Source organism: Lepisosteus oculatus, chromosome 19, assembly GCF_040954835.1.
Source record: "Lepisosteus oculatus isolate fLepOcu1 chromosome 19, fLepOcu1.hap2, whole genome shotgun sequence".
Taxonomy (NCBI): Eukaryota; Metazoa; Chordata; class Actinopteri; order Semionotiformes; family Lepisosteidae; genus Lepisosteus; species Lepisosteus oculatus.
The window spans coordinates 7,826,474-7,898,562 of NC_090714.1; the positions used below are offsets into that span (position 1 = coordinate 7,826,474).

Here is a 72,089-nt window from a genome sequence, read left to right on the forward strand (position 1 = left end):
AGTGAAATATTAAATATGTATATTTTGTATGTTTATTTAAATCCTGTACACTTGAGATCAAATTTGCAACAATCAAAGGTGTGCAAATGAGAATACATTTTGTAATTAGCACTTCCTGATCCGATGATGTATGCTTCTTTTTGATGGTGGAATGGGATATATTTGGTATTAAAAATAGGACCTTTGTGCACAAAAAAGTAACTCAGAAAAAAATACTGAAATCATGATTCACATTTACAGCAAGGACAAAAGCATTTATTCCTGAACTTTTGCCAAAAAGATATAGAGCTCTCCGGTTTTTAATTAAATAGTTACACGTCATTTTCATTAGATAGCCAAAATGAAACAAGAACATCAGCTTGAGCAGTCTCTGGTTAAAAACACTAGGGATTTCTATCATTAGAAACAGCTGGGGAATCAAAGTTAAAGTCAGCATTTCAGCTTTAGTAATTATAAGTAAATAATGCTGGAAAAGAAAATTGTGCTCTACCATTATTGAAGGTAGCTTTCTCCTCTGATTCTCCAATGAGATACTGAGTAGACAGTTCAAGAGAAAGTAGCATAAAGGCTGTTAGATTAAATATTTGTACTTGTTCCTTTACTACAGTAGCAAATCAAATGTCTTTTTGTGCTGCTTCTTAAACATAGGGGGGATTTCATTTCTTAGTACCTGGATGATGCTTTTTTAGTTGTTAGCCACCTGTCTCTGCTAGCTGCAGGTTGGTTGGAGTGACTTAAATAATTATAATAGTCATAGAAAACACTGGAGGAGGCTTTGAGTCAACTTTTGGATTTGAACAATTTGTGAAAGCGAACAACATACAGTATATAGTAACTTCTGATGTATGTAAGCCTTTGCACAGTGGAGTTCACACACTATCATTAGCATCTCCTTCTCCTAGTACTACGTAGTCAATTTGTAATTTAAAGTCTACTTATGTAGATAAGTGTTTGATATTTGGCAGATGTTTAGACAAGATTTTAGTGTCATATTACACAGCCAAACTCATAACAGATTCTGGTAATTAAATTAAAATCTCTCTGGTGAATTAAAGATCCTCTATGAAAATTCTTAAAATGGAGTCTAATGTTACAATGTCAGAGCTACAAGAAACTTCAAAAAAGTAAAGCTAATTAATATTCACATTTCCATCCAACCTCTGTTTCGACAAATTCAGCAGTACACTGAGGCATGTCAGGAAAAACCTAATAATGTTCTATTGCTGCCTTTAAATATTCAATTGTATGAAGATTAGATTGGAGTATTCAATCTTTCATCTACAGTTTATTTCAATTTATAATACTTGCCTGTTCAGATCAGGTGACACGATTAGCCAAGCTAGTCTTTTTCCAGGGATATTAAGAAGAGATAAAGAAAGGGCTTTTTAAATACTTCTATAGTTGAAAGTTAGGCTAGGCTGCCAAAGACCCAATTTAGAACTGTCTACAAGCTTTCTACTTCTTTCACTACAGAATTTTCACTCCGATAATCCATTTCAACAATAAGCGCTTCATGTTATTCATCCTGTAGGATGCCATGCTGAATACCAGCCGTTGAATTAGTGCCTGGGATGCCAGCTTTCAAAAATATATCATTTGGCATTTCCCATTTTAGATTCATAAAAATACCTTTGCTCTTAATGTCCCACATAACAAAGTTTTGAATTCTGATAACAGCCAAATGAAAACAAAATCATCCTAAAAATTGTATTGAATACATACTGTCCACAACTTTGTGAATATATACTATAGCATACATAATCTACTGTATACAGATGCAAGAGATGAAATAGGATAAGATGAGGCTGTTATAGTGATGTCACTTAACAAGACTCTCAATAGTCTTCAATCTTCGGGTGAAACCCAGCCCTGTAGCACAGTGGGGCTTTCCCAGGGTGTGGAGTTGATGATTGGGGTATTAAGGTCTGACTACACATTCTACATACACTACGTGCTTGCCTATTTATCACCAGCATGTGCGTATGAGTGTGTTTTTAGGAAATGAAAATTAATTGACTAAACTTGACCTTTCTGCTGCTTTGAAGGATGGCCTGGGAAGCTTTCAACAACAATAAAATCATAATTACTGAGTTGCTCTTCACATTTTATTATGTCCTGGTGTACCACATAGGCCATGATTAATTAATCATGTTTTTAGAATTCATCTCTTCCATTAAAAAAAAACATTTTGAGGAGAAGCTAGTAAAGTTTTCAGTCATCAAGCTTAGAAATTCTTTCCCATTATGAAAAAAACAAATATCATTAGTTTATCATGGCATAAATCTGTGCTTTATTCACAGGACAAAATATTGTTACAATACAATAAAATCTGAGACAGGTTTTCAAGCATACATCACCATTTTCATGGCTATATTATTTAATTATTTACCTCTTCGGAAATAAAGGTACTTTTTTCAAAGCACTTTAACTTACAGTGCCAATTCTAGTTTTTGTTTTTGGGGATTGGTCAAAAATGTGAAAGGCCTTTGATTTGCAGTCTAGTTGCCTGAATAACGAATGTTACAGTGCACAAATTGTGATACAACAGCAGAGGTTCATGGTAAACAACAAAATTCTGTACTGATTAATAAGCAGCTGTAATAACTTCCTCTTGACGATGGAAGGATCCAGAGGTCAAAATTCCAATCTTTGTCAATTTATTAATAGTTATATCTCGGAAACCATGAAAAAAATGTGTCTTATGATGTGAAGGGTATGTCGCTCTTCAGCAGGAGAATGTACTTTACCTTGCAGTACTGGAATATCCTTGATTGTAAGATGAACTTAGACCAATCAATTACATTAAAACCACAGCTTGTTAGCCCATTTAATCTTCTAGCAAATATCTGGACTGTTTAATTCAAAAACTGGTTGCACCAGAAGACTTATAATGCATATCTGAACCGTTGCTTAACTTACAAGCCATCAATTGGCTTACACTCATGCAGGCAGAGTAGAGGTCCGACCAAGACAGCCAATACTTAAGGAAGACTTTGCTTTATCTTTCTTCTGCATGGTGCATACGAGTAAGCTTCCAAACCACATGAATCTAGTCCCACCTAAAGTTGTGTCCTACCATTTCGTAAAATTTGATATTATATGGTCTATAAAAGTCTCTGAGCTGCTCGATGACTTCTTGGTCTATCTGGACATGCGTTCTTCCCTTTGACTTGCCCAGACAGCGGGGTAAGCTGCTGCTCTCCGGCTTTTTGAGGCAGGGGAACCCTTTCGTCTTGTTGAAATAGAAGTGCTTGTCGGTCACGATCCGCTTGAGGCCAAGGAAGTCCTGCACTCTCCCCAGCTCTCCGGCAGGGTCGGTGATGAGCCTCTCCCCGCTCACAAAGTGGATCTGCGAGAGGGGGAAGTACTGCAGCCAGTTCTCCAGATGGAACGCATACATTCCGATGCGGATGGCATTCCAAGAGGTGTCCACCAGCCCCAGGCTTCTGTTCTTGAAGGCCAGGGCCTCGAAGCTGGGAATGTCGGGTTTTTTTGACAGGGTTTGGGTGTAGTCCGAGATGGCCCTGGTCACAGGGTTACGCACCACCACTATTAGCTTGGTGTCCCTAGACATATTGAAGATGCGTCTGGGAGCCTCCCTGGTTACAAAATAACTGGGAGTTTTCTCCATGGTGATCTGGCTGTCCAGAGTCCTTGGCATGAGGCTTCTGCAAACAAACAAAAAGGAGGTGAGGACACCACTGCAGTTTCAGTTTCACTGGATCTGAGCTAACAGCTCTGATGTATGGATGAGGTTCTTTACAGACACAAAAGCTTTCATCAGCAGGAGCACTGTTATACTTATAAATTGGCCTAGATACAGTATATTTCATTTCACTGAGAATATTGTATTCAGTTTTGTCACCATGCTACAAGAGGAACACTTATGCTCTGGAAGATGGGTTCTAAAGAGTCCTGTTCTGCAGGTTTTATATGCAACCGTGAAATCATTAATTTCTGAAGCTGTGGAACATTTCAATTACAACCAATTAAATATTTTGAATTAAACAATTTAGAAGTCTTTTGAAACACAAACATGAATACTCTTCAGCCCTTTCTTAATGGAAAAAAATAGTTGTTTAAGTGATTAAACGTGTGAACTTACAAGTGTTTCCAATGTACAATATAGAAACAGGTCTACTGGACAGGGACTCTCTAGTACCAGGGCTGAAGATTTCCTTCTTTAGAGAAAATCTGATGAACCACAACCAGGCTTAGAAAACACAGCAGTCTGCAACAGACTCCCAAGGTCGTATGTAACAGGGTACTTAAGTCACATAATCACATTGGAACCTGGACAGGTTGTTTATTTGGTGTTTGCCGATGTCTGGGGGGTGAATCCCAGTGGGTGCAGTACTGCACTTGTCACAATGGTGCTGTGATTTGAAACACAGAGAATTATACAGTATGTACAGTACTAGTATCTGAGGTTGCTGCAGAGGATATGGAGGGGCAGAATATAATCTGACATTGAGATTGCTAAAAATAATTATTATTTTTGGCTGTTTTTATTTTTTCCTATACTTTTTATGCTTAGGTGATATATTCTAGTGTCTTAAATGTACTTGTTGATGTATCAACAAATTGTGTTGCATGCTTTACCAGTTACAAAGTTATTTGGTTTTCAAAATCTTGAAGCTGTTTTGTAATTCTGTCAACCCTCACGACCAGAATAAACATTCATTTTTTTTTTAATTGGGCCAATAAAAATCCCATACATTATCACGGATCCTTTAAATGTTGCTTTTCTCACTATTGAAGACAAGTTATTCCACTGAGTCTTATGGAGCCTTTATTTTTCTTTCATCCCTCTACAAACTTGAAAGCATAAAATAATCAATATTCATACTACTGTGAGATGAAGGGAAAGCACAATGGGAATAATGGTTAATTCGTCTTTAAAAAATGCCTATTGTCTTCAGTACAGAGTATAATAAATGAAAAGTTTCTTTAACAGCAATAATGATCAGTGGCTAAGAATGCTAGACAAAATGCTGTCAATATAAAAGACGTTCCCCAATCACAAAAAAAGTTTTGCAGGACTAAATGTCTAAATTGACTGTATTTCTGTAGCATAATACAATCGTACAATCTACAAGACAAGTAACAAGGATTTGCATTACAAGAAAAACCAGAATAAGACAAAAACCTTCCCTAAATGCCCAAGAGATCTCAAGCTCAGTTAATAAAATGTTTTTGTTGTTCACTTTATGTCTGAACTCCAATCTATTTGTCAAACACTCATTTTTCAAGCAAAGCTTCTATGCAGAAAACACTGAAATGTCTTTGATCTTCACCGAAAATACTGTGCGATTAGAGAACAAGGTCCCCTCTGGTATGTGGCTTTATCTCAATCTAATCTATTTCCAATGTGTCCTCTTTAACCAAAAAATCTAAAGGAAGCTGAACCCCACAAGCAGATATATTGATGTTTTCATAAAACCAAGATAAATGTTTACAATTCAAATTAAATAAACATAGTCATATAGCAGAACAAAAGCAACAGCACTGAGAAGACTTTTTAGCATTTTGTTGAGTTTGGCTTGTAGGTATCTGTAGCTTCTTGTAAATCTGTAAACTTCAAGTGCGTTCAAACTTTATTTATCATGTTGCTTTTCCTTATATGTTATTTGCAGCTCATGTAGTGATATTTACCAGCTTTCCTTCAACCTGGGTCATGGAAAGTGCTTAAAAGATGGATCCACAATGACAAGGAGCCCCATTAAATAAAATCAGATTATTGTCAAACACAGAGTGAAATGAATGTGGATGCAAAGATATTTAAAAAGCTGTTGTAAGAAATATTTACAAAATACATGGTTCAATTTTATTTGTGTGTGCATTTTTAATATGATTACTATTTTGTCTTTAAACTGTACAGTACTAAGGGTGACATTTATCCATTTTCTGTTGGTCTGTTTACTGTATGTCTAATAATTAAAATAAAATATTCATTCTAGGGCGTAGATATTTTAAAAGAATGTACAGACCATGATGATAAAGGGAGTGAATTCAACACACATAAATTCCATTAAGTACCTTAATTTTGTTTTCCAACTTATTTCTGAATGGTAATGTAAAGAAATATTTAATTGAAGCAAAATCAACATTAAATTGGCAAAATGTTATCCAGAATATTTTTCATACAGCAATGCATATAACACAAATAAGCAAATAATCACATTTGATTATTTTTATTAATTTAATTAATAATTAATCTGTCTGTTAAGTGGTAAGAAAATGGATGGATGGAAATAATTTATTGGCAGATGTTACATTTTCTAAAGTAGGAAATGTGGTCTGTGATCTAAAAGCACAGCCTATCTAGTGATAAGTGCTGCGATCTGCCTGCTCCTATGGAAACAACATGTGAGGGTTTTGGAGAAGTAGTTAATTGAAACTTATCACCAAGAATGTGTTCAAAATGACCGCCACCGATGTTAATTGTTTAGTTATTGATACTACATGACTGTGTTTATTTTTTTTCATCTTAAATGCATTATTAAATTGCCTGCTCAGAAATATCTGTATCATGGGGATACACCGTGATTTATTTTTGCTCTGTACACCAAAAATTGAGAAAGTCAGTCCCCTGGGAAACAATTACTTACGAGAGAGAAGGCAAGTCTTATATTCTTTCCAGAGAAGGAATGAGATCAACTTCACATTGTTGTAAGCTTAGTGTCAACAGTTTTTTTTTTTCATTTTTACATGTTTTTTAATATTAATGCAATAGCATCTGACTGATCAGTCTATGGCATTTTTATCCTTCATCTCTGTTGTTCAAAACTTTGAATGGTAAGAGAAAATGCTGCTGCTGTATGCAGATTCTCCATCTGGCAATGACAGAGTAAAGCAGTTACTCTTTTTAAAACTGATGCACTGTATGTTCAAGGAGTTTGATCAAAGACATTTTCTTTAAAATTATATACAGCATATATTAATGGTGTCCAACGTTTTCTTAATCTGTCTGCTTTATGTCAGTGTTGTCTGTTGAGAACAAAAATAACCTTTGTATAGGGGGCTGAAATTTCTAATGTTTATTGCTTGGCAGAGAAAGCAATTTCCAAAAACAGCTACAAAGAAGCATTACCTCCCTCTTTACCCTGTGAAGCATAAATAAATGAGGATACTTGCCCTTGGGCTATGGGTTGTGTCATACCTCTTTCCTATGCGAACTTGATATCATTATTCAAGTGAGCCATTGTCACCTGACTATTGTGGCTTATATGTAAGCATTGCTTCCAGTGCAGTGTCTTTAATTAAAAAAAACAATGTAATACAAACATATCCTCTGCAAGCACACATTATCATAGGACTGTGCACACTATACTGCCTTTGTCTGAATAATGGGAAATAACTGTTTTAGCTTATCCTTGTAATTCTTGCCTGATTCTGCAAATCAGCATTTCACTTTGGTACAGAATAAGGGTGCAAATCTCACTTTGTCTGTGCCTAACACTGTTGTTAGCAGTAAAGTAGCCATTATTTTATAAATTAATTTACCGATTTGGAAAAGACAGATATCCAACTGATGCAATTAATCATTTATAAGGGTCACCAGTTTGCTACCTTTAGCTCCTTAATTATTTCATAATTAGCAGGAATTGGTTGCCTCAGACTACTGCAGTGGTGTGGATTGGATTGGTTGCAGATTGAGTAGGCTTGTCTCATACTGAGGTGATACCACACACAGAAACCCACACAAGTTGAGGACTTGAAGAAATGTGATTGGCAAATAGAATTATAGTAATGCAGGGTCTGGTGATTGGTGATTAACTGCAAAAAATTAACTAATCTAAGATTACAGTATGTTTTCTTTTAGCAATGACGCAGATTCTTAAACACAATTCAAACTGTCATCATGCTAGATTACTTCAGAAATGCAGCATTTTGAAACCAGCGAGAACAGTTCGGTGTTTTAGCTTGTGCAATTATCCTTATACAGTAGGTAAGTGTTTGCCTTGTGATGTTTTATGATAGGCATAGCACAACAGCAGCAACTATCATTGAATAATAATTTAAACTTCTCGGCTTCTTTTCTCATAATGAAAAAATATCAGCATTATGTAATTGCCGTGAGATTCTGCAGCAATTACAATACTGGTGGGAAACAAACCCTAATAAAAGCACTAAATGATGCCATTGAAATGTAAACTAAAGTAATACAGTAGGCTTTTATCCTGACAGGGTCGATGATTTATCTTGAAGTCCTGGTGCTTTGAGGTATAAAAATAACAACCGTCCCTGCTAGGCATTCATTTAAAAGATGTGTTTTTTTGTCACAACAAAAGGTAAAGAAATGCTTTCTTTTCTTTTCATCCTCTTATGCTGTTCCTTCCCTGTAATATGCGGGAGACACGGTCACATACACACTCCATGTTCTGAAATAGTGTAGGATTTGGGGACTTTGAGACTCAGATGTAGAAGGAATGGCTCCGCTCCTCTGCTCACTTTATTACCACATAGCACTCAGTCATTTTGAGCTTTAGGATGTAGCCCTGGATTTGGGAAACCCAAAGTACAATAATGAAAAAGTCCCAAGTGCTTCAGGCCTCCATCTTCAGGGTAACTAAAAAGAAGTGCTACATGTCACACCTTTAGTGATGGCTATTTGTAAAGTACCGGATACAAGTCTTGAATTTCTGACAGTGGGTTTGTTTCTTTTGTCTGCTGCATTCCTTGACTGTATCAGGTCATATTCCCCCATTGAGGACTTTCCTTTCAGATTGGTTTTAATAAGAATTGAAAATTACTTTCAGATATAGGACATGCAGTCATGTGGGCCTTGTTTTAAAAAATATATATCTGTGGTTAAAAATGTAAAGGCGAGAAAGGCAGCAATTAAGGATTGTAGAGTGCTGTGTAAATTCCCTTTGAAATACTACAGAAAGTGCAGACCTGTGGAGACTTATTAGATGCTGTACTGTTTCAGTTCCTCAGATCCTCCTGTCTGGAACTTTGTGTTAATACCCTTGAAGTGAAGCACTAGGCCCCTCCTCATAGGTAGATCAAAGGTCATGTCACTTTCTTCTTGTCGTGAAGCTATTTTTTTTTATTTAATCGTGAGGAGCTTGTAGCATAATGAGAGAGAAGAAGCTAAAGTTAGGAAGTATTAGTATTATGCCCAGAGCTTTATTTCTACTCAGTGACTTCCAAACCACTGTGAACACATTTATATCTTACAAAACAATTAACAAGCGACATTCCATTGTGCGATAGAGTATTGAGGTGGTCAAGTCATCCAAGTAACTCCTGCCTTGCTCCCTGTCCTGTCTCATTAATGCCCCTTAGCACTGCCATTTCTTTAATTGTACCCAAGGATGGTAGCACACTCTTCCAGTGACCATAATAGCAGACGAATTGAGACAGGCCCATAAGAGACACTTTGTCTCTGAGATGCGTGGAAGAACGGCTTGAATTCTGCTATCTGTGTTTTACAGAGGTACTTAAAAACTCAAATTTTTCTACTCACTAGTTGTTTTTACACTTCTCATGAAGTTGAAGCAGTGAAAAAGCTTTCAGTTTGAATTTCTGGGTGCTAGACTGCTGAGTGTTGGTTCCCAGAACTTGGTGGGGGGGGGGTTAGAGTTTAATGCTGTGGTCTTCAAATTGGTGCCTGAAGGGAAAGAGGAGGACATGATGTAAGAGCCGCTTGCTCCTGGTCAAGTGGGACAAAGAATGTGACTCATGGCAGGACCCCACAGGCTGTTCTGCTTTTCTTTCTAGGCGCCATCTTCAATAGTTTAACCCACCACATTCTGATGGCTCTGTTTCATGTTATTTTTAACCTTCTATTTTATTTACCACATGATCTTACTTTAGTCACTCCTTATAGAGAAAAGGGATGTGAAAGTGCCAGTGAATATCAGGGGAAAGGAGGCCTTGTGGGACTGCAAGGCAAGATAATTAAAATGCTCACAGACACATAGCTGGAAAAAGCATCAGTTTGTAATTCAGATGAAGACGGGGGTAAGCAGGACCAAGATTTAGAAGCACAGACTCAGTGAATGACCCTGGAATTCAGTCAATTGAAACTGCACCTATTTTTCTTGCACAGAAATAATGCCAAAATGATCTAACAAGAACCAACCAGCTCAGAAAGCCCTGTACTCATCAGCCCTGGTTCCAATGGGTGACATCATTTTGTTATTTTTTCTGTGAAAGAACAAGTAAAGGTTAGTTCCACACTGAGAAACAGAAAGGAGAAACACAACATTTCAGCTGTTGGGATTGACACCTGAAGAAGAAGCCTTCTTTCTATTTTTCAGTATAGAATTAAACTTTGCTTGTTCTTTTATATCATATTAATGATCATCACTTCTTAACTGAACATAGACCAGCCAAGTATTAGCTTGTCAGAAAAACAAAAAGAGCTTTAAACTTCCTAGCAGATATCTGCACATCAGCTAATCTTTTTAAAGAAAGTCTTTTAATTCTGATCAGACTGTAAGTGTACCCTGGAAGTATGCTGCTAGTGTGGTGCTAGCAGAAATATTAATGTCGACAAAGCTGTGAATGACACAAAGTGATAAAGCAAACAATGGATTTACAGCACTGCATTCAATGGAAATATTCCCTTTCAAAATGTTCCACGTTTTATGTGTGTGTGCTCCACAAACATTTCACAGATGATTAAAAACTAGCAGGGGAATAATGAATTGTTTTGTATCCAGGAGTCTTATAATGAACTGCCTTGGTGTTTTGTGCAGCACATTTAACATTCCTGCAGTTTGTAATTATCAATTCATGGGAAACTTACTCATGCATATTGTTCAGATTTTTTTTCTTTCCGATGAATTGATAGCCAATGAGTGCATATCCATATCCATACTACCATATCCTGTGTGCGACTGCTTTATAAATCTCATTGACTGTGGCTTTATTTGTCAGTTTGCCTCACATTACCCATTACAGAAGGGCCATTTGCATGTGCCATACAATTTCATTTTAAGCCACTGAGACAGACTGCCTGTTGAGGCACTGTGACAATCTGTGTGTTCTGTTAGTGCTGGCTGTTGTATGGGGGTTGACGGGAGAGGGGGACAATAAAAGCAATACAGGGCCTAGAAATGAGGCATTGAGACTTGAAAAGAAGATTAGAAACTGGAAAAAAGGAATCAAGTCCTTGGAAAATTAAACAGAGGGATTAACCAGCAGATTTGGGGATTGTAATGACGTAGGACTATACAAGAAGAAACATGGCACAAAAAATTAATTAAGACTGAGAAGCCATGGGATCTGAAGTAACTAGCAATAACATTTTTATAGCAAACCAGCCTGCTTTTAATATTAAAATGACATGAAGCAGAATAAAATTCCAAATGCACATTTCGAAAGCAATGCTTGAGCTCTGTATGGAAAGCTCAACAAGAAAGGTCAGGTTAGGTCTGGAAGAAAAGTATGCACCGAGCACAATTTTTACCCTAGTTTATCAGCTTCCTAAATTAAAGACTTTCTTAATACCAGTGGCAGTGACACGGGAATAGACAGAGTGGAGAGGACTTGAACTGATGCACTCTGTCATTGGAGAGCTCTTTTGTATTGTTGTTTTTCTTGGCTGTGGCAGGAGATGTTTCACTCCTCTCCTCTCTGAAATGTCCCTCGTGTGAGACTGAGATCCTGCAAACCATTGTAAAGTTATTAGGTCTCTGCTGGATCTTTTGTTTCCAGTCATAAATCACTATTATCTTTGATATAGGGAATCAGAAGAAAGAGTGGCATCAAAAAATCTGGGGCGCTGAAAATAGGTCAGCAGACTGAGGCTTCTAGGGTAGCCATTATTGTCAAAAACAAATGGAAATGTCTTCTACATTTATGCATACATTGAGCCTGTAACAATTGCATATTTATGTTTTTTGCTCCAGCACTTTGCTGTGTGACATGTAATCCTATGTGTGAGTCATGTTCTTGTGCAGCTGTTCAACTTGCAATGGGAAGTAAGAGATGAACTGCAGACACACTTCTTCCTATTGTCTCCTATGCAAAATTAAGGCAATATATATTCAGAACTAAAGATATAACAGTTAATTTACCCTTCACTTAAGCATTTAAAGGGTTTACAATCTTAGTAATAAAATTTTTCTTCTGGTAAAATCAGGTACTGTCCTGTTCGTTTTTACAATAAAAATATTTAATTAATAGATTAATAAAATGTATCATATTAACATGTGCTTGTCAACAAAGGGTACCAATAGCTTACAGGCTTGGTTAAATATGGAATTTAAGGCAGCTGCCCGTCGTATGCATGTTATACATCTGTTTATGCGCCTTGACTCTGTAATTATAAAGCATGTTTATGTTATTCTGCTGTCAAATAGTGGTGGCTAATGTCATGTCTTTTGTAAGAAATGATTTTAAAATGCAGGGAAGGAAAAATAAAGGGAAGGAGTGGGTGTGGGTTCTGAGCATTCAAAGGCAAATCAAGTCAGAAATTGTCAAAAAAGTATATATATGCTGTCATATGGCGTATATTTGAAAACATATTCTGAACAGCCTAACATATGAAGGAATCCTCTGAGGTGTGTTTCTGTGCTGTTTTGAAATGCAGGCTCTTCGAATTTTGGATCCAGCAATTAGACAAAGTTTATGATTGTAAGGTTAAATACATTTACTGATGCTTACTTTGAGGATGTTTTAGGGATGAAGCTTTTACTCAGGATGATTAGGATTTCCTCATTTCTTTTGAAAATAAAGAGGGAGTTGTTTGAAAAACAAATCCTTGGACTTGGTATTACCTCATAACACAGAATAGAAAATTTGTAAACAAGAGGAGGCCATTCAACCCATCTAGCTTGTTTGGTTGCTAGCAGCTAATTGCCCTTAGGATCTCATCTAGCCACAACAACATGGCCGGGCAGCGTGTTTCAGACACCTTCAGTTTCAAAAGCACCTCCCCTTAGATCTTATTTATGTTCTTTGGTTCATGTTTCCTCATACATTTCAAAGAAGTCCAGCATTCTCATTTGATTCAGCTCCTTATCTTTTTTTGTATTTTCTCACTAAAATGTCCTTGAGTCATAGACAGTTGAGAGTAAGTGACACAATATGAATCAGCCTTTAGCAGCATAGCTCAAGTGATCTCAACCTGCTAAACTCATTAACACAATTCTCCAACAACCAGAACTTAGCTTCAGATTGTGAAAATGTACACAAAAATGGAGAAATGTTAGTGAAAGTTATTTAAGTTTTATAAAGTGATCTTAAGATCTTTTACACTAAGTGGCTAAAATCTGAGCAATTAAGTTGCCAGTGATGTGGCATTACGCAGGGGGGCGTGTTCAGTGTGGAGGCAGTGTTCAGTGTTCATCTTAAAGTGCCCCCACAGCTGCGGCTTGTCAGTAATAAGCCAGAATAGCTGTGGTTGCAAACGCAACGCATCGCTCTTAATCCATCGCCCTTACTCCAACGCATCCTCCACACTGAACATGGCCCCTGCAAAATACTATAGTGATTAGAATCTGCGAGTTGCTAGAACATGTTTGACAGGGTGTCTTCTGAAAGACCAAGTTCATCTGAGGATTTATGATTTTGATGTGTGTACGCCTAAACTGCACTCCCCACAGGTTCCACAATTTTTCCATAGGACTGGGATCTAGGGATAATTCAAACCAGTGAAAGTGACGTCTCATGTGTTCCAAGCTAGCAGTAGATTGCCTGCCATTCATTTGACAGGGGGTTCCTAAAATTTTGGCTGATGAGTGTAAATCAAATAATGATAGCTTGAAGGCATTCTGTAAGATCTTGACTGATGATGATCACTGTTAATAAATTGCTCATGAAAAGCATCCCAAGATCATTCCACCACTGAGTACAGAATGTTATGAAGACTCAAAGAGGTCAAACAGAAGTACTGATCTGATTCTAGCCCTGAGATATTTTTCTACTTATAGTATCCTTCTATCAGAAATGTTGGAGTAATTGAAGGCTGCTATATATACTTTGATATTTGTTGTTAGGTTGTATGTTTAACGGATCAAACTCAGTGGGTTATATGGAATATGTTCTCAGAACATTTCTGTTTGAAAGCCTTTTTTGCTGTCAAGAACATGCATGTTCCAGATGCACTCCTTCAGTGCATGAAAAAGAGCTGCAGCTTATGATATTTTCTACTCTATGAATCAATATCTTTATTGGTGATACTATCTCTTAATGTCAGCATTTTCCTCGCCTTAATGCACACGTAGCATTCCAAATAAGCTTTTTCAAAAAAGCTAAGTCATTTTGTACAGCCATAGGGAACACAGAATAATCTCATGCAGCCTTATATTTCATCTCTAAAAGAAAAAAGCATTTATTTTCATAAATACATAATAACAATAATAAATGACAACATTTAATGTACTTTGAGATTTGTTTTGTTTCCTCGTGCATATGAATTCTTGTATTTGTTTTTCGCAAACCTGAGGTGAATTTCTTTTAGGGTGAAAATAACAGTCCTGCTAATGAGCAAACCTCATTGGAACAAACTTACTAAATAAGTGTAATTTTATATACACTAAACATGGTCTCTGTTTCCCCTGACTTCTTCCAGAAGCAGATTAATTGCAGTTTAGTCGGTATTAGCAAGATGCTAATTACTGGAGCAAGCAGGGGTTTGTGATTTAAAACAACAGGGGTGCAGACTTTGCACTGAATCCTGTTTGTTTCACTCACTTGCCAAGTGATTTAGAGCTCTGGTTAAGGGCTTTCCTGAGGTAGGCACAGCCCTCAGTTACCTGTGAGTCCCACAAATATTTATCAATCCACACTGATTAATGGATCTTGCAGTATGTGCCAAGATGTCTCAGTTAGCCTTACTAGATTAGGGTCATTAGAAAGTATTTATCTCCTCTGGAAGGAAATGGTACATTCTGTGTATGTGCAGCACACAAGGCAATAATGCTTAAGAACAAATGTGCTAAATATATTTTAAAAACTATATATACTAATTTCTGCAGTAAAATAACCTACTGTATATTCATTCTGTTTTTCAGGGTAATTTTGGACATTTTCTATTCCACATTATAGGATTGGTAATACAAGCCCTTGGTCCTGACTGATAACACTGCCTTATTGTAGATACTGCATAACATTCTAAAGTTCCCGATGCAGACAAATCTCCCAGGTCTTCTGATATACACTACATACAAATTTTCTCTCATTAATCTAGGCCTGGTTTCCATCACCAGGGTATTTGCAACCTTTAATTAAAACAAGCCTATTTCTTTGACAGAGCCTACAACCTAAAAGACTTGTGATAACCTTCATTAAAACCCTGAAGGACCAAAGAACTCATCATACACCTCATCATTTTCTGTTCCATTTTATATGCTGCTGCAGATGCACATTTGCGAGAGGAAAATTCTGTTTTAAATTAAACTTTTCTTTTTGTGGAATTTCTTCTCCTAATTCTTAGTGACTGTAAACAAATATATGATAAACAACATTAAAAAAACTGCAATGGAGCTAAAAGCTTCTTCTGCTGACAGTCATGATGAGATGTATTTATTCATGTTTTAACAGCAAGCAAACTTTCTCTTCTTGCTTTCAGGGGATTATTTCTGAAAATGCATTTTTATGACTGTTTTGTTACTACTAGACATCAGGTGATATGGAAGTTTCCATCTGATCCCTCCATGTGGAGAAGCAGTGTAATACTGTACAAGATTACAAAGTCGGCTATGAGGAAAATAGAAAAAAAATAAAACCAGCCTGCAAATAGGAAGAATTCCAAGTAACTTAATCCCCTCATATCAAATTATTGATGATGCTTCTGGGATGTATTTGCAAAAAACATCCAGTGTGTGAGAAAACTCAATAATGGAGATAATGATTAATGATCAACAATGATTTTGATGGCCACCCTTAGTTTTCTTTTCATAGAAATATGGGAGACACTGACAAGCATTTTAATGCATTTGCATTTAAAATAACTGAAGCCATAAGAACGTACTTGACTTGAGATCCATTGGATTTGAAAGAGAAACCCCTGGCTAAGTGGTGACACAGCTGGAAATCACCTTTTTTAGTTTGAGATGCACATAGAAAAACATTAACATCTGCTATATTTTGTTAGGCAGGACAGACATTCCAAAAACACTAGGCCAAACTTCCTGTCACGGGTATGGAAATAATTCTATAATGCTTTCATCTGCTCATTTAAGCAAGGCACAGTCAACAAAAGATTCACAGAGTGACTGACAGATGTAAGAAACTAATAATGATTACCTCTTCTCATTTGTAAACTTTCTGTTTATCACTGCATCTCTCTTTCTACCTCCATGCTCTCGTGCATTTAGTGCTTGGATTCCCCTTGGAGCTTTCCTATTAGTCAGAGCAGAGAAAGGCTGTCGACAGGGGCTCCTGCAGTATCGGGTCACTTGCTTTTCTTCTGGTCCAGAGAGCCACGATGCTCTGGGCCACAAGGCCAGACGCAGCTCAAATGAACAGCAAAAAGAGAGGAGGGAAAAAAAAGCTAAATTCCAAAACTAACCAACAAAGGATCTCCTGCATCAAAAGATGGATATTTTTTTTTCTTAGATCAGGGTTTCTTTCTATTTCCTACTTTTGCAAATGTTTTTAGTGGCAAATGCTACTTAACACCAGAAATGTGAGAAACCTGCCAAAGTGTGAAGAAGAAAGGTCCCCATCTGTTCTAGAGTTTCACTTTGAAGGTAACCTTAAAATACACACACTGTATATAGCCCAACACACCACAGAAATAGAGGAGGTATTTTCACCCCAAATTGTTCATTATGAAATCATAATTAACCTGTTTCATTATGATTTCATTAAAGGTGGAAACCTATTTTGAAAATTGTGTGGTACCCTATGTGCATACAGTGGAAAATATCAATGTATTCCTTTAACTATTTAACTTTGAGACAATAATGGTCATCATCTCCACAATGCAAGAGTTATTTAAAACGTTCTGCACAGCCTCGTTACAATGACAGGCACTGGGCATCTACTGTATATAGCTTTCTTAACTTATTTGAGCACCTGCATAGATATATGAAAAACAAGTGCTAAAAGATAATGTTACTAGCCTGGGAGTTGCTTTAAAGAAAGAATGGAGGATCTTTGATCCATGTGCAACACCTCTGCCAGTCTGTGTCTTGCTCTATTCTTGGTGACAGACATTAACCTTAATTAACATTAATAATAATAGACCCATTTAACACATTCCTTAAATATTGCCATTAGAAACTTAATTACAAATGATAAAATTATATCATAACTAAAACCTACAAAATAAAACAAAAGTATTGGAACTGTGGTTAGATTTCTGAATAGTTTTTGTATATGCAGTATACCCCAGGCATTTGTATATTCCAGGCATGAATTGTGCAAAGTGTAAATCTCAACCCTTATCGGGACTGGATCATGACTGCTTGCTGGCAACTCTGGTGTTAGAGCCAAATAGTGCCACACTCCACAGACAGAAGAGAATTTTACTGTGCCTCCTACTGGCAGGCCTCCTGCTGCAGGAGAATCTAGCACTATTCATGTTCTAGGAGGGTGACATTATGTTCTGTAATCAATCAATTAATTTAAAGTTTATTTATCAAATGCACAACAAATGCTCCCCTTGCCACTATCAGTACTATATTTATGTATACTATAACAGCTTTCTAGAAGAGCAATGCTCTTGCAGCAGCATTTCATATTCAAATCAATCCACATAAGAGTTTGAACTTTTTTAATGAGAACACCATATTACATAAGCTATGTGCCACATTTGGAGCTCTTGGAGGCTGAGGTGTGTCATGTGTACACAGGATTAAAAGAGAGACTAGAATATACTGTATTGAAAATGTGTCAGGGGTTGCAAATCATCCACAAAACTGCAGAAAATTGTTTTTACTTTTGCCATTGAGTCAAATGGGCTCCCTGGAATAAGCCTGGTAAAGACGGGGAAGATAACCTACTGCAGCTGATATGAGGTGTGATATTGGGGTGATACGAAGATCTCTGCATGGATGTGAGCAAATAATTTACTGACTTGTTTCACTTTAATACACCATATCACAAACTATAACCAGTGTTGCTGTACTGCCTCCATCATAAATCCCCAGGTATACAGTAGATCATCGTGAAAGATTTCTGTATTTTTCTTGTAGCTGTTTGTCTATGAAAACTTTAAGTGTAATTTTACAGTGAAATACATACTGTGAACATCACAAAACTCTGAAGCTATTAACTACAACCACTTATTAGTGATCATTAGAACCATCTGTAGTAATATTAACATGTGATTCCTCTCCTCAAGTAGAAAATGAAAATAAGAACTTCTGATACTCTCTTTTTGATGCAAGAAAATTGTATGTGTTGTATATATATAGAGAGAGAGATGTTTCTATGTTGTGTCTTGATGACAACATTTGTAACTTAGGACATTTTTCCTTTTTCTAGCCATTCTAAATTAAGTCTCTAAATACAATAAAGGTAAATATTAATGTTTGAGGTATTATGGTACAGTACTCATTAGCCTTTAAAGCTTCTAATTTTTACACTTGAAAATATACACATTTGCATATGAAACACTTCCAGCTGTTACTCATGAAAACCAGCCCTATGCATATAAGAGGTGGTTCAATGCAATTTGGTAAAAGCATAAAAACCTTTATGACTGCTCACCCACCTGACTGATGAAGAATTCTGGGAACATTTCTAGAATTGAGGTTGTTGGATGTAAGTCTTGATTCTTTCCAAAATCTGGTTTTGTAAAATAGCGCCATTATTTATTGCTCTTGAACTGTTTTGTAGAAAGAAATATGATATGTAATAACAGTTCTGTTAATTCATTATATTTGTAATTGGTCTCTTTAGCTGAGGAAATCTAAAAGCAGTTGAAAATCAGGAAAGGTCAGAAATACTGATTATGGTCTCCAGGGTTTCCAGAACTCTTTGTCCAAAAAGACATCAGAAGCCACAAAGCCTAGGAACTTTCCATCAGCTCTAAGTAATTAGCTAATTAATTTTATCTTTTCACACTTCTCCTAGACTTTTCTCCTAGATTTCACCCGCAGTGCCTACTCTCACCTGATCTTTCTATGGTTCTATGTTTTATTTCTCTGTACCGTTTGTCTCTCCTTTCCATGCAAAGAATCCTCAACAACTGAAATGTTGTGTTGTTTTCCTTGTTTCTACATTTCAACATGGAATTAACCTCTACTTAAGACTTTGAATATAGGCATTATATAAAATATGATTATGTATTTTACAGGGAATATAATTAGTGTATTTTATTGTCCTCAGGTGTGGCAAAAATGTCCAGCAATTTGACACTTTTACCTGCCTGTTAGTATACTACAGAACAAATGTTTTTAACTAAAGTATATAAGTGCCACTGACAACAGTAGCTATGGTTGTCATGAAATCCTAGTCTGAAATTTTAAACACATTTATTGTCTCTTAATGTTTATTGTAATGAGTGTCACTTGCATTGGCTATAAGATTAATTTTTAGACTTTATACGGTTAGACAGTGCAGCCTACACATAAAGGTACCTTATCGGAGCTACCGTGCCCCTCCATTGTGAAAGTGCATAGCCTACATGAGCCCTTTTATTATTCCAGGACCTGAATTTAGACTGCAAGAGGAAAAGAACCCACTTACTCAGTTGCCACCTTTCCCGTGGGCACTGTAAAAATATTTCAGTAACAGGAAGCATATTCCCACCTAACAATGTGGGAGAATTAGAGACTCGAGCCAGTGCTCTCCGGATTAATTTACACTCCAGCAAGCCCCAGTGAAACTGACAACCTGATGGATTTCAGAGCATTCTGGGAACCAGCATCACAGCACTGCAACCGCTCCGGCACCGCCACTAAAGAAGCTCATTAGGCTCTGAACGTGCTTGCTCTCTCTCAGTAGCCCAGTCACTCTCTTCCTCTCTCTCTCTAGCTCTCTCTCCATGTCCTACAATTCACACCTTGTAAACAGTTAATCAAATGTAAAATTTTGCTGGACCCCTCGTGTCACCTACGTTAAATGCCAAGTCTCCTGATGCCACGGTGAGGAGCTCTGTTGAACAAGGTGAAACCAGACATTTGCAGTTAAGAAAATATTACACAGGCCCACTAAACCCAGTTAGGTGAGGTTGTTAAGTAATGTACTAGTAGCATATCTAAAGTTTATTCAAAGCCTGAACCATTAGGAACTAGAAAAAGGTGGATCAGAAGAAAGCACAGAGCTGACCTCTACCATATATCCGGGTTCAGTCTGCAGAAAAAAATGCCAGGGAGACCCAGCAGCTTTCAGTGCTGTCAAGGATCCAAAGCAATATTCAACATGGAAAACATACTAAGCCTCTGCTTCTGATTTACATTTAAACAGCTCATTCCTGCTTCTGTTATCAAAATTGCTTTGGCTCATGCCTGGCCAGGCCTATGTTTGTGCCATGGCATGGGGCTCGTAGCTGCTGCAGAAAATTGCAGGGAAAATGGGCTGAACTAAAAACGCCCTAGAACTCCACCAGTTGTTGTACAGTCATGCCAGTACCTTTCTCTGCTGCCAGGGATTTTGTGTTATACAGGCATGGGATTTTCTTGGTTTAAAGCCTCTCTGCTGTGCTTCTCTAGACCAAGTGGAGCAGTGGCCTAAGAAATAACTTATTTAGGTGTAGTGGAGGGGTGTGTGGGTTGACAACTTAATGGTGTTCACAGACTGAATTTGCTGACTCCAGATGGCATATGCTGGTTGAGTTCCCTAAGCTCATACAGTAGGTGGGATGGTGGGATGTAGATTGGTATCAGGTGGAACTGAAGTGGTCAACCATTTCTGTTGTAAAAACTTCCTAAATGGAGGTTACAGAAAAGTTATTTGCTATTCAAGAGAAATTGTAGAGCTGCAGAGCATCATTGCCATCCCAGGTCTGGTAATGTCACACCCCTATTAAATCCCCTACATTAAGGGACTGGACATCTGGTGTAGTGGGTTTGGTCTGTGTGGGATGTGCTATGGAGCTGTAGTCGTCCTTTAAATGGAGTATGGCCAGGAGCAACAAAAGCAAATTGGCTATGGATTATTTGTAGTTTTGAAGCCAATAACATTTAGAACCCTCTGCATAATTCTCAGAATAATTAGGGTATTTCATAACTACTGCACTTTCTCTTCTGAAACCATTTCCTGATGGATGGCTGCCAAACACTCAGGTTTAGTAGCCTGTTTTCTCCTATTTATAGCTGCAGTGTCATCTCACTGTAAGCATGGAAATGCAGTGCAAACGACATCTTACTCACAATTGTTATTAAAAGATCTTCTGAGCATCCTTAATTTCATTCTGAAATTATGGTTTCAAAATGAAAAAGGGCATCATTTCCAAATCTAACATATGTCTTTCCTTCTTGTCTTTGAAAACGTTTGAAAGACATTTTTATGGTCTGATTCAAGTTGAATCTGTCCAGACTTTAGATATTAGAAATGAAATTAATGCCTAGGACTTACACATTAGAAGTTTTCAAACAAAATCTTTTCTTTTAGGACTCTATCTACCTATAGTTTATAAGATATATACCTTGCACCTGGAGGATTACTAAGTGAGCAAAAGAATCAGCTGAACCTCTCAAATGAGGTGCAATAGCAGCTGAAGCTCGACTGAAAGGTGCTGACTGACAACACTGTAAACATGTTTCCAGCAATGTGTATTTGTCTGAGTCCTGTATAACTTCCACTTCAGCTGAGCAGAAACGAAAAAACAGATGGTGCTGATTAAGAAGTTCCGAAAACTTAAATAGAAAAAAAAGGAAAGTACACCGCAAAATTCAGTGATTCATCTTCTGTTTTTTTAAAGATGTTAAATCTGAAGGAGTTCCTTTCAGAAAATTTATACAAACTTAATTTTTGTGTCGAGTTGCTAAAGTGTGAATGAAATCCTTTTACCTACCTGTCATTCATATTTCATGTTTCAAATATGTTTTAGATTAATTTGTTTGAATTCCAGTCAAAGGAAAGCTTTCCTGAAATTATACCATGGCTTGGTAAAAACTTATTATGAATACTGTGTACAATGTTTTTGTCACCATTTTACAAAAAAGACAATTGCTGCCCTGAAATCAGTGCAAAGAAAGGCAAAAACTTAATTCATGGTTTAAAAGGAATGTCTTACTGTATATTGACATGTTAAAAAAACAAAACAAATCTCTTTCAATGTTTAACAAAAGAGTCGACAACCGTACTTCGAAGAAGCACATTATTTAAAATCTTGAAAGATATTGACTATCAATGCAGAGATCTCCCTTTGGACAAATAGTGTAACCAGGACCTGTTTGCTCAGGCTGAAAGGAAGGAAGAGGCTGTGCATTTATGAATAAGAAGAGCACTTCTCCATGCAAAAGGTTTTGGGGGTCTGGAACAAACTGCCCAGCTATATTGAGGTGCTGATATACTGAAAGGTTAATTAGCTTCTGGGAAAATCATCCCAAGTGTGAGTGTGTGTGCCAATGTGTCTGCCCTATGACGGAATGGTGTCCCATCCAGGGTGTACTCTGACTTGAGCTTGTTGCTTGCTGGGATAGGCTCTGGCTCCCCTGTGACCCTGTATTCGGTAAAGCAGTTAGAAAATGGATGGATGGACAATGCTATGTATAATCAAAATTCCTAAGAACAATATTATTTTTTTCTGCACTCAATTAAGAACCTCAGATTTATGTCTGGTTGGAAAGTGAACTTTAGAACAAGTACTGGGTGATCCTGATACAACCTTCTGAAGTGCAGAGGGGAACTTGTCTTTTTACCTGAAGCCTACATTTGTTAAACTAACTTCCACTGCACAGATCGCCGCTGTAGAGCGTTCAGTCCCATAGGATGACAGCAGGATCGTTATTTCCAATTTACCTTTGCTGTGTTCTTAGAGGTCCACAAGCTTTAAGCACTCACTGCATGCGTCTTTCCTATTAGTGCAGTACAGCCAAATGAATACAAATGAAAGACATTCTGTAATTTGTGGGGAGGTTATGTTATGAAGGAGAATGTTCCTTGGTTAGATAAAGTATGTCAAATTGTTCTAATTTGCTGCCTGAGGAAAGTACTCTTCACTCCATCACCAAGTTTTCACAATCAATCAGAGGCAGACAGCTTTATAACTGTTTGCTATTAACAGAAATTGGTAAAGCTGCTGTTACATTAATGGAACATCTTCATACTTGTTACACTTTCATTACAGTGTCCATTAAATCCATGTATTTGACAAATGAAGTCACCTGCTCCAATCAATTATGAAAAATGAAACAATCCATTATAATAAATTAGAAAAATGAAACTGGAAATTTCCAATTAATTCCCCTCCCCAAATCCCCCCCCCCCCAACCTCGGATCAGTGGCTTTGAGCTGCAGATTGCTGAGACAACAGAACCTCACTGTGATTGGACAGATTAATCACCAAGTAAACTTCAATATCACACAATCAGCCCCATCTTCATCTTTTTAAATTTGTGCTTCCACCATTATCTTTCATGGCATTTGCTAAGATGTCATTGTCTGCAATACCCTGTTCCAGTTTTGCAGCTGTATCATAAAATAAATGTGTTTTTCTTTAAAATTGTAAGGGAATTGAGTAGTTCACTGTGTTTACTATAATAGACACTAGTCTGTGTCTAGTATCTTAAGATGTTAAGACAATTGCTTTTCTTCACTATTGTTCAACAGCCATTCCCCAAATAAGGGAATGGAAAATTATCAATATTTCTAGTGCCAATATTGAAGAAATTTTTAAATAAATATGAAATATAAAATAATTATGATTTGCTATTTTTTATTCCTAGTTCTTTATGGCTACTAATCAAGACACAGCATTCACTGTTGGAGAGAACTAGTGTTAGAAAATGGCAAAAAGCATTAAGCTTCAGAGTAAATGACTGAAAAGGTAAAGCCTGCTCTCCCCAAGACATTTAGTGCTTCATCTATCACATTCAGCCTAATTTATGCAAGTTTAATTAATATTTCAGTAGTTTCAGGACAATTCTATTGCACCTTGTTTTTTCTAAATTTAATGGCCCTATTTATCAATATTTTAATTAATATCAATGCACAAAACATTTAATTAACAGAACTTGAATGGTAAACAAGTAAATGAAAACATGACCTAAATGATTAATAATACAACCACAACCATCAATGTGAGCTGGTATGTTTAAGAAGGGAATTGTGCTTTGATAAACAGAGATAGGAGTAGTTTGCCATGTGTTTCTTGCTTTCTAGTTTTGCTTTGGGATGGATTGATTTGCTTTGGCAGTGTGTCAGCATTCTCACCACCAGGGGTGCTGTGTGCCCTTTTATTTCAGGACATGCCAGGCCATTAAAGATGCCAAAGGGAGCTCAGGGTATATTAGAGTTGACCGGCAAACCGCTGACTCAACGTTAGTCAGCCGTAGAGAGATGGCAGGACTTTCCATATCGTTAGCTGAGCAAGAGAATAACACCCATCTCTCATTTTAATGTTAGAACTTCTTAACATTTATTAACTGAAGTAAAATGTGTCAGACTTCATGACTATATTTCGCATAGGTTTCACACATTTCTACTATGGATATATTTTTATTTTCTTGCCATTACTCTCTGGCTTTGCCACATTTTTTATGTGTTTCTACCAGAGGACACTTTTAAAAGGAATGCTTATTCTGCAGAGCTTAATTGTAAAGCATGGATCTCTCTGTTTTATAACATCATCACACTGCAGGAACACAGCATAAATGTACCATAATACACTGTAACAAGTACAATCTTGCTACAGTGAGCAAGTTTATTTGTTATATCATTTTCTAAAAGCCTGTGTCTCAAATCTACAGTCCACTCTCAGAGCTCTCAGAGCCTGGTTAAGCCTCAGAACCTCAGAAGTTTATGAGTGTGCTTTTATTTCTCAGGAAAAGTGAGGTTGGGTTAGGATTAGGTGATTTTTTAATAAAATTGGAATAACAGTATTTATAAGACTTTCAATGATAAGTATTCTATTTAATGACTTAATGGCTAACAGATACATAAAAATGTAAGACTGAAGAGAGATTGTGCTTGGAGCTGTTGGGTTCTGCTGTATCTTCACTCACATTCTGAATTGATTCCAAGTCAGGCAGTTATCTGTCTCTATCCTGGGAGAAAGACGGTAAAACCAAATAACTTATTTGCGTTTAACCTTCATGGGGTGGGAGAAATAACTTATTCCTTGTTGAAAATTATGCTACTGTAGGTAGCACTTTTTGTTTCAACATTATCTATTTTGGGTATTTTCTGGGAGGAAAGGCATGTTATGGTTTTTAGCTAAGAATAAAAGAACATTTATCCCTGAGAGAAACAAAAAAAAACAGGACTAGAAACCATTCTTCCAAAATGTGTTCTATAAACCATTTAAAATGCACACACATGATACAAGAAATCCGGGTCCAACACTGACTTTCTTGCTGTTGGGTACAGCTGGAATAATCAAGCACATGCAGTCAGGATTAATTTTGTAGTATAATATACACTGCTGTAAACAACTGAAATATAGTGTTTGTAACCAGTATGTTTCTACTAATATAGCAGGCATCAGTAAAATACAGTTGAATCCTAAGAATTTCTACATTTGTCTTCAGATATTTCTAGAACAAGTTTTAATGATCCAATAACTAAGGCAGTATAGCTCTAAACCGCTGGATTTTTCCTTTATTTCACAAGCACCACATTGAGGGCTGTCACTGTGCAAGACGTCTTCTGCCATTAGACCGACTGTAAAATTGCACTTTTTCAAGTCACATGAAATGATCTGAAGCATCCGTTTAGGATAAGAATTTTGCTTGTCCTCCCAAGGGTCTCCCAATGTGGACTCTTCACTAATGTCTTTACTGGTTAAGTCACCTAGGAGTCCAATGTATCTGAAACATTGTCTGATTGTAACCTGTCCTCAGTAATGACATACCCCAGTCTTGAACCAATGAGGTTTTGACTCTAGGGCAACACTGCTAAGGCATCTGAGAACTTAGCTACTAGGTTTATATTTATTTTCACCTGCTGAGTGATGATAACAAGAGACATGAAATGACAGGGAAAGATCACTGTCATACACAACACTGCTCTTCTGTTACATATAAGCAGTTGCTATTATCCCAGGTAGAAGAACCCTTTCAGCTTCAATAAATATAGTCCAGAGGCCAAGATCTGATTTAAAGCTGGTTTTGAAAGGAATAAATAATGTATAAATTAGTGTAATTCAGCATCCAGCATAATGCAGAGTACCAGATATGAAAACAGGAATGAGTAGGCTGAGATTTCACTTGAGAGTAAAATTACATTCTTTATTATGTCTATTTGGATGTAAAATGTGTTGATGCAGTAGTGACCCAAGATTACCAAGTTCTCTCTGGGTTGAAAAAAAAGGAAAAACACCTTTCTTTACTTCTACTATGGTAGCACCACAGTAAACTGTGATAGAAGAGTTCAATTACTATAATTCAGACAATAGGTTCTGGTGGCTGAAGCACTTGTGTTGTTAATTCTCCTATTTTTTTATGTCATTGAAAACTGTAATGTCCATAAATTGCAAGAGGTGAATTCTATTGTAGCCACGGCATGTAATACTGCAGAATCTTTATTTGCATGTGTGTCTACAGTGTATAATAAATCTCTATAATAACTCTAAAAAACTCCACGACACAATTTACAGGACATATTTGTAGTCCTCTAGCTTATTCATGAACTAGGAGACACTCTAATCTCTAATTGAAATTGAAATCTCAAGTGAGTACATCATAGCTTCAAGTCTGACGAAACAAGGCTTTCCTATTCAGGGTAGTGCATACAGAGTTTGAAGATGGATTGAGTTTATGAAAAATGTCTCAGTGTCTTTATGACTTTTACTTTCACGATTTTTATTTTAAGACATTAAAACATGCGTTGTAATGCATTTAAAGAAAAGCATACCTCAAAACAAACCAGCATTGTGCCATTGCATGACTGACTTCACAGTTTTAAGGTGCATGTGCCTGTCATGCACATCTCCAGGGTATACTGTAGGCTTTAATTCTGTTTGTGCCCTAACAAGGACGTAATGAACACTTCACAGTCACCTCTTTCGACTACAAAAAAAAAGGATCTTTTTAAATACAGGCCAGCCGACCTCTAAGTGAGATGTAACTCAGACATTTTAATCCACCCATAGGGCTATGTAATTGAAAAGGAAAAAGAAACTGGATATTTAATTGATGCCTTCTTGATATAATGCTTTAGATATGACAGCCAGCGTTAGAACGGTTAACTATTCCCTATATATCTCTCCCAATGCTCTGAATTATTAATTTGGCTCTAATCTGCCTCCAGGCATCCTGTGGCCTGTACAACTCTTCCGCATTAAAGAAACATACACTTCCTTGCCCGCCGCATGGCTTTGATGTCCAACACGCACGTGAAATGCTGAGTTATGGGTCTGCAAGAGCCACAGATAATCTCCCTGCAAAAAATGAATTCAATCCTTTGCAGTATCATTACAACAGTGTTTTGGTTCAGCAACCACGGAGAATGAACTGCATGCGAAAGCTGTTGAGTAAATGTTTGCTCATGTAGCGCTTTTGTGTACAGAGGATTTTCACAGCTGATCCCTGGCACTTGGCATAGGTATTACACTAAAGCCAATGTAATCCTTTGTGTGTGTGTGTTTGCTTTTGTGCTAGTCCCAATGTGGGGGACAAGCTTACTTTTCCAAAGAAAATTAAAACTGTTTTCATGATATTTGTGTGTGTGTGTGTGTGGGGGGGCTGTACTTCACATGGGAAGGGGGTCCTGCTTTTGTTGAAATTAGTATCTGTTTGGAGTGGAGTCCATTTCTTATGGTTAATTAATTTATTCTGATTTAAGGGGTTCAAGTGAAGAGCTGCATCAAGAGTGTGTTGGCTGCGAAGGAACAAGTAAAGGTTAATTCCACTCTGAAATGTAGAAAGAAGAAACGTAACGTTTTGATTGTTGAGATCATACTGAACAACCCCTGCCCATTATTCAAGAGCATAAAAACAAGGGCAGTCTTATGGACACACACCTACAGATCCTCAGACACTAACCTACACAACGTCTTGATAAACTCCAGAAAAGTGTTCATCAAACATCAGTAAGTTGCACTATTTTGAATAGATTATTTGTTTTAAAAGGGACTCCAACACTCAAACAAAGATAATACTGAGCTCAGACAGCGACTTTCACATATTTACCAGGGATTTTCACATTAATTGAAATATTCAACAGTAAGCTAACCCATTAGAAAGTAAACCATTCCCAGAGGAGCCAGCACTGTTTTTTCTGAAATTCAAATTGGAATTCATTAATCAATAAGAAAACTGCATGGAAGCTGAAGGGACGCAGGGCGTATTTTAGACCTTACATATGAGGAAAGAGACCTGCAATCACCTGCAATAGGTCATGAACAGCCCTGAAATAAACTGTTACTTCAATCTTTAACTAGGACTGAAAAAATCCAATCTTTATTTATTTTATTGTTGCGACCTGCAGGTCTTCAGGACTGCAGTTCTTATGCATCTCTGTTTGAAGTCAGTGAAAGTTCAGCCAGAGGCACAGTGCCTCCAAATTAATTCAGCAAGGTCATTAGATGAGATTGAGGCTGTTGCTGAGAAAAATGTATAATTAATTATGCATTAAAAATGTATGGCTGTCACTAAACATTGGGGTAATCTGTGCTTTTTGTGGGACGTCACTTGTAATTGAACTAAAATCCCTTTTTATCTTGTTTGGTGTTATTTGACACTTCATTTGGTATAGCTGAAGCCTCTTCAAATATTTATTAACAATTAAACTAATAACATTAAATAATATCATGGACTTGACGCAATGAAGCATTGATAACAGTCATATATTGCTCTCTGCCCTTTAGTACAACAGCCAACCATTCTAGAGCATGCAGACGTCTTGTGAGTGTGGTCAGAAGTGTACACCTTAGTGTGTGTGTTTTCAGACTGGGAAACTACACTATTTTACTGCTATGGACTTCCTTACTACCTGTAGATAAGACATTGCCAGGGCTTCACACTTCACTTTAATTGCTCTAGTTTGATGCAGTTTACTGTCTGGGGAGGAGCTGACACAGATTTAGTGCTTTAATTTAATAAAGTCTGCTTGAAATTGCAAAGAAGCCTAAGCAGTAAATGCCTGTAGTTTTAAATTGGTAGAGATTAAAGTGATTTGCAAACAAAACGTCTCATCTTGAGGATTAGACTAAAAATAAAACTTCAACTACCTATCTCTGTGAGATTGAACATATTTTATTTTTTTCCACATTTATTTTCAGTCTCTGTGTTTCATATAGCGTTTACCAGGCTTAACCTTAGTGGAACAAGTAATAGGTTTATTCCATGCTGAAAAAAAAACTTAACCTTAGTGTACTACCAGTACTGTACATACATTTAGACGTTCTAGTACTGAGCTGCAAAACACATTATTTCCTTTTCTACTTTCTTTAAAAAACATTTAAAAATACATATTTAAATTGATTAGATTTAAGATACTGTATGACTGTCTTTTAATCATTATCAAAATGAATAAAACCTTGCCCTGATGAACTGGTAAATTAGGAGTTAACCAAGAACAATCTAAACAGCAACATCATTAGAAGGCATGTCAGCAAAGTCATTAATCAGACCAAATGAGAATTTCAAGTCACTGGCAATGAGAAACTCACAACTTAATTAAAAAGCTGAATCTAAATTCAGCTCTTTAAAAATGTATACGGTGGACCCAGTCATCAATTTGCTTTACTATAGATTTTTTCATACTTGAGGGAAAATTATGTTGCTATAAAAATAAAAATATCTACAGATTTATTGATTTGAATAAAAGTGAGTCAAGCCATTGTGTCATTTCCCAAATATGCAATGCACTGCTTCCATGAAATTGAACAAAGACAAAAGTATCATATGACCCAAGATTTAAATACAGATACCTTTGTCAATAGTGCTGAATTAACACTTAACCCATCTTGAAACTATGCTCTGCTGTTTGCTCTTCCAAACTCATAATACTATAGTAAATTCCATTATCATAACCTTAAAAAAGTGTTTCAATAAGAAAAAAATGAGTAAATCCATATTAGTTATTTCTTTTTAAATTTAATTTATTTTGCATGAGGTGAGGTTGCTACCCGGTCATTTTAAATCTCGCAGAAATTAGTTTCAAACAAGGGAGCATCTAAAATGAACCACGCAGAGGAATACTCACCACAAATGCTCACCCAAGACTATAAAGCAGATGAACTGAGAATGTGCACTGACTTTTCCAATAGAATGAGCAATAGCCGCTCTCTCTTGGAAGGGAATATAATGCCAATGCAGGGCCATGGAATTATTTTTTTTCGTCTTTTGACATACTATGAAGAATTTCTGCTTGTGTGTGATGTCATTCCTGCAAATGTTGAGGTAAAAACCATTCTAAGGTACCAGTAATTACTCAATGGAGCATCATCTCCAGAACACTAATTTTGCACTGAAGCTTGAAGAATGACTTGCATAGAAATCAAAGATGTGCTGCCGCGTGGAAGGCTGGCTTGTTACAGAGCTGCCGCCTGTGTTCTAGCAGCCACTGACAGAGAGACAGCATTCGCCTCAGCGTTCGCCTCGGCTGCTGTGGAATGAGGCTTTGAAAGAGCAGCAGCTGCCTCATCTTCATTCTAGTGGAGGAGTGTTAGTGATGGGCGTGCAGGCATGTCGACCTTTTCAAGCACCTGCATCTCGCAGCACCAATGTGTCTAACATGCTGCTCCCACCAGAACATCAATGAAAAAAAACGCTTCTCAGCTCTTATGCATGGAGGGATGGAGTCTGCCTCTGGAGAACTGCCGCGCTCTCACACTGTAGTTGAAGTTATACCTAGGAGCCTAGAGAACGTTAACCGAGAAGAGACGACTGCCAAATAGGAATCCTATAAATACAGTCCAAGTTGTCCAGTTAACATGCTTTGCAGTTCCTCTCTTAAATCAAGTCTTTGCATTTACTGAAATGGATTAAAATGAGTTTTGCACACAACAATGTGTACTGAAGCTTTATCAAACATTTTTTTCAGAAGTTGCCAAAGAGAATCAAGCTGACAGAGCCTTGTTCTGAATCAAATCAGATAAGTACCATATGAAAATAACCCCATTAGGATATGCCCCCGCAATATGGTCTGTGTTGTTGGGGAACTTCAACTTACTTTTCAGGCTTTCATTGTATTGGTAAAGTAGGTTAGAGGAGTGTACTCTACGTAGTTTGCATTACCTGATAAGTTTTTAATTAAATCTTGCATTTCTCAAGAGGTTGATTAAGCTGTGCATTTCTCTTTGCGATTCTTGTTATTTCTGCTGACATCATTAAATCAAAACAAATATCAGCAGAAATGTATTAATAAGTCACTATCTCCACAACACAACACAGTCTCAATAGCCCATACTGTACATTTCTGGCTATGACTGTATATATTTATAGGCCTTTTCCATGGTATTTCATTGCACACATCAGCTCGTCTTTGTTTGCTAAGGAGCAATTTAACTGGTCCAGCAGCAAAGATACCCTGGTGATCAGATTTTTAACAATTCTGAGCAGTGTGTTTCCCATTTTAACTATGCATCAGAGGTCAAAGCACATTTCTTGCCCAGAAAAAATAAAAATCAGCGGGATACCTAAGAGGTAGCCTTGAAAAAACCTGATGCTCAGCAGTTGCTGTTCAACCTATACTGTGTTTCATGTTACCAATCAATCACAGCTTTCTGAAAACTGAAATATTTGGTTGCCATGTCAGCTTGTCTTAGTGTTGTCCTTGTCTTCTTCCAAAAAAATAAGTTTTTGACAAAGCCAGAATGACTTAGTCCAAAATTGTGAGGTATCAATTTTGTCCTGCTGGACAGCCCTCACTTTAGGAGAATACATTATCAGTTCTCGCCCTCCTTGCAACAATATTTTGAGCAATGTCCACAGATTGGGTGCACTCTCTGTAAAATATATCAGCAACTTCAGATGAAATCTTGATATTAATGGCTGTTATTTCACTCGTGTGAGCCCTTCAAATAAGCACTTATGTAAACCTTTCACAGGTAATACAAATACATTATCTCGTCACAGTGTTTTTTTAGTGCTCAGACAGGAATCTGAGCTCTGTGATGTGACATTCATTTATACTTCATACTTTTGTGAGTGATAAATGGATATCCTTATGCTTCAGCAATCTAACCGCAACAAGATAATTTCCATTAAACCTGTGCATGGATGGCACTTTGTGAAGTACAAGACGACCAATAGAAATAATAAAAATCAGTGATACTAACTGGCAGCTGCTGGCAGCCACAGGGATGACAGATAAAAGGCTTGCATTCACTATACATCTTGTAAAGTGCAAATAAAGAGCTAGACACTGCATACTTATTGTAGTTAGCCACTCCTGTTGGCAAGGAGAAGCATGCTGATTAACACTTGCTTTTTTCAAGGTCTAATAGTCAGATTCAGATTCAGTGCCAGTAGTCAGATTCTGTCCATGTTTTTCAGTTCTGTGGCACAGTGTCATGCAGTATAGAATAACCATCTGGTATAACAAAGCTACAAAAAGCCAAGATGTCCAGACTCTTGATGATGTGTTCTAAGATAGTGTGGTAGCCACTTGAGCAGAACTTTCAAATTGCTTACATTATGAATATGTTGAGACAAGCTGTCGTATCTTCTCTGATCCCTCATTTGTTCTGCATGAAGAATACCAACTGATGCCTTCAAACAGCGGTTTCCTCAATGTAGATGTAACAAAATAAGGAAATCTTTTATCAAACAACTCACCAAATGAGTTCACCATTAAGTATTGGTTTATGGCCCAGTGCAATTAGTGGTTATGTGCAAATAAGGGGTACTGTGCAATTATTAGGGGCTTAGGTTACAAGAGACTTACAGGTTCTGGTAACCTGTGGGATTTGTGAAGGAGTGGTACATAATGACTAATTATATTTAGATTTAGATGTTTTTATGTAATTTTATATTTATTTTTACAAGTAAAGTTTATATATGTATACTGTTCTTATGTTTTTTAAAGTCTGTAAAAAAACAGCTGCTTGGAAGCAAAACAAATTTCTGCAAATTCAGACAATAAAGTATTAACTTATAGTCTATCATTTATAACCAAGAGGGCTACCTACTAGCTTCAGTGAGCGTCATGACTACAAACATGGTTCCATGATTACAGACCTTTTTAATAGAAAACAGAATGTCATTCCACTAATAAGAAAAGGAGCCTGATTTCAGAGCATTCCAGCTTGAGGCCTTAACTCAGTTTAGCCATTGCCTTTTGTTTCCAGCCTGCTGTGGTCACAAGATCTATGAAGTGCTTCTGCTGGTTCTCCCTGTCTGCTGTCCAAAGAGCAAATGTCTCTCTTGGGCTACTTAAAAAAAGAATTAAAAAGATGCATTGTGTGTAAGCTTGAAATGGTCCAAATTAAATAGTGACTGTGCCTGAATTTTGACAAAAGTGGTCACTTGGCAGCATTTACAATATCACAATGTAGTGCTTAGTGGTTGTATTTAACTATTAAACCTTGATTATATGAGGCATTTTGGAGCAAAATATACCATTTTGATATCCATACAGTACTGTCTCTTCATGGGGACATAACTGGAAAACTGTCAATAGTCATAAACACTGACGGAATCACTCAGAGTAGGGGAAAATAATGAGCTCTCACAAACTGGGTGACCTTCTCATGATGTAGTCTTTTCTTATTGTCTAATGAGTACTTTAACACCTTAAACACCAGGAACCACTATAAGGTAGAAAAGCTCTGCTCTAAATTGCACCACCTTGCCTCACACATTGTCATTTATATTGTGCAGAGGTGATTTTGTAACAGTAGCAGAATGTGGGCTGTGGAGGAACTGAAGCAAGCCAAATAAAGAGTTAATGGAATGGAAATTATTTACAAATTCTCTTAATGCAGACAGCAGATATCTTTTTTTTTTTCATTTATTCTCATACTAATGGGCTTAGTGTTAAGCCTGTTAATATCAAAATGCTTCACAGCATTTCCAAGAGCTCGATGCTTGATTTTCAGTGATCTCTGCCAAGCAGGTTCAGGCACTTTTTATAGTTTACTTTACAGAAAGGTATTTCTGGTCTTCTGCCTCTCACTGTTATTGATTATCTTCCTTCTGGTGGGGGGGAGGGGTGGGGTGCTGCAAAGTCTACCTACAGTACTGTATGCGGATTTGTTGTTTTTTTTCTGCTGGTTGAGTAGTTCCCGCTGCCTAGGAGCCTGATGGAGCCACATTACTTTTTTTCAAAGAGCAGAAGAAGGGTCAGGGTTCACTAGTCTATGCCAATGTGACTCTCTATTTTGTGAACTGTGTTACTGAGCAAAGTTCTGTATTGAGATATGTCTGAAAAAGTCTTTAAATTGTGCGTGGTTTAGGCAGAACTACTACTAGAAAGGGAAGTTTGCTGATACATGCTTCATGTTTTTGAAATGGTGTCAATCCATGTTTCCAAATACCAATCTGCAGAGGAACTTTATTTAATGCATGCTAATAATTATATTCTCTAATAATCACATATGTTAAAAGACAGCTTAAAGAACTAAGTTTTTTTTATATCTCAGCACATTCTCATTATTTATGTTGCTTTCATAGACATTTTCTCTTTTGGTCAAAAATGTACATTTACTGTATCTGGCAATTTAAATGCAAAATGAAAAAGGTACTGTAGATCTCTAACAATTGTATTTGCCTAGAAAGATTGTTTTGAATTTTTTCTACAATTGAAATTACATCAAAACCAATTAATCAAAAGCACCATTCTGACAAAGCATTAAAACCAGCTATTTACTCTGAATAACCTTGAACAGCAAAGTGTTGATTGAGCATAAGAGCCTCATATTGAGTTTTTGAGTTTAAAAATCCTTGAATACCCTAAGGATGTATGGAAATAGATGGCAGGGTATGATTTCTGTAGTTTGCTGTTCATGTATGGTTTTCATGTTATAATGTTTCTAATATAGTTGGAGAAAATATCTACCACAAAGACTCATTTTGCTATTGATTTCCAGCAGTATTTAGCTGACTCAGAATATGGCTAATTTGAAGATAAGAATGGCTGAAAGGGAAATGCTTAATTTTAGGCCTATAAAAACAAGTATTCAAGATTTAAATAATTAAATCTGCAGTTAACTGACTAGAGCATGTGACACCAAACAGGTAATATCTGCTTTCATATTCTGCTTCAAAAATACATTAACCTCTGCTTTTTACTGAAGCCACATCATATAAATATAAATTATATTACTATATATATCCAAATAAATGTGCTGAAAAAAAAAAAGTACATGTTCAAGCAGAGGCAAGGAATCTTTTGTGTTGAAATCAACAATTTTCATAAACGTATTTTAGTTACTGCAAATCTTTGCTAAGGAGATGCTAAAAATCCAACTGTGATACAGACTTTGGATAAGCAAAGAAAATGTTAAGTGCTGACATTTGTTGATTTAACATTACAAAACATAGAAAGAATTTACCATTGATCTGTTTTTTAGTTAATTATTTTGCTAACAATGGTTAAACCATGGTTTGTACTGCTATCTCATATAGTACATACAGTAGCACACAAAAGCCAACACTTGAAGTAAAGCATGAAAGTACCTGAGTAAGACCATCTTTTCATGTATTAATACATATGACCATAATAGGTGAACTGCATGATTTTCTCTTAGTAATAAGTAAATTCCTTTATTTTGTTTTATGAAATTAAAAAATAAAGAGGGTCGTGCTTTTACATTACTGATGGAGGGGCTGCTTTGTCACTCACATGAGTTTTTAAAGTTCAGCCCACATATACAGAAGGTTTGCACAACACAATGAAGTCCTAACACAGTTAGATAGGTCTATAAATGTAAATTGTGAGAAAACTGCAAATTGTACATTGGTGTACCGCCAAGAGTAGAAAAGTGCAGTATTCACTAGTGTCGGGCTTTTCTTACACAACAAAACGTAATAAGTACCGCTGTAAAACTCTCGGTGACATTGAACAATTTCCAATAGTGCTCTTCCCATTTTCCATAAATGGCTATTGTGTCATTCCTCAGACAAAACTGGATAGAGATAACATAGCAGGGTATTGCTAGGAAATTGGAAATAAATTACTTTTAGATTAATTAAAGCAATAGGGAAAAGACAAACACACCCCGTCCCCTAGGTGTATACAGTAATTCAAAATTTTTTGTTGAAATATGTCAGTCAAAGAAGTTAATTAGTGTAGACTACATAGGAAACATCTGTATTTGACACAACACTAATATTATTTCCTGTAATTATTGTTTGCTTTCTAGTTAATTAAAACTACAAAAATGTGTCATAGTTTTAATTCCTATTGTCAGAGTTCTGCATGAGTGGTGGCCTTGATAACTGGAAGTGCTCCATGCATTTATGCTTCAGGATGAACCCATAATTGTTCAGATAAGCACACGTTTACTATGAATTGAAGTAATCTTTGAGAATGGGATTGAAACTATTACCGGAAAATGAAAGCAAATTTTACTCTTAAAGTAACCCAGTCCCTTTCATTACTCAGAAAATAAAATGAGTCATATAAGAAGAAATAGGAGTATTGGCCTTGCATTAGCACCTTCTGCAGCAGGGAAGATAATTACCAGATAATCGTGTCCTAGTTAAGCCCCCTGATCCACACTTAGCTCATCACTGTCAATTATCTAGCAGGTAATGCCTGATGCATTTGGTGTGGAAGCTTAAGTGAATGTTGAACTACTTCTATACATTTTAAATAGTTTCTTAAGTACTTTATAATGAATCCAACTCTAAAGAGAATTCATTTTTAAAGCATCATGCTTACAGATAGTGACTGTTCCCATCCTATGAAAGGAAGTCATCAGACTTTAGTGGTTGCCAGGAAACAAGACTTACAGAGCACTGGCCTTGCTATTCCACCTTAAGATCATGTTACACTTCAATCAATGAAAACTGAAAGCCTGACTACTTAAACAATTTGAAGCCTTTCTAGATGGCATGCCTTAGTAGTCTTCTGAGCAAATGCCATGAAAGCACAAAGGTGAGTAGGGAAAAAATAAACATCAGACAATAGAAAGACACATATATCGTACAGTATCTCACCCAGGAAAGGGCAACCATTGTCCTTTCTCCCTCCACAAAAATAAAAAAAAATTGCATGATGAAATTCGAGGCCAAAGTGTTTATGTATTTATCCAAACGTCCCATACAGTACTTGTTCAAAAGTTTATCAAGGACGATAACGTAAGACTCAGAATCCATCAGCATTCTTGTAGAAATCCTTGCAAAGTTTGTATACAGTAGAAATTAATATAAATAAATAAGGGGTTAAAATGTAAATCAACATGGAGTGACAAATTGTGTATGTGCATACACTATGAGCTGTTTAACTACACAGATTAAGCTTATACCCAGACCCTAATTACACACAAATTTCATTGCAGTCAGCTGTCCTGAAGCTGAACTTTTCTAAAGGACAGAGGATAGAAGGAAACCATATCCAATACACTGTATTACCGCTACTCTATTAAAAGTTCAAATTGTTTAACTCCTGACATACAGTATCTGGGTTTAATAAAAAAAGTATACAATTTAATCATTTAAAACTTAAAGCTTAAAAATAAAGCTCCGTAACTTTTACTGCACAGTCACAAATGTTTGCATTTTTCTCCACCATACATTTAAATCATTATTTCTAAGTTTTATTGTAACATAAACTCTGTAGTCCTAAACTTAGATCAACACCCACAATTTACTTCTGTTTTAATGTGGCAAGAAATCTACTCTGATCAGAATAACTGAACCTCAAGGATAACTCAACATAATGAGCATCAACTTTTTCTGCTGGTTTCTGTGGATGCAGTAAGTTATTCCACTTTTCTCTTACACGTCCAAACAGCAGTGGCTTGTTAACAGGAGAAAATTATCTTTACTATTCCATAAGAGTTGCATGTCTGTGTCTAACAACCTTTTATTCATCCATTTTATAAAAGCTACTTCCAGTTCAGGGTCACGGTTGAGCCAGAGCCCATCTTGGCAAGCAATGGGCACAAGGTAGGGTACACTCTGGACACCAGTCCATCACAGGGCAGACAGATACAGACTTGCACACACTCCCCCCAAGGGCTAATTTTCCCACACGCTAATTAACCTACCAGTGTATTTTTAGACTGGGAGATGGGAGAAAGCTGGAGCACCTGGAGGTCACCTTCTGTACATGAACATGGTGAGAACATTCAAACAATAGGCAGATAGCACTCTAGGTCCACAATTCAATTGCACCCTGGGTCCCAACAGTGTGACGTAGCAATGCTAAACACTGTGCCACCATCCTGCCCTCTTACAAACTTTCTACTATGAAAATCTTCAGTTTCAGAAAAGCACCCATCACTTATTCAGCTATGATGGCCTCTAGTGTCTGCTTGAAATAGTGTTCACGTTATCAGCTGTTTGAGTCCACAGTATTAGATCATTCAGCACCTCAAGTAAATTGTAAAGGGAAAAACAGATTTGTGAGATGCAGTATACATTGCGTCTTTACTATTTCATAGCAATACATTTTTTTCTTGGTACCCATAAAACAATATTGGTTTAATTTCAAACATTTAAAAAATACACATCTGTTGGTTTTTATCTGCGCTATTTATTATTCATATGAAGCTCTATTCCACTAGTCATTTTTGCTGCATAAAAGTCTGTTTGCAAAGAGCAAGAAATAACGAGGACACATTACAAGCCTGACTTAGTAAAAAGCCATCAGTGTCTAAGTCTAGAATGCAAATTCAGTGCTTCTGAAATGTGGATAAAAATGTAAAAATGCCTGTAATTTAGTCGTAGATACCAAACATGAAACACTGCCTTCTTTCTGAATTCATATGCACTGTATAGAAATCCATACTGTATTTATTGAATTCTGTAATGCTGTGCAAAGAGTTGAAGAATGTATTGTATCTCCATGACTGATAAGAACAATAATTTATACAGAAAATTACAATAAAAAATGTGACATAAGTCTGAGGTCCATTCTTAATTAAAGGAAATGGAGAATTGGAAAGGGTTGCAACTCTCAACAAAGCACAAAAATGAAATAAAGTGAAAACTACCTTTTTAACAAGCTTATTCTAAGTAATTAGACAAAATTGAAAATGCTTTTTGTTTTACCAATTAGACATAGCATAGAATACTATCCCTTGAAATAAAGAGACCTCAACGTCAGGTATGCCCTGTGAGGTGAGTAAATAAGGTGTATTTTGAAGAACGACCCTCCATTTTCTGACTCTTCAGTTGCAGATAACTGTTCAAGACCCAGACTTCGCTTTCAGTCTCAATCAAAAGTACTTGCATGACCCATGATTTTGATGGAAGGAGTCTGGAAAACATCGCACAGTTTTTGCCGCTGTTAGGATCCATAGGTCATTGTTGTGAATTCTCTCTACAGAAAGATTTGACAGCTTTGACAAGGAGACGGTGAAGTGGGTGGAAATTTGTTCCTGTTTTAGTGCTTCTAGTGCATCAGATCTAAGAGCCTTTCCACAAAAACAGATAACAGTGATTTCTTTCTGTGGCTACATTATTCTTCTTTCTTCAGAGTTGCGCTACACCTCATATACAAATCTATCATATCTAACACAATATGACTCTTAATATAACAAGTCAGATTTAATAGTTACAAATGAGCCATCGGTACGATCAAGTTTAAAGTTTCTCAATAAATTGAGATGGGTTGATAGGCTGTGGGTTAAAATGCAATGTGAGATCATGTCATATTTCAGTTGCCAATATGATGGAGTTCTTAAACGACTATGTACTGTAACTTGTATTCTAATATCCCATGGGATATTTATGATTTATTATCCAAATAGCCCTTTCCTCTTCATTTGTTATTTTTTTTATTTTATTATTTTTTTCATTAGACATTTCCAAGGATGATGAATGTCGTAGTTCAGTAATGCTTATATAGCTGATTTCTTTTTACTTGCACAAAAACACCCAAGTGCAGCTGGCTTCTCATTCAGAAAATACAAAGTTAATGATTGCAGAAAAAGAATCTGACTTGTACACAAGTTGCCTGCCTTGCATTTTCTACTTCCCAGTGTTGGGAGGTGGGTCCCCACTGTAACATCTTTCTGGGGTGGGGGTAATAGTCCACTCAATCCATTTGTAATGCACTTTTGTTTAATTTTTACTTTCCATCTTGCATCAAACACAACATCTGAAACAAACATCATCAACAATGTCTCTTCCATCACGAATTGCAAGTCGTTTTGTGTTTTTATTATATACTGTATATCACATACTGTATTTATTATGTAACTTTACAGACAATATTCAAATTAGAATTGTTTTCAGCCTATATATTTATGGTTAACAGGCAAAGCAGCTTCTGTGCTTGGCATGCTGCCATATTCAGAGATACCACTGGGAACTGTTTTTGTAACTAATGGGATAATCCTATTCCAGATGCACATGGCTATTTTGGAAGTAGAAAAGACCACTAATAACGTCTGCAATGTACTGGGCTCTTACAATAAAGGTGCAGAATGTTCCGTGTTCTTCGGGAAGACAAACCATTCTCATGTCCTTCAGAGTCATCCCTTCGGAAGGTACTATACTGATGGAAAAGCTTATGTACTTTCACAAAAAGTTGTCAATTTGTTTTAAGCCCTCTGACCAGCAATACAGCTTGTGCAGTGAGGCATTGCAACTTGCCAATCACACGACAGCTCGATAGTTACACTTTTACCCAGTGAGGTCCAGGTGGCAATGCCCTATCAGGTCACCTTTAAAAAGGCCTTAATTCAAAGATTAGGTCACTGCAAGAAAAAGGCCACACTTAGTCCCTTTTCTGTGCATTCCATAATGCCTTGAATGTCACCAGAAGCAAGGGAGAGGGCCACTGGCATGCTGCAGACAGGCATGTCATGTGCCAGTATAGCCAGACACTATGGAATAAGTCACTCCACTGAGTCCCAACTGCAGAGAAGGTTTCAGCAGACTGGCAAAATAGATGACCGTCCAAGATCCGGTCGCCCTCGAGTGATCACACCAGAGCAGGACCGACACATCAGACTGGTCCATCTGAAAGATCGTTTCAGATCTGCCACCCGTGCTGCTGCTGAAACTGATGGCAGACACAATGCCCGCATCAGTGACAGGACAGTGTGGCTCCATTCTGCTGGCCTTAGAGCCAGGCGACCTGTCAGAGGCCCTCTGCTCACACCTCCTAAACGTCACACCCGACTGGCTTGGGCCAGACAAAGGCTGAGATGGACTCGTCAGCGGTGACATCAGGTCCTCTTCACGCATGAGTCACTCTTCATCTTGTTCCATGCACATGGGAGGGCCAGAGCAGTTGCGTTTCTTTTTTCCATCAGTACAGTATATTTATAAGATACTTTGAATTCTACCCATTGTATTTTGCCACAAAGAAAAAAACAATACAAAGAAATGACAGACTGGGCAGTGGACTGACTTGCTTTTGTCAGTTATGTTTTTAAAACAAAACATCAACAACTGAAAAAGGTCAAATTTCGCATGTTCCACTTCTCAGACGAAAGGAAAGCCAAAAGCCACCTACTTTTTTCACAAAAACGTGAAAGGCTTAGGGGTCACTTACTACAATTAAGTTGTCTCCTAAGCAGAGTTTAGCAGCTGCAAATATACTTGAAAACATGACTGGTACCAAAGAACTATGTGCATAAATAAGTCCTAAATTGTTCCACTGATTGCTCTCCTTTCATATTCTTTTATTGACATACCAGGCCTGGCCTGGTAAAGAATCACACAGGAGTTTACCAGTTTACCAAATAAAACAATACACTAGCCAGTACTCACAGAGGAGTAGAAGCCAGATTCCACAAAATGTTGAATCGTCATGCTACAAGATGTACTACCTTCAGGCTCAATCAAGGTTTTATCATGTAGGCATGTAATAAAACTGTGTTACTTACTGTATTGCACTGTATGTGTCAATATCAGAACCACACAGCTGCGTGTGCTGTATTTTATGCATGCTTGATTTGTGATGATAAAAGTGAATTCCTTTCTATAACATGGAGATAGACCTCAGTACTGTAAATAACATCAATAATGGATATTACCACACACACCAGGAGCTCCTGTTGAGAGAAGATCCCGGTGATGCTGACTGACCAACCTACCAGAATGAGAATACAGGTGCATTCCTGTGTAAGTCTCTAGTCTCATGACTGTTGTAGGTTCATGTTCCTGCTGCAGACATTGATGTTCTGCCGTACTCTTGACAGAGGTACTTTACCCTAATTGCTCCAGTTGTATAAATAGGGACCAGCAGTTCTGGGAAGTACTCCTTGGATCTGTGTCCCATCATGGGGGGACATCACAGGTTCTCTAGTCCTCTGAATGCTACAGAAACCAGGATGAGGACTGGATCAATGAGTTGCTGTGGCTTTGAGTGGGAAATTAACTGGATTTAAAACACACCTTGTGTCAACAGGGTTAGTAGCACAAAAGTAGCTTAACATGAACTAAAAATAAAAAGAAGACAATACACTGAATAATGTTTCTGTACTGTACATCCTGCCTGGTGTACATCCCTTAAATATCTGCATAAAATCTCTGCAGTGAAAGAATCTGAAATGTAAGTTCATATTTTTCTTTATAAAAGAAGGCATTTACATGTTTACTCCAAATCACCTCCAACTGTGGGTAGAAAAATTCCTTCATTGGACAAAATATTAGGAACCCTCATCACAACATGTCTGCCCTCCACAAGTGGTAAAAACAGGTAACAATTGTGACCTGTATTCAACAAGGCACTGAAATATTTAAAAACAGTAATTTCATATTCTTCAACTGAGGCTATGATAATTGTATGTCATTGCTAAAAAACAAATTTCTTCTGGCTTTCCGCAGGATTGGGATGTTGAGATTGTCATGGCTAGGGGAGTTGACAGGAGTGTCTCTCAAGCGCCTAAAGACAAACAGGTTTTGTCTATTACAGAGAATCAAGTAATTCCACTGGGATCTTAATATTTTGGACTGGGGCTATACCTGAGCACTACAGAAAATGAAACAAGGTTTGTTTATTATCATTTCTTCAAGTAGAAAGATGGAAGTAAAAACTATATAATTTTAGACATGCATAGAAGTCACATTAGGTTTAACCTGTTTTCAGTCCGGTTAGGCTACACAGATGAAGGGCTACACTTTAATCCAACACTAGTCTGCAGAATTTAATGGGCTTTCACCCTTATTACCGAGATTAAAATAAAGTATATAATAAAACACTCTTACAAAAGTAATTAAAAAAGTTCATTTGGCAGTTTTGATTTAATCTCCCAAATAATCTTTCTCATTACTAGTAGGGCTTTGCTGCATTTTTCATTCTTTATAACACTTCTCACAAGATGTCAATAGCTAAGAGGAATAAAATCACTTTCAGAAAGGATTAGGGAAGAACTGGAACTGGTTCAGCCTTTTCAGTTGCATTTTCACTGCATTAACATGTGCAAGTCTCGAGACGTAAATACCTCAGTTCAAGTACTGTACATACAGCATACTGCAGATGGATGTCTGCACATGCAAATATGTGAAGTCTGTGTTTGTTATTTTCGCTCCTCTTTAAATAATTTGATAAAAAAATTGTGAGTCTTGTTTAAATTATTTGTTTATTTTTTTCTGTGCATTCACGAATACCAAGCCTTATGAGATCTGTGAAACTCAGTGACAAATATGAAGGATTTCAGTCAGGCTACAGCCCTTCCAAAACACTTTTTGGTCTGAAAAAAGTTTCTGAATGAGATGTTAAAAAGCAGCTCAAGCTGCACTTGGGTTATCATTTTCTACCATTTTCTAGGGCCATGTTAACACACAGGTTCATTCTGGTAGTAGATAAGATTTCTGATTCATTTACCACATCAATTCACTAGACTGTTCACGGCCAAAGTGTCACTGAAATATGTTTGCTGAAACTCTTTTTCATAAAGGTCGTAAAATTCCTAAAGAAACTACAGTATGATATGAGAATCTGTTGTCTTAGTTTTAACTGACATTACACCTTTTTCTATTTCTATTCTTTTGGCTTAAAAAAACAGTTTATTGAATCAATAGGCACTTTTCTCTAAAGTGAATTACAGAGATTATGAATTAGGCACAAACTCTGCTGTAGAGTCACTGACATCAGGATCTTGGGTCTACTCTCTTCCAAAAAGAAAAAGAACATGGCAAACCAATAATTCAGTTTATTATTGGGTTTGAAACAAAGGCCATTTTATAACACGTCCTTTACCTTAATCAATGGACTACCTAACCTTTACATTTGTTCTCTAATTGTGGGGAAATCTTATAACCAACTAAACATCCTCTTTAAAAATCTTAATTTGATTTTCAAAGGTAAACTGTAAAGAGTGTACAGTACATACAAATAAAACACATCAGCACTAATTCTAACCCTAATTAAATAAATACAATATCCAATACTAATATTAAATAAAATAAGCTTCTTGATTGTAACAGCAGATATAGTACACAAGAATTTAGATACATTTCTATATTTCCTCTCTATCACACTTTCACCCTCCCTCCTTCTGCCCACCTTTGTTTGTTTTTCTCTTTGCTTTTCATTTTGTTTTACTGAAGCAATGTCCATGCAGTCATCTCTGTCTATTCAAGTGAATATTAATCAGCAGGGTGGTACAGTTTGGTGCACTCTGAGGATGAAGTAGAACAAAAAAACAAACGAGTTTTCTGATGAAGAGTATCCTACTGAGTTAAAATAAAACAAGATGGAAAACACTTGTTAATGCCACAATGGGGGCATCTTCTTTCCAGTGTTAAGGCATTGAATCAAGTCTTCGCTAGAGCTCATCTGTGTTCTAGCACTTAACCTTGATTATAGCACTACGTTCTTCCCTGATTGCGAAAGGCTCTGCTAGTGATTCAAAGACACAGACTTCTTTTGAAGTGCAACCATCGGGCCACAGAAACACAAACAAAACTGAGGGCCAGCAGGTGTGATTTAATTCTGCTAAGAGTCCCCCCTTTTGGATGTGCAAAACAGCCTCTTGGTAATATCCAGCCCAGGCTGTAAGGTAGTTAAAATAGTGCTTCTATGATCAATCAAGATAGTCCTGAAACTCTTGGATTAATTTGCCTCTCAGGCCATCAGAAGGAGAGTCTGATCATTAGCTGACTGCTCTGATCAATATTTTCCGTGTTTCTGATGGTGATGTTCTAGATATTTGAGGTCGATGTGCCCAGTCAGAGCTGCTAACATTTTCCTGCACCATTTTTCCAACAGTTAGGTGCAAATGGAGAAACTGTGCCGTAACCTCTTCTTCACAGAGTTTGTTTCTGGAGGCAGGGTAATGTTGCAAATCGCAACAATGCACTCAGTCTTTTCCTTTAGATTGGTGTAGACTATATGACTTAAGTGGTATAAAATAAACCTTGTTATGTGAAGTACTAAACTGTACGGGGGCATGTTGTATAGATTGCAGGAATGCACTGATTTACTACTGTGTTTGCAGACACACATTAAAAATATTTCTTGGAAAATCTATTTATTCTCCCATAAAAATTGCATGTGAAGTAAATAATGTGCCAATTGTTGGTTTGTCCACAGTGATAAAACTCAAAATTGTCTTCATTTTCTACTGCATAGAAATAACTTATTAAGATCAATGATCATTTCCATCCCTTAGTTTTAAGGCATTCATGGATCTGTTAAATTATCAAGTACTGATGGTATTGAATTGTGTGCACTTGTTTTAACTGTCAATATAATTTAGTGTGTTTGATTCAGTTTGGGGAGTTTCCAAAATGTCCATCCGGGAGGACCAACGAACATGACGATCTTGTTTTCTTAATTCAGAAGAATATCTTTTTTATTTACTGTTTGCAGAGGAAGCCACCTCAGTCATCTGCTGAAGCTGTATGTTTTGGAACCTACAAGTATTTATTTTCAAGCCCTGGGTTTTATAAAACACAGGCGCAGATCAAAAGAATGAAAATGGCTTAGCTGGTTAGAAAATGTATAAAGTAGGACAGAATGTTTGCCAAGCTATTCTTGCATCCAGGTGTGGAATCAAACAGAATTAGTTTCCTGTCATTTTTGCATATAAATGTCTTTCTAACCTTAATCTAGCAGACACATCCCGGCTGAATTCATTACGCTGTTGTGTATGATTTAGAGTGGTCTGCTTCAGAGTAAAACGGGCTTTAAAAACATCTCTTCTGATTACTCTTACTGTAAAACAAGAAAGACACCGAAATCTAAATTTACCAAGGTATTAACTGTTCTTAAAATAACAAGGAAACAATAATAAGTCACATCCAATTTCCAGTGTAGAATTATTATAGTTATTAATAGTAATTTTCAAAGATATGCTCAGTTTTTTTTCCCGTTTAAATCAAACTTAACCAGCAAGCTCAGTAAAGTTACCCAATTGCAAATACGTGGACTTGTTTTTTAATGATTAAACTTCAAGATCAGTTATAAAATGGTATTTAGATTCTTAAAGTACACTCAGGGTAGCTTGTAGTGTACTGTATGTTCTTAAGAAAGACCTTAATTAAAGAGAAAAACAAAATAAGACCATTGCAATTGCATCTGTAGTGAATCTGAAGATACAGTGCTGTATGTTATTTCTTTTCACTTTCACTGTAGAATTACACATGGTGCCATTACGTTTCCAAATACCATTGTAAGCATGCTGTACTATTAGCAATTTTATTGTAGTGCCTGTTTGTGTTAAGCATATCTAGTTTTACCACGTAATAGCAACATGATTAGGGTGACTACTGCATACAACAGTATGGCCTGCTGTAGACCAGTTCTTGCCGAAAGAACCAAACGTTCCAATTCGCTCTACAAGAAAGCTGTGTGATGCAATTCTGAGAAAACTGTTTTCCCATTTACCGTTCCTTAACCCGATGATGATGCCGTTCCACACTGATAGATTGTTTAATCTCAACCTGCATCATACATCATTTGCTGATTACACGGAAAGGGTAATATGCGGTCAATAAATGAGAAAAATGAGACTTGAAGCTTTTCAAATTGTTTGCATTAACTCGTTCCATCATCGCTTATTTACGCTGCATACCAAAAACGCAAATGCGTTTTTATGCACGACACACGCTGAAAACCAGGAAACCCGAGAGCCCTTTGGCTATTGGTAATACAGGTCTGACATGAACAATTGACCCTTATTTCTTTCTTTCTGTCAGTTTCATAACCAGATGATTTTTGTAATGCTACAGCTGTACAGTACCAACAAAGCGTATTAGGAACATTTAATCATCATCATAATCATTATTATTATGCAGAATATTAAGCTACAGAGGGTATTCCAATACTTATGTGGATCCCATACAGACTGTATACTGTAGATAATCACTCGCATTTTCTGTGAAGACCCATTCATACTGTACTGTATAAACTCGCAAACCAAACTTGAACACAAAATGTATTACATACAGAATATATATATATTAATTCGCAGGTTAATTACTAACAATACGGCATACGGTATATATTTATATATTTCTCCTATAGGTCTAGAAGGATTTCTAATTTAAAAAAGTCTGACAAACCCTTAAACGATGTATCCTTTCGTATAGTTTCGGGGCTTACAGAATTTGGGGAACGATTCCTTAGGATGCTGATAGCTTCACGTATTGTAAAACCTTAAACGAAATTATAGGCCTGTTGTATTACCAAGATTGTTTATCTGTTAGTATTGGATTAGTTTTGTTGGCCTTCTAATTTATGGTTTATGTGCTTAAAAGAAAAAACACGTGTTATGAACTAAAAAAAATGCGCTTTTTTATTTGCAAGAGAACATTTGCAAGCCGGTATGTGGTGCCACATTGAAAACAACATCAGTGCGCAAAGACGTTGCCTTACCTGTACCAGTCTAAACCTCTGTCATAGTTTCTATCGAAGAAATGCGGCTCCGTGCCAACTGCTCGCACATCTGGGTGCACCCTAATGAACTCGAGTACAGCCCTGGTTCCACCTTTTTTAACGCCGACAATGATCGCATTCGGCAATTTCTTGTTTCCAAATTTCGGGGTGCCAGAATTATTCGACCTCCGCTCTGCCGTGCCGAAACTCCGCGGAGTACTGAGGAAGGCTGCAAAGTTTTTGCTTTGGTTATGAACTGGGCTTGTTCCCTGGCGAGTCAAACCCAAATTCGAGGTCGCATCCCGGATCGCCTTGGAGTCTACCGGCAAAGTGCAATAGTGGGATTTTTGCAGAAGTTTTTTGCTCCCTACATTTTGGGATAGGAGGCACCTGTGCTCTTCATAACGCTGGCTTTGCATGATGGTATCAGAACAGAATATGAGACTGTAGCATAAATAAGTAAACGACAAGGAAAGCGTGAATATAAAAAGAAATCTTCTGGTTAACCTATTTGAAGATGGCACGAGTCGGCTGGTGAACCTATATGCCATGTCTCCATGGATTAAGACGTTGCATGTTTTTGCTTTTGGATCTTTCCTGGGCTCCTACGTTTTTCTGGGACATCTGTAGGATCAAGCAGTATTCCAAAAAACGCTTATGTTGAAAGATCCAGAAGTACCAAGGCGGTATACAGGAGTCGGGCAATTTAATCTAGCCGTGATAAAGTGACAGAATTCTTCCGTAACGGACCGGTGTGAGGTCTCGAAGTGGCCGGTTTGCCACACGGCGCCACCTGCCAAGGCATTTCGTGTCTGTGAGATCAAGCAATTTCTCCTTAAGTTAGGTAAAATGACAATACATGACAATCTGAGATTTGTACATTACGCAGCAACCGAGTCACTCAAAGCCACTCGAAATCCTGTATCAATTCTGTGCAGTCCAGCGATATTCTTGTACTTCCTTGGTTCATTCAGTTCACGGACATCCCCTTATAGATTTTCATAAAATAATTATCCTTTTGGGAAACTTCAGAAATCCACTTTTTAAGTTCACGACGATTTATTACTGCTTCTTTGTTATACGCATTTAAACCAATGTGGTGTAATGCGCACTCCTTCCTTCTCAATCTGAGTGCTTTTGCAAGATTTCAGAGCTTAAAGGCCGTGCATTTCAGCTTCTGCTCCCTCAAAGTTCCCAAGAATGCCTTTGCAGCAGCGAAGAGCTGATGATAAATATTTAAAGGCGCTATCTGACGTCAGTTCTCAGCCTCCTGAATGCGTTATTTAATAAAAAGGAATACCCAGAGCTTCTCACATTCAAATACTAACTCCGGCAACATTAGATACCTTGGTAGCTTTGGGTGCTGTTCCTTTTTTTACATTGCTAGTTTCACACGTACAGTATACGAAAAAAAAACACTATTCCACCCTCGTCCTCGTTTGCCTCTCCAGCTAGCCTATGGCATACACCTTGATATACTGTACTACAGCGTTTTGTACAGTATGTCGAAGATTTAAACACTTCTGTTCGTATGTACGCATGTATCGATCCAAATGTGAGCGATGAACGAATCATTTGTACTTACAAGATAGACTTGCTAAAAACACATCGCATCTTCATAATGCGCTTTAATGCCTCTTCGTTGTTAATCACAAGTCACAAGACCAGGAGATATGACATCGTTACTTTAAAAGAAGACACAAGCGGAGGATAAATCTGTAGAAATCAGTAATTAAAAGCTAAGCTCATACTGGAAATGTATATCTTGTAGTCCTTACTTGCATAGCCTGTAGGGAGATGATGTTTGGAATTGTCTTGCTACTTTGCTGCAGTGAGAGATCCAACTTTGGCTTTCGTGTAATTTTGAGCACCTTTAAAAGACACACGTGCGCGTTCCGTGCATTTCAAAGTATGTGCGTAAAATTTGGGGTATAAAGAAATAAAATATTGTAATGTAGTCATAGTTTACATAATCAGAACCAGCATAAGCGCAGCACAGTGCAAAAGGCGCGTTAATCCTGGGATATATATTTGGTGAATATAAAACTGGAATCTTATTAAATCTGGGACCAGCTCCTTATTAACGTTGCCACTAAGACTGATATAGTGATACACTGTGGGTTTGAATTTACCTTATCTGATTTTTAACCATTATTAGACTCCCTCTAGCGTCGCGAAAAAATATTGTAATCTGAAGCACAGTTTCAACTGGCTCAAGGTACTTTAAACACAGGAGCATAATCGTAACTGGTAATCTAACACAGGGTGATTTCAGGCTGCCTATGTTGCAACCCGGTGTAAGAAGGATTGAGTTTGTACTTGAGGGGGCGACGTAGTGGAGTGAAAGACGTCAGTATTGCTGCCTCACACGTGGTCTTTTCCTTACATGGTATCTTCCTGTTTATTTGGATTTTCTCGAGATGCTTCAGGTTCAGCGCTAACTCCTTTTCCAGAAAGACAACAACTGCAAAGTCATTCAGTGATTTTTAAGTGGAGCAGCCTGCAAGTGATCTAGAAGATGGAATGGATAAAAGGGTGGAATGAGAATGAGCCTCACAGCTCTTGGGTCCTGGGTTCGATTCTGGATTGTGTCACCTTCTGTGTGGAGTGTAAATGTTCTCTTCATGTTTGTGTGGTTTTCCTTAGGTGCTCAGATTCCCCCTCCCCTTTCAGAGACTAGCTGACTAGGTGAAATCATTTCTCAAAATTGTGTGTGTGTGCCCTGTGTGGACAGGAATCCTGTCCATACTGTAGTCTGGGATGCCATAGCCCTTATCAGAAATAAGAGGGTTTCTAATAATGAATGAAGATACATTCCATGGATTACTTAGTGAACCACATAAACCAGTTTTTTTCAAACATTCTTTCAAAAAGAATGCAATTCTCTAGGATATTTTTGTATGTTGGTCATTATTGACAACTGTGCATTAATGCTTTTTAGTTCTATTCTGAAGCAGCCTTGATTGTAATGTGTTTCGCCACACTGCCATTGAATTCCAGGCAGTGGTTTCTGAATAATGATGTTGCTGCTGTGGTCAGGCCAAGAACCCTATTTAAAACTATTGGAAAAGCCCAGGGGATGTCTTAAAAATGTATTGCTCAAACCATTAACCACCTAATGAACATGAAACAGTTCGTAAGGTGGTAAAGAGCAGTATTACAAGGCTTTAAATAGTCTTTGCAACTAGTCTGAGAAGATCCAGACTTGTGGATCTCTGCACACATACTAAAGAACTTCGGCTAAAGAGTGAATTCCATAAACCCTTTCTTTACAATGACAACATCACAGCTTCATTTACTGCTCCATGAACAGTGAATTATGCAGGCAACCAATGGAATTCTTTTAGATGTTTTTTATATAAGTGCAGTCAGTGTCCTTTTATTTCTCTAATGTAATTTTAGTGGGTTTCTCCCGAGTGAAGGAGTCTGAGAAATCCCATTTCAGCATCCATCAGTTTTTATCTTTCAAAAGGTGATATCTCTACATGGTGAAAGTTAGCAGAGCTCTGGATCTTACCCAAAAGAAATTATACTGCTACTACTATTGGATTGCATGGAGTGCCTTCTGCACCACAAAATCTTGCAGTGAATTATATATGAGTAGACTACTTTGCTACCTCTGTATGTCAGTTCATTTTCAGCAGGTCAACATAATTACATAACTCAATTATAGTCCCAACCTGTCTTTCTCATGTTGGGAGCTTATGGGTATGAGTTTCTCATCCAGCTATGATTTTGAATAAATCACAAGGAGTCACATTGAGCTACATACTGCAGTTGGAATGTTAGTTCTAGGCACCCACAAATCTTTACATGAAGAAGCTCCATCTGTGTCCAATCGAAATTCACTTAATTTCAACTTTGTGCCAAAAGGTACTCATGGAATTGAATTGTGAAGAATTCCACTGAATTTCTGAATTCTTAAATCCAGTGTCCTTACAGTGTCCTTTGCCCTTTTGTCCTGTCTTGTTCTGTTCAAATGAGAAATGAGAAATTAGTCTGCTTGCTCTTCTGTGAATTCCTTACAGAGCAGTAATGCACTTTTCAACAATTTAAAGTCGTCTTCATTTTTCACTTTACTTTTCCAACAGCAATGTGACGTTTTATTTTTTAGTGACCGAGTTTCAGGGAAAAGGCTTCCAATCACCACATATATTCTGTTTGATGTCATTGTCAAATACATCTTGTGATGTGAAATATGGCTCCATCTACTTATATTTTGAGACAGTGAATTTACTATTCCTTGGGGAACTACTGTTTAAGTTTTGTCAGTAACACTAAATAATTACTCAGAGGTTATCAGTATCTTAGTGCCCTGGAACTCATTGACTGTACATTTTTCTTCTTCTTAGTATGTAGTTACCCTCTGTCCTTATCATTCATCCAGTCTTTTTCTAACCACTTTATCCAATTCATGGTCACGGCAGAGCTGGCACCTATCCTGGCAAGAAAGTCTGACAGGCGGGATACACTCTGGACTGGATGCCAGTACATTGCAGGGAACAAACAGACACACACACACTCACACAGTCAATGTATCACGTAAGTTCTCTGAATAAAAGTCACAGCATACCTCACAAGAAGTAAGAAAGAAAAGGTAGTCTTGGATCAATAACCTAAGAGCAACCCTATAAACAAGGATCTTGCCCAGTCATTTCTCGAAGCGCTCCAGGGAATGTGTTTCAAAAACTTGCCTGGGCTGTTTGATCCAGCGCCCCACAACTACAAGAAACTACCATTGGTTTCAGTTTTTGTATGTTTTTATTTTTTCCCATAGCTTTGTGCTTCAGAAAATTTCTGACATCTAGGGAATTAACTAAACTTTTAGGAGGATGTGGAAATAGTAGATTTTGGGAATAGTAGATTTTGTGAATCAAGACTTTGATGAGGTTATTTCATCTGTTGTAAATACACAAACATGAAATATTAATTCTCACTCAACATGCATGCCTGAAGGATCAGGGCCTTCGTGGTGTGTATCTAAATGAAAAGATAATGGTAGGCCAGAACAGATTAGTATCAGATTTTGTAATTCCATGTGAGCTCCAGCCTAGCTAAATGGAGAACATTGCATTTTGCTGTGAAAATCAAATGAGTTCTTAGCTCACTGTGGTAAAGATCGAGATGGGATGGAATAAAGGAAAAAAAGATCTAGTAAGAGGCTATAATATAAAGTAATCACTGTTGTTTTATATTATATTAAAGCTTCTGACACTGTAAGGAGGCATGTTCACCACTGCAGCCTCAGTTTTTAAGAAGATTATTATAACAACAATGTATGAGATTGACATAATTAAAGGCAATCAGTTCACCATACAAATCTTCATAACCCTTTACTTCAAAGGGAGCTACATTGCATTTAGACAAACCTCACTTTAAAAGTATGAGAAATGGGCAAAGACTTCAAACAAGGATGCATAAAGCAGCAGTCACATAAAACTTAATACAAGAATTTTGCTGTTAAACATTTTACTTTCTACTCTCTGGGCTATCCCTTGGGCAAGTTGTGGGTTTTCTCTCTTGCACTTACAGCAAATGATCTTCTGAAATTTTTTATATGCTTTGTTGAGCTTTCATCTGATTGTCCCGGCATGCCTGTCTTTGCGGTATTCATTTTAGAATTTCTGCTTCATCCTCAGAAATCACAGCAAAGAGAAATATAGTGCTGTAGCACAGTGTGTATTATTCATTGTTCTTCATAAACAATTTTTAAAGCAAACATACAGTGGGCCAGCTTTACCTTTTCATCTCCATCTTGGGTTAAGTATTCGGCTTTCACAAAAGCATTTATGATGGGCAATCTGGCAGTCACCCTCAATCTTTATCTACACTACCCTTTGAAGCAAAAAATCCAATGAGGCTTACATTTTTACAACTGCAATCTGCTGTTTCAATATGCCTTTTCAAGCTTACCGATCTTGCACTCTGAAGCCTGCAGTCTGATGTATGTTACTGGATGTGAGAAAAACAGTTCTTTTGGCTTTAGCAACCTCTTTGTTTAGCAAACACAAACCACCTTTCTGATTGTTGCCGAACTTCATTCTGTCCCAGGACTCTGTGTACTGGTGTTTCAAGACACAGTAGCATGAAAGCATAGCTCAAGAGCATCTCTCTTATGACAGTGTAATCATAGCCGGCCCAGGGACGCCAAATATGTAATGTTGCCATAGCCAAAATGTAAATGTAGTGGCTCTCTGAAGGCACCAGTTCTGTAGGGTTTGGGCATTTACTGGGACAATTATTAATTGTAACAGTAAATCACAAAATTGATTCTTTTGATGGCTTTAGAATCCAACCATGCGACATAACTCAAACAACGCACACACACAGGTACTAATACACGAGGATACATTTATAATACATAAAATATGCATATAAACCTAACAGATCTTATCGAGAGGGTTATCAGAATACAAAAGGTATATATTCAATCAGTTACAAAGTGTTACACATATCAAGAGGACATACGTTCAGTATATCATTCATTTATACCGTTTCGTAAATGAACTTGGTTATAACTTCTACATTAGATACTCAAAACAAGTACATAACTCTTAGGAATTAAATTGATATCAACTGGTTGGGATAACAATTGAATTCTCGAGCAGTAATGCATTGAAGTTGAATACTCATCCAATCTCTGGGGATTCAGATCTCCTGCGGGCACAAAGAAACAGTTGCAGGCTGTTGCTGTCCAATCTGCGCTCTCTGGCTCGGTGCCAGGCTGTGCTGTGCGGCTTGCAATGGTGCGCTGCTGATGCTCACTGACCGGCTAGTTAGTGTTGGCTTTAACTAGCACAGTTTGTGCACAGGAGAAAAGATGACTGTGGGTCCCAGCAAGTCAGGAAGAGGACCGGTTCGTTCCTGATGAGAGCTAGTTCTGAATAGTGATTCAGCTGTCCACAGTTCTGACCTGTTCACGAGGCCTGCTGCTGGTGCTAACCTCGGGTGGATCCTCTGGTTACTCTCTGGCAACCTCTGTTCTAGACTCTTAGAACAAAGGAAAGTTCTGGCACTCGGACACACTGGCCGTTCCGTGGTTGTCCGGGCTGAGTCTCAGGATGGTCAGGAGGCGCGCTGCGAGAATGTCCTGCCCTTGGGAGCCTTCTGCTCCTGGGCTGTCCTGCCCTGGAATTCTCCTTTGAATTCCCTTTAGAATAGTCTCAGAAGTCTCTCCCCTGAATCTCACTGAATCTTACTGAATCTCACTGAATCTCTCAGGCTCTCTGTGTTGCCTGTTTTTACCTGGAGGAACTTCAGCTCATTGATTGGCTGAAAGTTCCATGGGCATCAGAGTCCCACGTGGGTTACTCGGCCCTACCAGTCCCTGATTGGTTGATCAAGGTGAGATATGAGTCACTTACTCCTGACACTTAGGAATGCAGTCCAGATGTCCAACTGGCACTCCCTAGACAGATAGGTGCCAATGGATGACCATTGATTATGATAGCCAGGCTTAGCTAAGTGCATCCCCCTTTGGGAGCTGTCCTTTATCAAAGGAACCTTAAATCAGCCTGCATGAATAGTTTCTCTGTGGCTGTACCACAGAGATGAACCGAGAGATGAGGCCTAATTTGGGAAAGCTCAGAAACACTTAATTCTGCCTTATTAATAAGCCTCGCCGCTACAACAGTCTCTTATCCTACATGTCCTGTGCCATTACAGTGTGTGTTTGATCAGTCTTTTATGTGTGAGAGAAGCCTGCCATGACTTATATGTTTAGACTGGACCAGCATTTTGTAGTAACTTCACATGATATTCTTTGGAAGAGTATGTTGTGTTCACTATAGCATAGCATAGTGAAGAGGCTATGTGGTTCTTACTTCTTACTGTTATCAGGAAGGGACCATTTGCTTAGTAATGGTTCCTATCTTAGAGAATTATCCCAGGAGCCCTTTATTTCTGGTAAATCCCAGATGTAGAAAAAAAAACTTACTGCAGCTCAGAAATGAGTTGAAAAATCAGTGAACCTTTCTTCCAGAAACAAGCTTTTGTTCATATTCCCTCACATGCTCTGCTCAGATGACTGGAGACCAATGTACCTGTGCCATTCTACACTGCGTCATCCAGGTTTAAAAGGCTGACATTTAAGACTGACTTCCATATTTGGAAACTCACAATGAAAAAAGAGAGTGTTGGCAGTGATACCCTCACAATAAAGCAACCCCCCATCTGTTATTCCCAAAATTCTGAAGCCGCTTGTCAGTTTAATTTATTTACATTTAGAATTGGTCATTAATTTTTTGGTGCTGAAATGTCAGTTTTCCACCACTTAAGAGAAAATTGCTCCAGAGTCTCTTCTGTACATTTGTGTGCTTGCGCAGTGACAGTTAGACATGGCATTTTCAAGGCATTCAGATAATTATTAGTTGCAGTTCATGGCTTCTGATATGCTGCTCTTCCGTTACTGCTATCTTTAGGAGGACAGGAGGAGAGAGATTCCACGGACACTGAGAAAAGAAATGTTGTGCTGTTTCAACTTTATCCTATTAAGAACATGCCTGCAGTCAGTGATGAATTAGACCTCAGGAAAGCAGCTGAGTATTTTATTGTGTGTAGCTACAGTTTAAAGGAAATTTAGCAGACTTTAAAATGTCACACTGAAAGAAAATATTTTTTTTCTTTTTTAGGGATGGAGGTGATGTTCTTGGTTCACAGGCACCATTTTTTTTTGTCTTTAACAACAAAGTTTTTCCTCTTAATATTAATCTAACAAAAGCAGTGCCTTTTAGATTTATCTAGTTCTTCTTCCTTGGGTATGACAAATTCTGTTCTATGTTGTGAGAGTCCCCATTATGAAAATGTTGAGATGCCATCAATGAGAGATGATGATAGCCAGTTACGAAACTGTTTATTCTGCATGACCTTTTTTTGACCCAAAATCATTCATGCATCTTGGTTTGGATTTTTAAACATTCCTCAATTTATATAATATAAATCATAGGCTGATGTTCCAGCATAGTGATTCCATATTATTATAACTGTGCACACTCAGAAGATGAGTATACATATATACAGTATACAGCAGGGCTTTTAATTAATTAAATTAATTTGTACGCATGGTACATGCAGTAAGAATAATAATAACATTAGGTTTGCATCTATTGTGTGTCTATGAATCCAGGTCTTCTAAATACAAGTCACAAAATGTTTGATTACACAAAAATCTGGTATGTTTCAGTACAAGTCTCTAAATGCACAGCATAATCCTTAGAGTTACATCTATAATACAATAGGATAAAGACCATGTTGATTGTGTAAACGTGTACTATCAAGCACGATCCAGTTAAGATAATGAACAAAATAACCATTGAATTTATATTTTAGACATATTTCATTTGTCAAAGTGTGACTGAGAACTTCCAGTTTGCATATTTTATTTCTAATGATTAAAATGCTTATTAGTTCATCTGCTGGAGGGACAATATTAATAGTATCACATTGTATTTCTACTTTGTTTCTACATATGCATATACAGTACCACCACCTCCTCATGCATAGATTATATATTATATATACAGTGGTGTGAAAAAGTGTTTGCCCCCTTGCTGATTTCTTATTTTTTTGCATGTTTGTCACACTGAAATGTTCCAGATCATCAAACAAATTGAAATATTAGACAAAGACAACACAAGTCAACACAAAATGCAGTTTTTAAATGAAGGTTTTTATTATTAAGGGAAAAAAAATCCAAACCTACATGGCCCTGTGTGAAAAAGTGATTGCCCCCCCCCCTTTAAAACATAAATCAACTGTGGTTTATCACATCTTTGAACTTGAACTTGAACTTTATTGCCATATGTAACCGGTACTGGTACAATGGAATTCTTACTTACAGATATTCTCTCGATTGTAAAACAAGTGTAAAAAACAAAACAAAGTGCAAACAGTGTATCAAGACAATGTACAAACAAACAATAGACAATGTGCAAGAAAACATGCAGACAGTTTGAATGTAAACAATACAGACGTGTAAACAATGACTGAAGACGTACAATAAATAAATTACAATGAGGTAGATGGTGATGGTGTAGGTGTGGTCCGAGGGGGATGGCTAAATGTGTTCGCCAGTCTCACTGCTTGTGGATAGAAGCTATTGAAGAATCTAGTGGTAAGTGTCCGTATGCTCTTATATCTCTTGCCTGAGGGCAGTGGGGTGAAGAGCTCATGCCCTGGGTGGTGACTGTCCTCTGTGATGGCCAGAATTCTACCACGGCAGCTGTCCTCATAGAGCTGTTTAATCTCGGTGAGACCGCAGCCGATGATCTTCTGGGCCATATTGGAAGGCTGAGTTCAATTTCCCTAGCCACACCCAGGCCTGATTACTGCCACACCTGTTCTCAATCAAGAAATCACTTAAATAGGACCTGCCTGACAAACTGAAGTAGACCAAAAGATCCTCAAAAGCTAGACATCATGCTGCGATCCAAAGAAACTTAGTAACAAATGAGAAACAGAGTAATTGAGATTTATCAGTCTGGAAAAGGTTATAAAGCAATTTCTAAAGCTTTGGGGCTCCAGCGAACCACAGTGAGAGCCATTTGTTGGCGAAAACACGGAACAGTGGTGAACCTTCCCAGGAGTGGCCGGCTGACCAAAATTACCCCAAGAGCGCAGCGATGACAATATCAAAGAACTGCAGGCTTCACTTGCCTCAGTTAAGGTCAGTGTTCATGACTCCACCATAAGAAAGAGACTGGGCAAAAATGGCCTGCATGGCAGAGTTCCAAGACGAAAACCACTGCTGAGCAAAAAGAACATAAAGGCTCGTCTCAGTTTTGCCAGAAAACATCTTGATGATCCCCAAGACTTTTGGGAAAATACTCTGTGGACTAACGAGACAAAAGTTGAACTTTTTGGAAGGTGTGTGTCCCATTACATCTGGCGTAAAAGTAACACAGCATTTCAGAAAAGGAACATCATACCAACAGTAAAATATGGTGGTGGTAGTGTGATGGTCTGGGGCTGTTTTGCTGCTTCAGGACCTGGAAGACTTGGTGTGGTAAATGGAACCATGAATTCTGGTGTCTACCAACAAATCCTGAAGGAGAATGTCCGGCCATCTGTTCGTGACCTCAAGCTGAAGCGCACTTGGGTTCTGCAGCAGGACAATGATCCAAAACACACCAGCAAGTCCAGCTCTGAATGGCTTAAGAAAAACAAAATGAAGACTTTGGAGTGGCCTAGTCAAAGTCCTGACCTGAATCCGATTGAGATGTTGTGGCATGACCTTAAAAAAGCTCGAAAAGGCTCGAAAACCCTCCAATGTGGCTGAAATACAACAATTCTGCAAAGATGAGTGGGCCAAAATTCCTCCACAGTGCTGTAAAAGACTCATTGCCAGTTATCGCAAACGCTTGATTGCAGTTGTTGCCGCTTAGGGTGGCCCAACCAGTTATTAGGTTTAGGGGGCAATCACTTTTTCACACAGGGCCATGTAGGATTGGATTTTTTTTCCCTTAATAATAAAAACCTTCATTTAAAAACTGCATTTTGTGTTCACTTGTGTTATCTTTGTCTAATATTTCAATTTGTTTGATGATCTGGAACATTTCAGTGTGATAAACATGCAAAAAGAATAAGAAATCAGCAAGGGGGCAAACACTTTTTCACACCACTGTACATATTATAAGACACAAGCTATTGGACAAATTGTGGGGTGACTTGCATTACATAAATGTACTCTATACATACACAGTTGTACAAAAAATACAGTTTAAATATACATGCTTACATGTGTCATTGACTCCGTTCATTAATGCAAAATTCCGGTGTAGATTTCTTTTTCCAACTATCCTCAGAGAGTTTATCTCCAGAAATACAAATAGCCTTATTACCTTACTAGCAAATATATAGGATTGGATTTGAAATCAGGACATGTATAGTTAATGAGACCTAAAGATGAACTCAGCAGTAATTCATTTAGTGAAATCCATTGTTTGTAGTTTTTTTTTCTTGGTTGTTAGGCTGGAACCAAATTGTCTGTCACAGGACCTAATGATCTTCTCTTTCTTGGCCATTTTTGGGGTATGAACCTGTTTTTAGTGAAAAGTGATTAGCGCACTAGGATATGTCAATTAGTCACCATGTCACTACTTCAATTGAACTGATGTGAGTGACCAAATGAGTTTGAACTTAATTACCTTTTTATTTTTTGCAGGTCAGGGCTACTGTTCTTAAAAATCCCAGACCCACATTTTGCTATATTAACTGTAAAAGTTCTAGCTAAGGTTGTTTTTAGAATTATCTTGCTGAATTCTTATTCCTGCTATTAACCATTTCTGGGCCTTATTATTTAATAAAACCTTATTATTTAAAGCACTGGAGTACTGGCATTTGCTACTATTTTGCAGCCATGCATTCCTTTCTGTCTGGAAACAATAATTACAGGAAAGCTATAATGCTTCACACCTTGATTACCCCCAGTCCAGATGAAGTGCCCATGTACCTAGAACACCGATCCCATGGACAATGATTAGGAGTGCCTGCAGGAGATGAGGCAAGCTTATCAATCCCTCTGGGATCTCAGAGAATAAGGTCTTGACATGTGAAAATAAGCACCCCCTTAAGTTACTGGAATTGTCCACAGCTCTCACTGTATATTCCATGATATTGGTGTCAGTCCTCTTTGTGAGCTTCTGCTACAAGACCTGCATGAGTTATGAGGTGTACAGGTGTGCTTGTGTTACCAAATAAAAAAGGGGCTCACTATTTTGAAATAACTTTTTGCCTTTTTAATTAACTGTATGAAGAGATAGAAGACTACAGAATGAGATAAATGTAATAGAACCTATTGTAAGTTAATTATTACACCAGTGGCCATGATTTTTCATCATATTGATTCGAACTATATCTTAGCCCTGCATTCTTGATTGTTTCCTTTAATACAGGAATACTTTTATTCAGAAATACTGATTACAAGAATCTTTCCTTTAAAAAAAACATTCTAAATGATTAAATAAAAACTCACATTGTTCATCTTGCAGTTCACCAGGATACATTTTGAAAACAAAAAAAAAATGACTGGAATGTTTTTAAGAAGGTTCATACTTCAAAAAATGAATATAAAGAAAATTGTTTATTGAAAGAGCCATCAATGTATCTTTCAGCAACTGTTTTTTTTCTGTTTTAACAAAGACAAGGGTAAAGAAAATTTGACTGCATTTTGTAAAAATGCAAGCCTTTTGAGACTTACTAATCCCTAAAGAGAGATAAATGAACCTTTTCATTTTGTTAACTGACTGGTGTTGTAGATAACAGCAGTTCTCATACAGTTAAAGGATTTGTGGAAAACACTGCAAATAAACTGCTCTGACTGATTGGTGTCAGAATCAGGTGGCAGCTGTTTATAAGGGTGGAGCAAGCCTTTTCACTTAACTTCAAATGAAGCATTTTGAAGAGAAGTAAGCCACAGCTATATTCTGTTAAAAATGCCTTTCATTCCTCCATTTTGCATGATAAGTAATATGTTTTACATTTCATTCTGCATCTATTAATATGCATCTTGGTTTGCACTCCAGATTGTGAAAATAATAATATTCCGTATGGTATGATACTACTCCGTATGTTTTGTAATACTCTGAGATTGGTATTATAAGACAATGGTTGAGCAAATCTGGGAAGGCTGAGTTACGGTTGGTGTTACCACCATCTGTGTGTGGGGGATTCAGAGAAGTCATCTGTGGAGCTTGTCTGGCTAATTTCCATGCTCTACTGCTGCAAGTATTTCAGATCTGTGGTAGAGCAGGCTAAATAATAAAAAAAAGCATCTGGGTAAACCTCCTTCCAGTTGCACTGCTGACAGGTTTTAAAAGGTTGTGCAACTGCCAAGGAAGTGCTTGTGCTGTTTCATGAAACCGTGGTATCAGGAATATTAATAGAAGGTGGGAAGTGTTGTGGCCAACACAAGCCTCTATGTTTTTCACTTCTCCTTTCCTTACAGGATTTTCTATTTTCATTTTCCTCCAAAGGTTTATTAGAGAGTTTTACTTGGTCAGCACATGCTCAGGAGCATTGCAAATTTCGTTTTTCACTTGCAGCGTTATCTGTGGTAATGTACAATTAACATCAATCCTTAATCTGTCATGGCTTTTCTTTATGTTCCTGGAGACACACAGTTTGATCTAAGACTTATTAAAGTTCCTGCCATTGCTTTGGAGGGATAATCTCTCTTGACCCATCTGTGAACTTTCGCCAACCCAGGAATTACCCTCAGTCAATAGCTGTTCAGAAGAGAACAGTGATTAAGTAACCTCCTACACCTGTTATTAGTCTTTTGGCCAATGTGCTTAGAGCTGCTGCTCAGTCACATGCTATCTCAGTTGCTGTTCATGGTCCTGAAAAAAGCTCCCTTCATCCTTTAGAGCTGTTAATATTATGCCATAAAACTCCTGGGTAGGAGGAGCTCATTAGGCTACTAGCAGCTGAAAAGGGAAGATGGACTGAACAGCCTCCTCTAATCAGCCCTACGTTTTGGATAGCAGACTTGCATATTTTTCTGCTTTAAACATTTTAATGTTCTAAAACAAGTAATATAATTATTAATTTGGCTAATACTTTTATCCAAAGCAACATATAGTATAAAGTACCTATATTTTTGCTATAAGTTCATACAGATGAGTTTTCTAGTGCATTTTAGGTAAAACACCGTGTTCAAGGGTACAGCAATTTAATCAAGCCCCTCTAAACAAGAGCCTAGAGAATTAACCACTGAATCACACCGGTATAGAGCAGGGTGAACAGGACTTCACTTTTTACTTCCTCTTTTCTGGTCATTGCACATGGCTCAATGACTAGGAAATACGCTAGAAGTCTGACTATATTATATTTTCTTCTGCACCTGTATATTGTCATCATGCACAGTCCTGTCTTTTCTGGTAACGTCATAAATAAACAAGCAGTATCAACAATCATTTATTTAACAAAATGTGTCAGATGGGAACAGATTCTCGTCAATAATGACAACCTGGGATCCAAAACTATTCTGCGTGTCACTTGGGAAATTGGAGGAAACTAGAGTGCTCAGAAATAACCCATGCAACTACACAGAGAATGTACAGATTTCACTCTGTAATGTGCCCAAGGCTGAAATTGAAGCCAGAATTCTAGAGCTGTGAGGCACCAGTGCTAACCACCACACAAGTATGTTTAACCATCAGCCAGTAAAAACTTGTTTCACCCTGGAGCTCAACAGTACTGTGTAGCAGGCCAATTGGGAAACATACTTTTAAGTCCCCTGAAGGACTTTTTGAAATAAGTTATCTCTATTGGGAATGCTTCAGATCCAAGCCCTTGGCCCATAAATACATGCCCTCTGTAACAATATCTTACACTTTATTAATATATATATAGAGAAATAAATATATTTCGTGTAGTTTCACTATTAGAATAATTCACAACCTATTATCAGTTATTTAGGAACTGTCTCTTGATTTGACAAATTATTTTTGCTTTCACTATGTTTTATAGCTTGTTCTCTGCAGTGTGCACTGCAGGATGCTTTGCATTATTCTTGTAATTGTTTTAACCTGGAATATATCTGACATGTTTCCTCCTTTCTGTTATACTAAAAAATACTAAAAACCTGGCCAAAATAGCACCAAAACAGCTTAGCTATTTCCTCTAGGGAAAATAGAATCAGCAAAAAATTGGAAAGTTGTTTAAATAAAAATAATAAACTGTTGTATTTTTTTCATTTGGGATTTTGCCTACTTAATATCTTATGATTATGCAGGTAAGTTTTTTTCAGAACAAAGACCCATCACCTTCTTGTATATGAATAACATTCACAAAAGTCCCATCTTGTGTATCTTCAGTGAAGAAGGTCACACTCACTGAAATACAGCACCAGTGAGTTTACACTGTAGAAATGCAGTTACAATTTTTACAGCTAAACAATTTAAGGAATATCTGAAAAATGTTGGGAAAAACAACAGCACTTTGGTAAGCTATATGCCACAGTCTGGCAAGAAATAACGTATTTCTCATTTCGTATTTAATAACACCTACAATCATTTACATTCTATCTTGGAGGATTGTGACCGTATTGCAGTGGTGGTTCATACGCCAATCTCTTAGATCCATCGGGAACTGCAATCAGCTCTTTGAATAATGGTAATTACCCAGCTTAAATATGATAGTGTCCAACATGCTTAGATAGCAGTTGATTCTTTTCAGAGAATACAATAAGGTTCCATTTCAAAATGCAGCACTGGTACAGATTTCACTGATATAGGTTGCAGATCAAATTTACCTCAAGTACACTAGTGATATCATTTAATTAGATCGGAATAAAAATACCATTAAATATTGTCTCCACAACTTTGCCTGCATTGGTCTTGATCATCAAAAAAACTCTAAAACACAGAGAGAAGTGATTTATTCAGAGTGTTTGAAGACGCTTTCTTATTTTCTTCAGAAACTGGAAACAAATGTGTGAAATGAAAAGAGGAAAGCAGTAAATGCTACAAATAATATATTAAGAAGCTTGTTTCTGTTTTAATACCATGAAAGATTTAATTAAATGTTTGCAGGAAGTGTTAAGATGTTTAAAGAGGAAGTAGTGACTTGTCACCAAACAGAATATTATCCATGTTGTTTGCATTCTTTGAATGTGAAATATGCCATTGTAAATGTAAGAATCATCCAACAGTAATTGACAATTCACAGAACCAGGAAGGATTTCTATTAACTTCTGTAAAAATCTGTTCCTTTTCTTCCTTTACTTTAACATTACTTTATACTCTTTGTCTTCATTGAAACTGTCAGAATATTATCAGCTGGCAGAAGACTCTTCCTGTCTTTTTGAAATTTGTACAACAAAGATGTTCATTCCAGCATTCCAGCCAGAAAACTGCACACTTCAACCATCATGGTTTAGGAAAATGAAAGCATCATAAGTAGCCTATTGTAAAGTTAGAATATTTGTGCTTTGCTTTCATATGCTGCCATCTGTATGCTATAACTGCTCTGTACATATTTGCTAACCCATTTTCACATCTCTCCCAAGGTACACAAGAAAGCTCATGAAATCCCCAAGTAACCTCCCAGCCATATATTGACCACCTCTGTGCTTTGCCATTGGTAGCTTTGAATCATCTGTCTTATAGCTACACAGTATACAGTACTTACCTATTTCTTTGCACAGAAATGAAGTCTGCCTGGTATAACAACTGAAATGCATGTTTTGTTACTGTTAATAAATTAGTAAGAATATTCAAACTATTTGTGTTGCAGTGTCATTTTCAAAAATGCTTTCATCCTCATTCACCCTTTTTATCTTTTTTTTGCACTGAAATCCTCTGTTAATAAATGTCTCACAGGTCACACAGTAGACGGTGTAAAAATAAGTGCATTCTTATTTTCTCTGGTTGGTTGCAAAACAAACAAAAAAACTGTCCGGTCTGCTACATTTGCTCTTTTTTTTGCACTGAAAGCCTTTGCTAATAAATGTCTCACAGGTCATACATTAGACAGTGACAAAAATAAGCACATTGCTATTTTTCTGTGCTCAACTGCAATACAAACAAAAAAACTGTCCGTTCTGCTACAGTATGTTCGCTCACTTTGTGGGATACTTGAATGGTGCCAGTTCCAAAAGCATGACATTACGCTGTATGCTGTGTCACTCTTAGAGGAAGAATTAATTTTATGGACATTAGGCGCCAACTAAAGGCCATTGAACAGCAGGCAACTCTTTTTTTCTGGCAACTGTTGAATCAACTAATTGTTGGTGACATTTTCTCCATGTTGTTCACATCAAAACTATTTTGATTTTATTGATTTTTCAGCTGGTTCACAAAAGGAATGGGACTTGTAAATGTCACCTTTCAGCCAGGCTTTTTAACTATTTACACAATAAGAGATCTGTTGATTAGGATCCCGAGTACAGCCTTGGCAATGCAATACCAATGCAAGCTCTCTAACACAGGATTTTAAAAAAACATTCCATCATTTAGACGTATTCACAGCATATTATTTGGCAGGCAAGCAAAACAAAAACTCCAGAGACCTCCTGGACCTCTACTCCTTTCTAAACCTTGGTACTGAGCAGAATCTCTACTGATCTTTCAAGGAAAGAAACATCAATTTCCCTATTAAAGTCAAGGCCATGAGTAAGCACACAGGAAGCCAGACAGATGTAAATTTGCAGTCATTAAGTATGTTTGAAAAGAGGTGCTGAAGGTTTTACCTGGTTGCATCCAAATAGAGCAAAATTGCAAGGATTTAATTTAGTATTCATCCTTGACATCATTTTACCAGTTTTTCATTCTCTCTCCAGTTACAAATAAGCTTTCCTTATTGACAACCGACAGAATCTAATTTGAATGTCTAATGGGGGGGGGGATCGAATGAGATCTTTTCTCTCAACAATGATCATTTGCCTTGAACAGATTGCAGGAGGTGACTCATCAGGTTATAGTTATTAAAATAATTGCTTTATAAAAGATACATTGTGTTTTTATTAAAACCCTTTTCAAAATAAATTCAGAACATTAATTCTGTAAGTGAAGAAACAGGATTAAAAGCTATACAGTAGGTACTTAAACTTTGTTTCAAAATTGATTGACCTTCTGCCTTTCATGTCATGAGTCACAAAAGACTAGAATTTTGTACTAGAATAGATAAGAAGTGATCAAGCACAATTTACTAAATTAGACATAAGTTACATGAATCCATATTTTAATGAAATAATTAATTTAAAAAAGAAGCCCAGTATTGTAGTCTTATCTATATATAATGGAAACTGCACTTTCAGAATTTCATGCTTAATTGGGACTCACAGTGTTGAGCTACTGTACTCTGTATGTTAAAAAAAACAAAGTTTCTAACCAAGAAGAAAATTGCACTATAGCTCTCAGCAGGCAACTTTACATCTCATCCTCCAAGATTGCAAGAAAGACTAGAAGTCACCACTTTTAAGTCACCACTCTTATCCATAGTGGTTGTCTGAGTGCTAAACAGGGACAAAGAACACAATGTAATCTGAAAGCTGTGCAAAATAAAGGGGAATGGCTGGTAGAAAACAAGATGTCACAGAAAACCATAGGGGAAAGCAAATCTAGGCCCTGCAGTTCTCAGGAATATAATGCATGTGTTTTAAGGTCTCTAGAGCACATGTTGGCTTTCAGTTAGTTTATCACAATAATTATCACAATAATTCTAAATTATATTTTTACAATTTTACTTTTAATAAGACTATTGTCTTATATTTGTGTTATGTATTGTCTTATATTTACAATGCCATTGCCTCTTACATGTTACATTACAGGCTACATTACACTCTATTCTGAGACTTTACACTGTGAAATTACACCGTGAGTGTACTGTGCTTTGTCCTTAGGATACCAAAGTGTACTTTTCTAAGTTACCAAAGTTATTAGTTTGCTTTTCCTTCTTCAAGCCTTCATATTAATTTAGCAACTATAAAATTTGCTCTGTTGAAAGACTCTTTTTCCACTAAATGTGTGCTGAGTCGCAATTTAGAAATAATTAAGTCACAATTAAGAAATTAAGAAACTGCACAAGTACATTCACAAAATGATCTCCTTGAACTGAGTGCTACTGTACCTCATTAGGAACAGATACATAAAGGAATTAATTTAAACAGATATCGGATATTGACGGAGTTCTGTCAATCTGATTCCTTTCTTTCATTTATTGTGTTTGATAACAATACAGTAGTTTCCTTCATCAGTAAAGTAAAACAGAATGCACACATTATTTTTAGTTGGTCCATAATGAACCTTAGGGCTCACACACCACTGTGGATTCTAAAAATGTAGATATTTTAGTAACTACAGATATGTTCAGACAGAAATTTCTAAAGCCCGTATGTGGCTCGAACAGTAAGGGAAGGCAGATGTTGTGGGTGTGAAGCTTGTCTGTAACAGGTTGACTGTGACCAGGGTTCCTCAGGATGTAATGAAACATCCCTCCAGTTAACCCTCTCTGCCATAGACACAGTGCTAAACGGCCGATGTCTACCCCCACACTATGCAAGTATGAGGGTCAAAGCAGTGAGCTGGAAAACACCAAGACAAATTATTCATGATGACATTATGTTCTTGCATTTGCACAATACATAATTTATTATTTGGAATGCTGGTAATATTTTTAAATAATACATTGTAAATCTTATTTAAACTCTATATACCAAGAAATATATTGGATACAAATTCCATGTCTTTTCATTGTATTATGTTGTGTACCATGTAGGAGTATAAACACAATATGCAAAAAAGAGCCATTTTGTGTGTTTGTCCATGTTTTTTATTTTCCTGGACAGTCTTTTTTTTTGGATGGGGCATATGCAATTTAAAACATTTGTATTCAGATTCACCTACAGTTCCACACTGCTTGTAGGCAAGAGCCAAGCTAATGCCAGTGCCTCTCTTAGATGAATGCTTGCTAAATGATACTAATGACAGGACAATGCATCTTTGATCTCAAAACTGTCCTCTTTTTGGTTACAGATAGTTTGTCTTATCTTGGTTTTGTGTGCTTCAGAGAGTCAAACATTTGACTATAAAATGTTATTAAGTGTCATAAAGGTTCTCTTCATATATCAAGCTCTGCTTTGCTCTGCCTACCCTTTCCACACTAAACAGTTATGCCACAAATTCATTTTAAACATGCTATGTTCAGAATTAATGTCTCATATTACCTCCAAGCTTATCTTCTATAAAATAAAATTTTGGGTCAGTAATGTTCAAAAGACATAGGGATATAGGGTTACAGTACAGTACCCATGAGCATGCTTCACATTTTATTTTATGGCTGGTTAGGACATTTTATTTATTGCAAATTTTGCAATTGGAATGTTAAGCAAAGTGGTGATCATTTCGGGTACACATGTGGTACTTTATGATAATGTAATCCCTGAAGTTCTGTTTCCCTTCTGGGGAGAAGAGGACTGAAGTGCTAACTCAGCTTCTGAAGGTAGTAACATACATTACAGCGATGTCTGTGTTTCACAGTGTGGAACATCTATCTTAGAGATCACTGTGTGCTGTCATTGCCACTGACTACAGGAAAGAAGAGTGTGTATCATGGGATCCGCGATGTGTAGTAAATCTAAAAATGCTGTCCACGTTGTTAGTTGGAATGAAGTTAAGAAAATGCAAATTAACTGAAGCATTTTAAAAATTGGTTTAATAGGAATTAAATCTAAAATATGATAGAACCTGTCATAAAAATACTGTGGTCCTGTTGCCACCAATATTAACAATAAACCCTTTCTCTGCCTTGAGTTTCTGATATAAGGGTGTATGACTCTTCAAATCTTCCAGAGTATTCCAGAAAAAGGACTTAGAGAAGAATGAATGCCATTACATTTAATATTGTTACAGCTTTGGGTGACTGAGAAGTGTCTCTGTGACACTGGGAAGAGTAAACACTTCTTACTTCAAAGCAGAGAGGATGTTTGCTGATGTCTGGGGGGTGGTCTGTGAGCAAAAACAATAGTAAAGCTTATCATAGTATGCCTAGGCAAGTTGTGGATTAATGATTGCAAAGGAGCAGGGCAGAAAAACACAGTATTGGTTCACCTTAAGAGATAGGAGAAGCAGGAAAAGAAGAAAGAGAGAGAAAATGGAGAGACAAGAAGGATGGGAAGGAGAGAGAAGCAGGAAGAAGAAACAAGTAGAGCAAGGAGAGGAGAGAGAAGTCCAGAGGAGTTGGGACCTGAAGCTTGTGCCAGGCAAGAGCTCCTACTTCTTGATCATCCAAACAAAACCTGCCTGGAGCTAAGTATTTGAACCTTGTTAGAGAGAGCATGCTTTTCTGTGTTTTTCCTGGTACCTCATTTAGAAATTTCCTGATTAGTGTGCATTTTATGGATAGGGACATAGACTCCAGTTTATTTTGTGACATCCAGGGTGCAGAGAGAGAGAGAATTAACTGCAGGTTACTTTTTTATTTAGTTGGAAGGCAGCTTATCTCTTGGCCTCTGTAGGCATATTAAGAGGTTAATTTGTAGTAGCAGTCTGGGTTTTTTTTCTTGGTGACCAGAAAGTGAGGCCTCTGAAATGTCTTTTCTGTAAATACTGTATACAATGTAACTTGTGTATTGTACATTTTGTGTCTTGTGTAGTTTATTATAATAAATGTGCTTTATTATAATAAATAATAAATAACACACGTCTCTAATTATACCAGATGCTCGGTTATAGAAATCACTTATAAGTTGGGGGTTATGAATCATTATTTCTCTAATTGACTAAACTGCTCGGTCAGTTCCTGATTTTTACCAGTTTCATAACCCCCCATTTGTAACAATATTAATGCTGTTCAGCCGTTTACTAAGATTACTTCAGTAATATCATTTCACTGATCTACCAATGATACAAAATCCTGACCATGAGTATGAGGCTGTTTTCATAACAACATTCTGGTTAACACTCTTCAAGGAAAAAAGATTTCCCACATTCAGATAGCAGAACCACAGCTTTATCCTGAATACTGTGGTTTCAGGTCCTACTTCCCTTTTTCTGAAAGACACCTCCCTTGCTTCCTCCCATGGCTACTGTGAGCCTTGGTAGTCAGTAAGAATGAGCTTCGTAAAACCTTTGTAAAACCTTGACAACTAGAGATTTACCTGACCTGCAGCTGGAAGACTGTGGTTTTTACTTTGTTTTTGTTAGGTCTTTGTACAACGTAAACTGGTCAATATAATGTTTCATTCACCTCCCTTTGTACAGTTCCATTTTATCTAAACCCATCTTATCAGATAGCTCTGTTTTAGAAACCGGAATTTAGTTGATTTTTTGGGATTAATACAGTACAAACATTTTGTAGTAATTTCAGCTGCACTTCATAACTGACTTTCACAAATAAAACTGCCATGCGGAAGTGGTATCACTTAATTATTAAGTGGGGTGTTGCATAAACTGTTATTCCTGTGCCTCTTCTTTCCTGCCATCGGTGTAGCCCTAGGTGGCAGAGGTGAATAAACTATGGAAACGGGCTGATGGCAGGTGAGATACTGGTTTTGCCAGCCTGCACACTGTACGTTTCCTCTGTGATGGCAGTAGAAAGAACACTTTAGCTGATGTCTGACCTACTTTCCAGAGGTGCAGAAGATGGGTTGTGGGGGAGGGCATGCTGTAATCTGACTTGCAACAGCAACACTGTCTTGCTTCTGTCTTGAGTGTGTTACTGCAGTAGGCTACGATTTTTTTGACCAAGAGGTGGCTTGTTGAATGAAGACAAGATAAGATTTATTGTCCCCCAAGAGAAAGTTTTTGTGGACATACAGCTCTTCTGTACATTTAAATATAATGCACACCCCCAAAAACATTGCAAATCACTATTGCACTTGTATTACAGATACTGTAAACAACATGTAACATTTATAGCACATTACAAAACATATTGCACACAAGTGGATTGTAATGGTCAAAAATTGTGTTTATCCTTGCCATTTGCATTGACAGCTTTAATTTATAGTGGAACAAAGGAATGTTTGTATCTGTTTGACTTACATTTGGGAAGCCTAAAACATTTGCCAGAAGGAAGAAGTTTGTATTCAGAATTGAGGATGTGAGAAGGATCTAATATAATTTTTTTCTACCTGTTGGATTATGGCTTTTTCAAAGATTGTCTGCAGGGAGGGGTGACCATCATGACCATCAAAGCTGTATTTTGCGATCTTAATTGAACTGATACATTACCAAACTACACTGTTATACCATATCTGATAATGCTCTCGATTACAGCATGGTAAAAGTAGCATTATTTCCTCTCGAACCCCAAACACTCTTAGTCTTCGCAAGAAATATAAGCGCTGCTGAACTTTGGAGCAAACACTCTCAACATGAATAGTCCAGCACAGGTTACTGTCTATGTGTACTCCTAAGTATTTATATGAATATACCTGAGTGATGGGTTCGTTGTGGATTACTGCATGTGAGTGATGACCAACTGCTCTGGGATCAAACTATTTATTTTGTTTTATTAATATTCAAAATTAGGCTATGGTTGTCACACCATTGCACAAACCTTTGGATTTCTGACATGTACACAGATGATACACTTCTTCCTCTATGCATTAAGCCAAGCACAGCTGTATCATCTGTGAATTTGAAGATGAAATTGCTTTGACTATTGCTTGTACAATCATTTGTATAAAGTGTGAACAGAACTAGTGAGCTCACATAGCCCTGTGAGGCACCTGTGCTAATGGATCATGACTCCGAAAGAGTTTTATTGACCCTGACATACTGTGTACAGTC

At 37.2% G+C, this 72,089-nt stretch overlaps 1 protein-coding gene across 1 annotated transcript; it reads right to left on the reverse strand.

Moving 5' to 3' along the window:
* Positions 1–2,272: 2,272 nt before the first annotated feature.
* Positions 2,273–49,559, reverse strand: hs3st2 (heparan sulfate (glucosamine) 3-O-sulfotransferase 2). The gene is made up of 2 exons (XM_006637068.3): positions 47,857–49,559; positions 2,273–3,668 (listed from the first exon to the last, which is right to left on the reverse strand). The coding sequence occupies exons 1-2, from the start codon at positions 48,405–48,407 to the stop codon at positions 3,050–3,052; spliced, it is 1,170 nt and encodes a 389-aa protein (XP_006637131.1). The 5' UTR covers positions 48,408–49,559; the 3' UTR covers positions 2,273–3,049.
* Positions 49,560–72,089: the final 22,530 nt, after the last annotated feature.

Coding starts and splice junctions, on each gene's coding strand:
- hs3st2 (XM_006637068.3), bottom strand. CDS start 48,407: ATGGCATATAGGTTCACCAGCCGACTCGTGCCATCTTCAAATAGGTTA. Junction 3,669..47,856: donor AGAGGTTTAGACTGGTACAG/GTAAGGCAACGT, acceptor GTTTGTTTGCAG/AAGCCTCATGCCAAGGACTC.